The following is a 72,089-nucleotide window of genomic DNA, read 5'->3' on the forward strand; positions in this document are numbered from 1 at the left end:
TTAATTTTTGGTTCTTGTCCCCCAGGGCTCACTGCCTTTTAGTTTTAGTTTAGTTCAGCAGTCCAAGACCAAGGGGTAAGGGCCCAAAAGTAGTCTTATTTTGAAAAGAGCAGCCTAGTATTCCTCCCGCCCTGTGAATATCTGTTGAACCAGGATAGCGCAGTGAAGCCATTTAAGGCGGGTTAACCTATCTCATTTCTCCCTCTCCCTCATTACTTAGACAGGGTTTTCTGTCTCCATACAAAAACATGGGTAAGAGGAAGCACTCCAAATCAAATAACTTAAAAGATAGTACATCTATATTAAAATATCTCAGGGGCGATGGGAATGATAGATAAACAAATTGCCACTGTTGAAGAGAAAATGATGAGGTCAGAAGACCACTCCCCTGAACCATTAGAATCCGTAGAACTGCACAACAACCCCCTACAGAATGAACAAGGCGACAAGAACATGGAACCAAGGTATACTAACGGATGTATTAAAGACACCTCTAATTTAATTTATTCCTTGGACGAAATTTCCCCTGTGGCCAAACGACCAAGGAAACCGGAGGTGGGTTTGGATGACAAGAATCCTAAGAAACCCCCAGTAATAGGCACAACAATTACTCCAACTATAAAACAATCCAAGAAACCAACCCGGAAGAAATCGTCAAATAATGTAGGACATACGACTAGATCACTCCTTATTAATCTATATGAGCTAGTAAATACTTTGAAATCATCCATAGGTTTCACTTTGGATTCTATTCTGGAGCGCCTAAAGGGAGTGGAGAATAAACTTGAGGAAGGTCTAGGATTAATAAAGGTTATACAACAGAAAGATTCACACCACGTAATAAAGGATCCTAATATACCATCTCTGATCCTAGATCAGGAAAACAACTCCCAATTTCCCCTGCAAAACGGGATAAACGATATATGCCCGAATGTAGATCCCCTGAGAAAGACATTATTGCAGCCACCAGTATCCGACTCGAATCAAACTCCCCGGCCTTTATCTCCTGTTGCTACAGCTCATGACCCTTTCTCTGATCAAATAGACTCAAACTCTAGATCAGCTAAGAGAGTAGGCAATAGCTCATCGAGGACTATGACTACTCAACCCTACGTAAACTCAGTGAGGAACACATATAATAGGTTTAAACCCCCAAATATATTACATCGTCCAAGTGATTTACTACATCTCCCTCCAGAGCAGTGGCGTAGCGTGGGTTGTCAGCACCCGGGGCAAGGCAAGTACTTTGCGCCCCCTAACCCGGGGCAAGGCAAGTAATTTGCGCCCCCTAACCGGTGGATTTAGTCTCTTCCAAGATGTTGCGCCCGGTGCGGCCGGCCCCCCCTGCACCCCCACGCTACGCCACTGCTCCAGAGGTTACACCCTACGTAGTGGTCTTGGCTAACGTTCCATCACTAGGCAATCAGCAGATAGAATCATGGACGGCTCTGAGAAATAAGGCCCTCAATTGGATAGGAGTCCGTCTGGGCTCAGGTATGGTTGGGCCCCTTTTTGATAATATAAAAATGGTCAGGAGAGTTAAGTGGATAGGCAGCAGAAAAAAAGTGCTGGAAGGTGACTGCGTGGTCCTCTCATTCAGGTCACCAAACTTAGTGGACAAACTTATCCACGAAATAGGAGCCACACAAGTCACTCCTCAAGGAATTTCACTACTACCCTTAGGTTTTTTCTATCAAAGACCAGCGGGGTATAACCCCATAAGCCCACAACCAGCAAGAGTATTTTTAAATATACCAGACTTCCCTATAGTGCGCAACAGATTTCACCCCCTCACGGTCTTAGAAGACATAGACATTCTCAATAAGAACCAGACAGTTCCCCCAGATGAATTAGCCCAGACAGAACATAAACCAGGGTGGGCTTCAAACAGAGAATATACATCTTATACAATAGATCTTATAGTAAACAGGTCCCAACTCCATCTAACCCAGAGCAGTGCCCCTAGAAATACATCACAGCAACCAGGCGTCGTTCTACCCCCCTGCACACCAATGGACCAGTATGGCATCCCTAAACAGAAAGCGGAGTTTGCTCTACTGTTCTGGAACATTGCAGGTCTAACCAACAAGATAGATAATGAGAATTGGGTGAACTTTATAGAAGAATATTCATGTATATGCCTTCAAGAGACGTGGTTATTGAGTCCTCTTCACATTAACGGCTACAAAACATTTCACACACCAGCTGTTCAGTCTAGGCATGGTAGACCAAAAGGGGGTCTATGTTCATATATCTCTAACAAGTTGCGACTACAAAATCTAGAGTTGAAATTTACAAGCTCATACTATCAAATGATAGAGGGTAACTTGGATCATAAGACTCACCTAGTCATCATTAACCTTTATAATAATGCAGCCCCAGGAGAGTTTGCTAATATCCTAATGGAGATGGGAAATGATTTAAAAAAAATAACAAGTATCAATAATAATCGTGAGATCTTTATGATCTGGGGTGGAGACTTCAATGTCCATCCCTGTAAAGAAACCTCAGATAAGGTATGTGGCTGGGATCCCGAAGGCAGTGGCTTAAGTCTTCATTTTGCACATAACACCCAAGGAGACGCATTGAACTTACTGGCTCAAACCCATAATTTATCTTTTGTAAACGAATTATACTCTGCTGAAACTCAGTTTAAACCAACATACAATGGAAGGGGCGCGAATACTGTGATTGATTACGTTCTAATGTCAACCCACTTTGCACACCACCTTGAGAATTATACTTTGCATGACATTGCAATTAGCGACCATTATCCTCAGAGTTTGAACCTCCTAATAACCCCCCCTACAGCAGATAGAGATGACAGGGCCACCCTGATAGATGATATTGAATTAATGCCGCATAATGGATATACTTTGAAATGGTCACAGGCTGACCCCGAGTCACTGTTGAAACAGTTATTAAGTGACTGCAAGTATGCCTTTGCAGACTGTTTAAGTGAGAATCCAGACCCAGGGCGATGTTTAAGTGCATTCACACTGATTATGCAATCTATAAAGAAAGCCCTTACAATCAGAAGTGGTAAGCCGGGAAAAAAAAGGGCCACTGGATGGTTTGATCATAACTGCTCACAAGCACATAGGAAATTAAAAAAGGCTCTAAGAGCCCCAAAAAGATCTTTAACTGAGATTCGTAAGCGCAGACAAGAATATAAAGCAGCAATGAAGGGAAGGAAATTGACATTAAAAAGAACCCTGTGGGAAACTCTACACACAGCTAGCCGAACGAAAGATAACATTATTTTTTGGAAAACAATCAATTCTCCTGTGCTTGGAGATAGAGACTCCCCCAGGATGGAAATAGCGATTTCTGAAGAAGACTGGATTGCACATTTTTCTAAAATATATTCCCGGGCTAGCGATGCGAAGCCTACATTTTCTGTATATGATCAACCCCTCCAGGAAGATACATGCCTGTTAATAACCCCACAATTTAGCCTTGAGGAGGTAGAGCAAGCCATAACCTTAAGTAAATCAGGGAAAGCTCCGGGCCCCGACGGCGTTCCGATTGATATATACAAGGCCAATATCCAGTTATGGGGGCCCGTACTGACGCAGTCATTGAGGGCCATTTGTATACGAGGTCCCCTACCATCTTGGCGAGACTCTAATATAATTCCAATATATAAAAAAGGTGACCGCCTCAATCCAGCCTGTTACAGACCAATCTCCTTGCTGGATTCAACAGCTAAATTAGCAGGGAGAATTATCTTGAACAGGTTACAAACTTGGGCGGAAGAAAAGAGTGTGTTATCTCCTGTCCAATATGGATTCCGGAAAGGAATTGGGACAGTGGAACAAAGCCTGAATCTAAGTATTATTATAGGAAAGTATACAAGGATTAGAGAAGTTAACCTGCATCTGGCTTTCATTGACCTATCATCAGCATTTGATTGTGTATTACATGACAAACTATGGGATATTTTAAGTACCATGGGGGTAGAACCAGCTATAATTCAGTTTATAGGAGAAATGTATACAGGGTGCAGTGCAAGAGTGAGGTATGGCCTAAAGGGGGAAAGTTCTCGCCCTTTCGGCATACATAGAGGCGTGCGCCAAGGTTGCGTTCTTGCCCCGTTTCTGTTTTCAATGTATATAAACAACTTAGAAAATGTATTGGCTAGTAACTGTAAAGATCTACCCCAAATAGGCAATCGTGCTGTTCCGGTTTTACTCTATGCAGATGACGCAGTTTTAATGACCAGGACCCTGCTAGCCCTACAAAAACTCCTAACTACCTGCATCACATTTATGTCACAACTGGGTCTTACTGTCAATCGCTCAAAAACGTTCATTATGAACTGTGGCGGGAAACACAGCAAGTCCTATAATATTACTACGGCAGATGGGAGAGTAGAAATTGCGCAAACCTTTTCTTACCTGGGCATAATGTTTGACAAACAGGGTTCCTGGGCTAAGTGTGGGAAGACGAAAAAAGCTCAGCTTATTAAAACAACAATGGCTCTAAGGCTTTTCTCCAAAAGGATAGGGGGGATCACCCCGCCAAATATGATACAAATGTATAAAGCCAAGTGCACCCCAGCCACCATGTACGGGTCTGGAATCTGGGGATACACCAATTGTAATCTGGTGCAGATGGTTGAAAATGATTTTATGAGACATCTATTGATGGTACCAAAAGGTACATCATCATACATTATCCACTCAGAACTGGGGCTCCCCTTTATTACTGACTTGATAAAGATTCAACCCTTATTGCTATGGCACAAAGTTTGGACCTCGGAACATACTGAACTAAATAAGGCCATTTTGACTGACTGTACGGAGTCCATATACGCAGCAAGGGTGCCCTGGCTACGATACAATATGACCGTTTTTGAAAACATGGCCAATAAAGCCTATTACCCAAACCCAGCCTCGCTGGAGAAAATCTCTAGGAAGGACTTGAACGCTCTGGCATTAAAACATCTAGAAGACTTACGATGGGAAGTCGAATCAAAAAAGCCTACCGTCACTTACAATCAAATAATTCTGTCGACAGAGGCCATTCAGCCTTATTTGACGAATGTGATAAACCCTCGCCATCGTTTTGTTCTCACCAGATTGAGGCTAGATATATTCCACTGTCTAGTGACCTTTCCAACTATGAATGATGGGAGCACCACCCTGAAGGCTTGTCCATGCAATGCAAAGGCACCCCAAACCACAGGTTTTATTTTGTAAATTTTATGCCAAGCAAAGAAAGCGCTTAGTAGCCCCTCTTCTAAGGTTAATCAATCTCCCCCAGTGTCGTACCACGTATGCCAGCCTTCAGGTGCTATCCTTGATTGAGATGTGTGGAACCTTGGCCAATTTTCTATGCTCTATATTAAATACAAGAAAGCGCATGGGGGTAGCAATGTAATTTTATCTAGTCCACCCAATGGTTCGTATTTAGGAACTTTTCCTTAAAGAATTGTAAACATTTCTCATGTATGGATCTTTTTATTATTGTAAATTATTAATACTTTTAGCTTATTTATTGTATTTATTGTATATTGAAATGTAGAATATTTGATACTTTTATGACTTGTGGAAAGTCAAATAAAGTTTTTGTACTGTACTGTATTAGTAAATTCATGTGTTTGCATGATGTGCATGAGGTTACTTTGCCATACCTAATGTGGGCTACTTGCTGCGCATAATATATAAATAGGATGGGTCAATGACACAGCTGAAATATGTCAACCAGTGAGATGCAGAATAGTTAACCCCATCATCCCCACTATTACTTTGTTTTAAATATCTCTCTAGAAACCCTTAATAATTATTATTACATTTCTTGACAAGTATTTTAACTACTTCTGTAGGATCCTCCACCCCAATTAAAAATAGGCTAATTCACCTGAAAACAAGCAATCTTTGAATAATCAAGGAACCCATCCATCCCTAAAAATGTCAGATGAATGAGACAAACCCAAAGATGAAGCATGCCACCTAGGTTTTAAGTTTTTTTTAAATGTGTCTCAGAATTCCTTGACACTTGCACAGTAACCATTAGGGAATCCACCTATATGGATATTTCCTTAGACAGTATACACCTCATCCAGTTTGCTGTTTATTGATTATCTAGTTTACACCAAGAGGAAGCAATCTTGCACAGCATTACCCTCTCTTTCTGCCTTCTTGTATTGATGGGTTTCTGCTGTTGCCCCTGCCATGGAGGCAGTGATGTTCTCTACTGTAGTTGGACCTTTGGTTGTAGTTGTTCCCAGCTGTATAGGCAGCTGTTGTTGATACTGTTGTCCCATCATCAGTGACTGGAGCTGTGGTCACTGCTTTGCCCCCCTTTTCAGTACTGATTGATGTATGTTTGGCCCCTGTTATTCTGACACCTGGAGTTGATCCTGCAGTCACTGTTGTTGTGAGTGCTGTTGGTGGTAATGTTGAAAACAGAAAGTTGTGGATAGAATGCTTGAATTAATCTCAGACGCTAGTACAAACTTAGGCCTTATCCCAGTCCATCCTGTTTTTTTGCCCACAATGACACGTCCGACAAGTACCTTCTGAAGGTGGAACAGAAGCAGCTCTAGATCAGGCTGTTGCCTCTGCCATGTTGCCAGCTGTAGCCACTACGGTGGTCTATGTTGCCTTTACAGATTTAGTGGCAGTAATCATCATTTATGTGATATTGCCAGAGCTTGTAGCTATTGTTATAGCTGTTGGCGCTTCATTTGTCACAGCTGGGAGCACCTTTGGTCATTGCAACAGGGCTTGCAAATGTAGATGCTGCTGTTCTCTTTCTTTGTTTGTATTTCTGATTTGGTCATTTTTGGATACTACTGTTGTCCTTGCTGTTGTGGTAGCTGCCCCGGTCTCTGACACAAGACATCTGTGGTTACTGCTGTGCTCACCACTGTGCTTGCTGCTGTGGTGCCTTCTATGCTTGCAGCTGTTGCTGCTGTGATTGCAACTGTTGATACGTGTATGCCTACTCACTTCAGCTTGAGAAATAACTTGAATAAACTAATTATTTCAGGAAATTAGATGGGCAATCGCAAAATGAACTTACTATCAGTTGATCAAATTTACAGACATATGTAGTAAACCTCTTATTTGAAACCTTGTGTTTTTGACCCTTTGGTGAGAGCCTCTCGTAATTCACTTATACAATACTTGTTCAACATTTACTTTAAAATAGCGTGTAAATGTGTACCGCTGAATTGCTCACTTTTTAATGTTCTAATATGTTCTTGTGCTTTTAGTGTATTGGTGAACTATACTGTCAAACAATAAATGTTATGATGAAACATACATTAGAAGATTTATGCAGGCCAAATTTCATTTCAGCTTTCTCCCCAGCAAAGAGGCTGTTCCCATGGCCTCTTGTTTCTTTCTCCTGTCGAGCTGTGTGCTCTCTGTTTTGTCTCTTGGCAACGCTGTCTTGTTGAATCCACAGAAACGCGCACATATATTCTTCGAAACCCTGTGCGTGTAACATCCTACATAGAAAGATGTCAGCACTGGGGAAAGCATTGAATGCGCATAGGCCGGAGCATCCAGCTCGCCATGATTCCTTTGTAGTACAACTGTTCTCACTGACAATGAACTCCACAGGCAGACAATGCCTTTTAGGTCATTGCCGAATATCATTGGAAGCATCCTTAAGCTCAGCACAGCATTTCACTCGGAAAGCACACATTTGAAGATGGTACGTTTTCTGAGAATTGCTTTGTTTTTAACTACTCCGATTCATATCATCACATTTCAGAGGGCTCTGGGGTCTTTTTAAAGACATTACTGACTAAGAAAAAATATGAAACATTTGCACAAGCACAATAAATAGATTCTTTGCCCTATTTTTGTAATAACTGTTTGATCTTCCTCGCAGTAGTGTTTTTGAAAAGTCCACATTTGATTTACATGAAATGCATTAATAGCAGATGTGTTCTCTCGCTCAAAACTAAAAATAATTTTCTGTAAAGGTCTGAAATGGAGACTTAGGGCCTGCGTTAGATTTTGGCGGAAAGATCCTGTCCGTCGAAATATAAATCTCGTTATTTCTTATAGGATTTATATTTCTGCGGACGGGATAGCCGTCACCATTGTGACGGAGTAACCCGTCTGCCGAGTTCTCCTCCAGATATCGCGATAGTCACTGACATTACAAAAATAAAAAAAATTCTAGCATTCGCGCTAAGAATTTTTCAATTCTATTAAGGACACGGAGGCGAGGATTATGCTTCTCTTTCCATGCTTTATTTTTAACAGCAGCCAATGAACATCATGGAAAGTAAAAAACTACATGACCCAATATTAGTCATAACACGTGATCATAGAGGAGGAAGCCTATAAAGTGTTGCATCACACCAAGCCACTCCTCTTTCTTTGTCCAAATTCAAAATACAAAATCAAAATCCAAATCCAAATTTCGCAACAGAAAAAACCAAAGTCTTAATCAAAAACTTGTAAACTCGAAAAGCAGACGAACTGGCATCCCACTTGACTGGACGAAGAACGAAATCTCGGCAGATTGCATTACTTCTCATCATTTCCTAGAAAAATGAAAAAATCCAGGCCATAAAAACTGAATAACATAAGAAATACTTATATTACCAAAATACTTATATTACCAAACAATAGGGTGGGATAGCACTGACGTACAGTAATTTGCACATAATATCAACAAAATACCATGACATTCCGACATCATACATATACAGTGCAGTGGGATAATCCTCGCCTCCGTGTCCTTAACAGAATTGAAAAATTCTTAGCGCGAATGCTAGATTTTTTTTTATTCTATGTCAGGACCGGAGGCTCAGATTATGCTTGTTTAAAGCTGATTCACAACTACAGATGCTATATCAACAATAGGTTTATAATAAAAAGTTTTAAATGTAGAAGGTGAAGACCAATCTGCTGCTTTTAAAATGTCCTCTAAATCAGAACCTAAAGCCAAAGACTTCGATGCCATAGCACCTCTTGCAGAATGCGCACCAAACTTAGAAACATCAATACCTGCTTCCCTCAGCAACCAACGCATCCACCTAGCGAGAGTAGCTGAGGAAACAGGATGATATGGTTTAACTAATGAAATGAGTAATTGACCCCCCATATCAGAACCAAATTCTTCTGTAATTACCTGGTAAGCTTTAAGACATTGTACCACACAAAGCTTGGGGTTGTCCACAAAACAGGGATAAGTCACAGATTTCAAATTGCATTTAGTCCTACGCGAAATGGCGAAAGAGACTACATCAGGAGAAAAAACTCTCCCCGCCAAATCTAGAGCTCTAACATCTGAGACTCTCTTACATGATATCAAACACAATAACATGGTGAGTTTAGCTGATAACTGTTTCCTAGATAAAAATCTATTAGCAGGCCAGGATTCTAAAAATCTAAGAACAATATTAATATCCCAAAGGGACGAATAATGGGGGCGAGGGGCGTTAGCTAACTTGATACCCCTCATTAATTTACACACAGTAGGAGACTCACCAATGGGTTTACCCTCTACTGGTAAATGCCCTGCTGAAATAGCGGACCTGTAATTATTAATAGAACGGTATGCCAAACCTGATGCTGCTAAGGAGGAAAGGAAATTCAGGACCAGACAGCTACCTGCTGAAGAAGGATCTGCACTCCTAGAATTACACCAAGCACTCCATCTCTTCCACGCCGAAGCGCATCTCTTGTGAGTACTGGAGGACCAGGAACCTGCAATGAAGTCGGAAGACTCCTGCGAAAGTCCTGGGATGACCCATCTTTGCCTGAAAGACGCCATGCCATCAGGGATAGCTTGCCTGCCAGGATCAATGGATGTAACAAGCTCTGAGGGTCCTGGAGGAGATTCTCCCGGAAGGGAAGAAGGATCAGATGGTCGCAACTCAGTTCCATTGCTAACGGAAACCAAGCTTGCGATATCCAAAGGGGCGTCACTAGAACTAACTCTGCTTGCTGACGACTGATCTGGGCCAAAACCCTGGGAATCATCAAGAAAGGAGGAAATGCATAACCCAGCTCTTGAGACCAGTCCTGAAGAAACGCATCCGTCTTCGATGCCTCTGGATCTGGCCTCCAACTGAAAAAATGTTTCATCTGCCGATTGAGGCGAGATGCAAACAGATCGATCGAAAAAGGACCCCACTTCGCAGACAGAGGGGGTCATTCTGACCCCGCAGGGTTGGCGGGAGCACCGCCAACAGGCTGGCGGTGCCCCGCAGGGCATTCTGACCGCGGCGCTTTGGCCGCAGTCAGAAGAGGAAAACCGGCGGTCTCCCGCCGGTTTTCCGCTGCCCATAAGAATCCTCCATGGCGGCGCAGCTCGCTGCGCCGCCATGGGGATTCTGACACCCCATACCGCCATCCTGTTCCTGGAACAGGATGGCGGTATGGGGTGTCTTTGGGCCCCTGGGGGCCCCTGCAGTGCCCATGTCAATGGCATGGGCACTGCAGGGGCCCACGTAAGAGGGCCCCACTTTGTATTTCAGTGTCTGCTTTGCAGACACTGAAATACGCGACGGGTGCAACAGCACCCGTCGCACCTTCCCACTCCGCCGGCTCCATTCAGAGCCGGCGTCCTCGTGGGAAGGTTGATTTCCACTGGGCTGGCGGGCGGCCTTTTGGCGGTCGCCCGCCAGCCCAGTGGAAATCCCAGAATCACCGCAGCGGTCTGACGACCGCGGTGCGGTGTTCTGGTGGGGGTACTTTGGCGGGCGGCCTCCGCCGCCAGCCAAAGTAAGAATCAGGGCCAGAGTTTGGAAAACTCTGGGATGTAACCTCCAATCACTGAAGTCTCTCAGGTGACGAGAGTTCCAATCGGCCACTAAGTTGCTGGCCCCCGGGAGGTACACCGCCACCACAGAAATCCTGTGCTGAAGGCAGAAATGCCAGATTTCCTTGGCTATTTCCGCCAGAATGCGGGAACGAGTTCCCCCCAACTTTTTGACATATCTCACTGCTTAGATATTGTCCATGCGAAGGAGAATGTAACAATTTGCTCTGATGGGGGAAAGACTCTTGATTGCAAAAGATCCTGCTAGGAGTTCCAAGCAATTTATGTGGAGATTCAACTCCGAGCTGGACCATCTGCCTCCCATGGACACTGAGCCGCACCGGGCTTCCTAGCCCCAACGACTGGCGTCGGACTCTATCACTACATCCGGGAGAGAGCTGAATATGGCTCTGCTGTTCCAGGCTTCCATATGATCGAGCCACCAATGCATCTCCGCACGGGACTCCTCTGACAAGGGAACTTGATCTGCATAACTGAGACCCTTCTGAAGATGTGAAATCTTCAAACGTTGAAGGGCTCGGTAATGCAAAGGACCCGGGAAAATCGCCTGAATCGAAGAAGATAGCAGGCCCACCATGCGAGCAATCGCTCTCAAGGAAACAGTCTGTTTGGATAATAGAGACTTCAATTCTCTCTTGATTGACCGAATCTTCTCAGAAGGAAGAATCAGAAGAGACCGTAAAGAGTCTATCTGGAACCCCAGAAAAATCTATCTGATGCGAAGGAACCAGAACGGATTTTTGGGCATTGATTATGAAACCCAGACTCTGAAGAAGAGACACCGACCAATTGAGGTGGTCTAACAGAATGTCTTGCTCTTGAACCATGATTAAGATGTCGTCTATGTACACAATAAGCCTGACCCCTTGGGAGCGAAGGAATTCCACTACTGGACGCATAACCTTCGTGAAACACCAAGGGGCGGAGGACAGGCCAAAGGGAATGGCCTTGTACTCGTAATATTCGGTCTCCCAACCGAACTGAAGGAACCTCCGATGTGGAGGAAAAATAGGAATGGTCAAGTAAGCATCCTTTAGATCTAGGCGAACTAACCAGTCTCCCTCTTGGAGAACATCTCTTAGTAAATGGATACCTTCCATCTTGAAATGACGATATAGCAAAAAACCGTTGAAGTCTTTTAAATTTAGAACTAGGCGCGAGCCGCCCCCTTTCTTGTCTACCAGAAATACTGGGCTGACAAACCCTGAAGGGTGAAGGGGAACTCTGATAATGGCACCCTTCTTGAGCAGAGCAGCAATTTCTGCTGAAATAAGACTGTGTTCTTGATGGAAAAATATCCCTGCCTGGGAAGGCATGTTTGATAAGGGGTCTCGTAAAATTCTAGTTTGTACCCCTGTACGGTCTCTAAGACCCAAGCATCCAATGAGATTAGATGCCACTTCTCCAAAAACTTCTGAGTTGTGCCCCCCAAAATTACTTCTGAACTCAAGATCAATCTCACCTGTGGTTCCCGACTCCTGGGAGAAAGATTGTTGTCCTTTGGCTCTTCCTCTGCGGAATCTGCCTCGACCATACCTAGGTCTAGACGGGTAGAAGGTCGACGAGGAGGGGTCGTAACCCTGATAACCCCCTCTTCCTTGTTGGAAGGATCCACGATGGGGGCCTTGCTGATTGAAACGGCCGAAGGCTCACCCTCTGTAGCGTCCGGCCCCTCAAAAAAGTGGGCGCAGCACTCTCCGGATGGATCCCTGTGCCTTGTCCAGACTGGCGTAGGTGGATACGAACTTAGCAAGTTCTTTCATGAAGGGCGAACCAAAAAGTAAACCCTGGGCCACAGGGCCTGATTCCGATGCAGCGAGGTCTGCCAGTTTGGGATCTAGTTTCATCAATACCGATCTGCGTCGTTCAGACGAGATAGCGCAATTAGCATTGCCCAAGAAACATAGAGCTCTCTGAGCCTATCCTACCAGAATATCCGGATTAATGGGGTCACCCGATTCCTTGGCTTGAAAGGCCAATTCCAGAATCTTAGTTAGAGGCCCGGAAATGTCTAAAAGTTTATCTTGACATCCACGCCAGGCACGATCGATACCCTTCTTTGGATCCTTAGCCGATTTTTTTAGGAACGTAACAAGGGTAGGATCTAACTCTGGAGTCTCTGTAACCTTGGATGGAAAATCAGGTCTGGGACACTCAGACCTTAATCTGGATCGAATATCCTTATCAAACCCATGTCTGATATGGGCTTCTACATAATCCGCCACCTCAGGGGGTGGTAACCACAGGGAGGATCTGGGATGTACGATGTCCTCTGGCTCGAAAGTCAACACCTTAGGTGTAGGGGCCTCCTGGTGGTGGGCTTTCTTCTTGCGTTTACGAGGAGGAGCTTCCTCCTGCTCGGAAGAGTGGTCAGATGACAAAGAAGAAGAAGCTGGATCATCCACGGCCTTCTTTTGCGATCCAGCATTGTAATCATGCTCTCTTGCCATATTCCTTATAAGGGATTGGAAATCCACAGCATGCGGATTAGAAGGCTGTTTTGCAGGTTGTGGGCCTGCCGCAAAGGAAGGATCTTCCAAGGAAGGGGCGCCCACGGGCGCTGACCAAGCTTGTTGATCAACCAAACCCAAGAGGTGGGCTGAATGGGCTGAATGGCCTGAACTAAGGCCTGATTAACTGAATGACGCACACCTGCGTCTAAAGCGTACACTAAATCCTGGTCAAAAGAGCCAGAAGTATCATCAATATAGTATAAATCCTCGGCTTGGTCATCATAGCCAGCCATACTGATGGGGAGAAACAGTATAATCAGTATATAATAAATCAGTATATAATAAATCAGGGCAGTAACCAAATATCAGATTTATAAGATGTGGAGGGAGCCGCCCTGAAGGGGTTAAAGACCCTTAAGCCAGGCACAGCCTGAATTAGAATTATTTCAACCCCAGTGTCCAAGCACTGGGGCATAAGAGGGAGCTGAGCCGGTGGAGGAACTTCAAAGGGCTTAAAAGCGCTGAACACGCTTTGAATTTAATGAGGCAGAGCCTCTAACAAAGTCCTCGTAATGAGGGGTTAATAGCGCATATGCGCTCGAGTCGCCCGAGGCAGAGCCTCTAGAATTTGCCCTCGAGTGAAAGGGAAGGAAATACCAAAGGAATTAAGTCCCAGATGCGCTCCGGTACGAGTGCTGAAGCCGGGACCCCTGGGGAAAACACAAAGGCACGGGCAGCGCTCCGATCGAGCGTGTGAAGAAAAACAGGAGGAATAACGCTCCGAAATGAGCGTTGAATAATAGGCGTCCAGGGGAGGCGGCATTCAAAGAGCGGTCTTACAAGACCGAAACCGGATTGCTGGAAGGCTTTTAACTCGCGTGTATGACCACGCGAAAAGGAGATGAACACAAAAGACACGTAGACCCATAAAACGCGCTCACGTTGAGCGCGGGTAATAAAATTAAAACGAAAGGAGTGAAATGAAGGAAAGGACCTCACTAGCATAAAAGGGCTGCGCAGAAAGCGTGAGCCCTCGCTCCCTTGCTCCCACTCCACTGCCGAAAAGCGTTCCAAAGGACGCTTGTAAGGAGGGGAAAAGCCTGCTCCAATACATTAAAATGTAACAGTAAGAGAAAACGAAAATCACACTTATCTGGCTGCGAAGCAGCAAAGAAAGAGGAGTGGCTTGGTGTGATGCAACACTTTATAGGCTTCCTCCTCTATGGTTGATCACGTGTTATGACTAATATTGGGTCATGTATTTTTTTACTTTCCATGATGTTCATTGGCTGCTGTTAAAAATAAGCATGGAAAGAGAAGCATAATCTGAGCCTCCGGTCCTAACATAGAATTAAAGGCAGCCATGTTGTTTTAAGTACACTGTGACTATGTTCCTAGTTGCGGTCTTAGATATAGGTAAGTAATAGGTTTTATATTTTTCCCTACCTCCTGCCACTTCATTAAAATTGTAGTAGATAGGGAAACTTATTTGTAGGTTTTTACATATTTAAAAACAAATGTACAGAGTACTTCCAATGAAGTACTGTAGTACTTCAAAATAAATAAATAAGTTAATATGTTAAAAGTTAACAATACACTGTACTACCCCATATTTTATTAAGGTTGTCTACTACACTATATTTTACAAACATAGAGTACTACAGTGTTACAGCACAACTTACATTTTTTTTTTTTAAATATGTATTTTTCTGTAAAGTGCTGTAAAAATATATAGAAAAATAGAAATACATTTCTCTACCTATTACCACTTTAACAGAGTGATAATAGGTAGGGAATAATAATAAACCCTACTACTAATAACCTATACCTACGTCCCTAAGCCATAACGCAGTGAAAGTGTGCTCAAAACTATATTTTATAAACACAGCTAGTAGCAAATGAGACACTGCCTCATTATTGACATGTACTGCGGTATACTACAAAGTTACTGAGGTATACGGCAGCACAATAAGTATTTTAACAATGCTAACTTTTACACAACATACACTATTTACACCTATTAACAAAAATTGCAATGTACCCCTAATAATCTACATTACAACTACATTTGTTCACCCACTTTCACTCTACGTCTGTTTCAAGTACCACACTCCACTCTATATCACTCCGCTCTATGATACTCCACTCTATGTCACTCCATTCTGTCACACCACTATATGCCGCTCTGCTCTACGCTAATCCACTCTATCCAAACCCACTCTAACCCACTGTACTCTATGCCACTCCACTCTCATCACTCCACTGTGTGCTACTACAGTCTATGCTGCTCTATTCTACAATGCTCCGGTCTACGCCACTCCAGTGTATGCCCCTCCACACTATGCCACTACACTTTGAACTATTCCATTGCATGCAAATCCACCCTACAAAACTACATTTTGTAATATTCCACTTTATGCCACTCCACTCTACTCTACTCTAGTGTATACCATCCCACTGCACTTTATTCCAATATATCACATTACACTGTATACCACTCCCTTTATATGTCACTCCACTCTAAAACACTCCACTGTACGCTATTACACTGTATACCACTATGCTCTATGCCATTCCACTCTACGACCGCTCCAAGGTTTGCCACTGCACTCTATGATACTACACTCCACACTATTACATTGTATGACACCTCACTCCATACCACTCCTCTTTATGGTATTTCACTATATGGCACTCTACTGTACGTTACTCCACTGTACACCACTACACTCAATGTTATTCTACTCAACACCACTCCTTGGTATGCTACTCTGCTGATCTATGGCACTCCACTCTAGGCTACTACACTCTATTCTATCCCTCTGTATGCCACTATGCTCTATGCAGTTCACCTTAGACTACTCCACTGCATGCCACTGCAGTCTACCCCACTACACTCTACCATAGTCCACTCTACAACCCTTCACTCTACAATGATCCTCTCTATACCCCTCTACTGTATGCCACCCAACTGCACACCACTCCACTGTATGTTATTCCATTCTTCGCTACTCCACTGTATGCTACTCAAATCTACGTCCCTCCAGTCTACACAGTTCACCACTACACTATACACCACTCCACTCCATGCCGCGCCACTCTACACTATTCCACTCTATGCCGCTCCACTCTACACTACTTCAGTGCACGCTATGTCACTCTACACCACTCTACTATATGCCACTCTACTGTATGCTATTCCACTCTATGACATTCCACTATATGCCAATCAATTCTATGGTACTCTACTCTGTGCTATTACACTGTATGCCACTACACTGTCCCTCACTCCACTGAACATCACTCCACTCTGTACCACTCCACTGTATGATACTCCATTGCATGCTATTTTACTGTACCCCACTGTTCTATATGCCACTCCACTCTTCACCACTCCACTGTATGCTAGCCCACTATTTACAACTCCACTGCACACCATTCTACTCTACGTCAGTCCACTGTATGCCACTCCATTCTGTGGCACTCCACTATACCCTATTCCACTGTATGCTACTTCACTCTATGCCACTCAAGTCTACACCCCTCCACTATACAATATTCCACTGTAGCCAACCTCAGGGCACTGCCACACCCCAACATAAAAGGGTGTCATTTTATGTAAGGCAAGACTACTGGCTTTGTGAAGAGGTCACCACGTCAATATATAAGGCAGGCCTGTTGGCTTTGTCAACAAGACACTACATTAATACCAACATTACCCACTTATTGGGATCCATCATTCAAAACGAATTAATTAAATGGTCCAGTTAACATCCATTCATTATCAATACAAACATTTAAATGTTTCTCAGTTAAATTCTAAAAAAATAAATATTCAATAATATTCAAAACAATGATCAGCATGTATTAGTGTCTTTCTTTACATTTTCCAGGCCACATGCTATAGCTCTAAAACCAACTACAGTGCTCAAGAACAAAAGTCCCAGAAGTGGTTTAAAATGATAAAAAAAACTCTCCTGAGGTAATACATTCAGGGACGCAGGAGACACTCTAAGTGTTTTAAAACATATTCTGAGGGGCTCCTGCTCTTCATGCAACCTCCCACAGTACATAACTGAAAAGTTGGTGATGTCACTGACCCTTCTTGGGGCAGGGCAAGAACTAAGGGGCAGATTTAAGAGCCCCTAACGCCTCATTGCGCTACATTAGTGTAATTTCTTTTTATGCTTATGTGGCCCAACAAGGCCAAATTTGCTGCGCCAAATTTACAAAGTACACAATGCATGCATTGTGCCACTTTGTAACCCTTTGAGCTACATTATGCCTGCACCAGGCATAATGTATGCAAAGGGGCATTCCCCATTAGGGGACCCGAAACAATGGCGCAAAGAAATCTGCAAGATTTCTTTACGTCATTTTTTTCAGCACTTTTAATGCCGAACGGTAATACTGCAAAGCTTCGAACTAGCGTCAAAAAGTTTGACGCTAGTTCCCTAACTACCGCCATGATGTGCCGTATCTTAAATACAGCGCACACATGGTGGTCTTGTATGTTGGATTTTTCTCATTTTGGTCTTGTTTTACACAGATAAATATTGGCTATTTTTCTGAAACTGGTGTGGTGTCCTTTTGTAGTGTTTTCAGTGTATTACTGTGTGCTACGTGCAAATGCTTTACACATTGCTTCTGAGATAAGCCTGACTGCTCGTGCCAAGCTACCAACCGGGTGAGCAGGGGTTATCTGAGCTGGGTATCTCCCTTATCCTGACTAGAGTGATGGTCCCTACTTGAACAGGGTGCAAACCGACTGCTAACTAGAGACCCCATTTCGAACATTGGTTGTCAGCAGTGAGGATAGGACTTGCATTTGCACTTGACCTAGAGTGATTGGTGTACACTGCTACCATATTGCAGACTACTACGTGCCACATACAGATTTTTGTTTTTGATTTTTCCTCTTGACCTATTTTTGATCTCAAGTTCAAGGCGAACTTCTAACAACATCATGTTTCAGTCAAGAACATCATCAGTTGCATCCCAGGATTTTGTTTTTGAGGAGGATAGGGTGGAAACCTATACCATGAAGGAACTAAAGGCAGTTTGAAAAAACCTCAAAGTCCAGGTCAGAGGCCTCACAAAGAAGGAGGAGCTACACTGAGGACCAGGGTAGCAGCCAGAGCTGCAAGTGGGCACTCTGAGGAGCCAATCGGGGAGGCTAAGGAGACAAATCCTAGGGAGGGTGTGCTGGGGGTGCAGGAACTGCCGGGGGGTACCCCCTGAGTCAGGCAAAAGTGGTGGTTCTTAGGGCCTGACTCCAGAGGAGCTGGAAGACAGTAGAGAAGCCAGGAGGCACCAGATTGAGTTGAAGAGGTTGAAAATGGAGAAGAAAATGATCTTGGACCATGAGCTTAGAGTGAAGGAGCTGGATGTGAGGAGGAGAGCCAGCAATGATGGTGGCAGCAATACCTCAGTGCAGTCAGAGAGAATAGTACACCTTCCAAAGAATGTAGATAGAGAGTACAAGAAGGGAGACAACATTCAGGGGTGGTTTCAGGGAAATGAGGCATCCATCCACATGAATGAGGTCCCTGAGAATATTGGTGAGCAGGATTGTGGAACCACTTCACAGAGGAGGGGGGGGGACACTTTGCCAGCTTTTGATAAGGGGTACAACCTCACCTATGCTGACATGAAGGAAGCCCTTCTCGCCAGGTATGGCCTTACTCCTGACAGGGATCAGTTTAGAGGGAGTAAGAAAACTGAGTCCCAAACCTGGTTGGAATGTGTTGATTCATTTTACAGAGCACTCGATGGTTGAGTGAAGGGCAGTAATGTGACAGGTTTTCAGGGGATGTACAACTTGATTGCATGGGAGCACTTGTCTAGTCTGTGTTTTGCAGAGCTACACCAGCACTTGACTAATAGTAAGCTGACTGACCCCAGGAAGCTTGCTATGGAGGCGGACTGCTGGGTAAGAACCAGGGTCTACAAGAAGGCTTATGCAGGGACTCCTCCAAATGTGGGCAGAGTTCCCAGTAGCAGAGTGGGGGGGGCAAGGGTAAACAAAAGGAGTTTTCCAAAGGGTCCCAATCTAGTCACCTTGGTAAAAATTCCCACCCTCAAGGAGATAAGAAACCACGGGCCTCTTCAGGAAAGCATGTAGAGGCGGGACCCCAATAAGTTCTTTGCTTGTGACCAGGTGGGTCACATCAAGGGGGATCCCAGATGTCCCAAGTGGACACAGCCACCCAGTGGTGAGCAGACCAAGAGGTTGGCTAGTGTAGGGCTTGGGGAGCAGTTGGTCCCAGGTGGGTGGGGGGAGCCCACCAAGATGACCCTTGTCACACTGGGGGACAGTGAGATGGTCCAGCAAAACCTAATGCCTGATAACACTAAGAAATACAGGCAGTGGGTTACCATCAATGGGCAGAGGGTAGAGGTTCTCAGAGATACTGGAGCCAGTGTGACCATGGTCCAGTGTTACCTGGTGTCTGAAGAGCAGATGGCTCCCGGTGCATTCCACCAAGTAGTTGCAGTGGACAACTCAGAGCCACAGTGTCGGGTGGTGCAGGTTCCCTTTGAAGGGAGGGGTCTCAGCTTCCCTGAGGGTAGCTGTGAGTATTGCCATGCCTGTTGACTGTCTGTTGGGCAATGACCTGAAGACTTCTGCCTGGAAAGAGGTGTCGCTCAGGTCAAACTTGGGGATGTTGGGGTTGTCAGAATGGGCATGTGTGACCATTCGGTCCATGGCAGCCAGTCAGGGTGATCAGACAGACCTGGAACCTGAAACAGTAGCCCAGGTGCCTGCCAGGAGAAAGGGCAAGTGGAGCAGGAAACCCTCCCCAAAGTTCCCATGGTACGAGGGGGCTGACCTTGAGGGGGAAGCCCCGGCACCTACAGGGGAACAAGTGGCCGAACTGGGCAACCTACCTGAGCTGACCCATTGGCAGCTGTAGGAAGTTGGCTCTGTATGTACTATTTCAAAGTAAGAGATAGCATGCACAGAGTCCAAGGGTTCCCTTAGAGGTAAGATAGTGGCAAAAAGAGATAATTCTAATGCTCTATTTTGTGGTAGTGTGGTCGAGCAGTAGGCTTATCAGAGGGTAGTGTTAAGCATTTGTTGTACACACACAGGCAATAAATGAGGAACACACACTCAAAGACAATTCCAGGCCAATAGGTTTTTATATAGAAAAATATATTTTCTTAGTTTATTTTTAGAACCACAGGTTCAAGATTTACAAACAATACTTTAAATGAAAGGTATTACACTCAGGTATCTTAGGAACTTTGAATTATCACAGTAGCATGTACAGTTTTGATAAAAATGGCAATAAGCTATTCTAAAATTGGACACTGCTAAATTCAACAGTTCATGGGGGAGGTAAGTATGTGTTAGTTTTTCAGGTAAGTAAAGCACTTACAGCATTCAAAGTCGGGTCCAAGGTAGCCCACCGTTGGGGGTTCAGGGCAACCCCAAAGTTACCACACCAGCAGCTCAGGGCCGGTCAGGTGCAGAGGTCAAAGTGGTGCCCAAAACGCATAGCCTTCAATGGAGAAGGGGGTAACCTGGTTCCAGGCTGCCAGCAGGTAAGTACCCGCGACTTCAGAGGGCAGACCAGGGGGGTTTTGTAGGGCACCGGGGGGACACAAGTCAGCACAAAAAGTACACCCTCAGCGGGGTGGGCTCCTCGGGGTAGCCACCACCTGGGCTAGGGAGAGGGCCACCTGGGGGTCGCTCCTGCACTGGAGGTCGTATCCTTCAGGTCCTGGGGGCTGCGGGTGCAGTGTCTTTACCAGGCGTAGGGTTCTTTGAAGCAGGCAGTCGCGGTCAGGGGGAGCCTCTGAATTCCCTCTGCAGGCGTCGCTGTGGGGGCTCAGGGGGGTCAACTCTGGCTACTCACAGGCTCGCAGTCGCCGGGGAGTCCTCCCTGTAGTGTTGTTTCTCCGCAGGTCGAGCCAGGGGCGTCGGGTGCAGAGTGGAAAGTCTCACGCTTTTGGCGGGAAATGTGTAGTCCTTTAAAAGTTGTTTTTTTGTTGCAAGTTTCAGTCTTTTTGGAACAGTGCCACTGACCTCGGGAGTTCTTGGTCCTTTTAGATGCAGGGTAGTCCTCTGAGGCTTCAGAGGTCGCTGGACCCTGGGGGACGCGTCGCTGTTGCAGTTTTTCTTGAAGTGGGGAGACAGGCCGGTAGGGCTGGGGCCAAAGCAGTTGGTGTCTCCGTCTTCTCTGCAGGGCTTCAGGTCAGCAGTCCTTCTTTGTCTTCAGGTTGAAGGAATCTATCTTCCTAGGTTCTGGGGGGCCCTAAATACTCAATTTTGGGGTGCGTTTAGGTCTGGGAGGTTAGTAGCCGATGGCTACTAGCCCTGAGGGTGGCTACACCCTCTTTGTGCCTCCTCCCTGAGGGGAGGGGGGCACATCCCTAATCCTATTGGGGGAATCTTCCATCCGCAAGATGGAGGATTTCTAAAAGTCAGAGTCACCTCAGCTCAGGACACCTTAGGGGTTGTCCTGACTGGCCAGTGACTCCTCCTTGTTTTTCTCATTATCTCCTCTGGCCTTGCCACCAAAAGTGGGGCCGTGGCCGGAGGGGCCGGGCATCTCCACTAGCTGGGATGCCCTGTGGCGCTGTAACAAAGGGGGTGAGCCTTTGAGGCTCACCGCCAGGTGTTACAGTTCCTGCAGGGGGAGGTGAGAAGCACCTCCACCCAGTACAGGCTTTGTTACTAGCCACAGAGTGACAAAGGCACTCTCCCCATGTGGCCAGCAACATGTCTGGTGTGTGGCAGGCTGGCAAAACTAGTCAGCCCACACTGGAAGTCGGGTATGTTTTCAGGGGGCATCTCTAAGATGCCCTCTGGGTGTATTTTACAATAAAATGTACACTGGCATCAGTGTGCATTTATTGTGTTGAGAAGTTTGATACCAAACTTCCCAGTTTTCAGTGTAGCCATTATGGTGCTGTGGAGTTTGTGTATGACAGACTCCCAGACCATATACTCTTATGGCTACCCTGCACTTACAATGTCTAAGGTTTTGCTTAGACACTGTAGGGGCATAGTGCTCATGCGCCTATGCCCTCACCTGTGGTATGGTGCACCCTGCCTTAGGGCTGTAAGGCCTGCTAGAGGGGTGACTTCTCTATTCCATAGGCAGTGTGAGGTTGGCATGGCACTCTGAGGGGAGTGCCATGTCGACTTAGTCGTTTTCTCCCCACCAGCACACACAAGCTGGCAAGCAGTGTGTGTGTGCTGAGTGAGGGGTCCCCAGGGTGGCATAAGACATGCTGCAGCCCTTAGAGACCTTCCCTGGCATCAGGGCTCTTGGTACCAGGGGTACCAGTTACAAGGGACTTACCTGGATGCCAAGGTGTGCCAATTGCGGAGACAAAGGTATAGGTTAGGGAAAGAACACAGGTGCTGGGGTCTGGTTATCAGGCCTCAGCACACTTTCAAATCGTAACTTGGCATCAGCAAAGGCAAAAGGTCATGGGGTAACCATGCCAAGGAGGCATTTCCTTACAGCAGCAAGAAGGGGGTCCCACCAGGGAGGAGTTCTGCGCAGAGCAAAAGGTGTGCCAGACTCTCGTAGGTCTTAGGCAGCAGGCCGAGGACCAGGCAGCTGACGCTAAGCCCAAGGATCACCTGATCTACTGGGACAATGGTCTCCTGTATAGTGAGCCTAAGGCTGTTGAGCCTGGGACAGCCCGTGTGCTAGTGGTACCCCAGTGCTTCAGAGCCTTCCTACTGTGTTTGGCTCATGGTGTGCCTCTGACAGGACATTGGGGCAGGGCAAGACCTTTGACAGGCTTGTCACCCACTTCTATTGGCCCCAAATGAGAAACAATTCTGATGCATTCTGTAGAATCGGTCAGACTTGCCAAGCAATTGGCAAAAGTGGAGGGAAATGCAAAGCCCCCCTCCAACCATTTCCTGTCGTGAGCACCCCTTTCGAGTGGGTGGGCATTGACATAGTAGGGCCTTTGGACCCCAAGACAGCCCTAGACAACAGGTTCGTCCTGGTCTTGGTGGACCATGCCACCCGGTACCCGGAAGGCTATCCCTCTGAGGAGCGTGACAGCACCCGTTGTGGCCAGGGTACTGTAGGGGATCTTTACACAAGTGGGTTTCCCCAGGGACGTGGTATCTGACCGGCGTACCAACTTTATGTCCGTTTACATAAAGGCCATGTGGAAGCAGTGTGGTGTCAACTACAAGTTCACTACCCCTTACCCCCCCCCAATGTAATATATTGGTTGAGATATTCAACTGAACCCTGAAAGGTATGATTGGGGGTCTGTCAAACTCCATGAGGTGTAAGTGGGACGTCCTCTTTCCATGCCTTCTGGTTGCCTACCGGGAAGTACCATAGAAGGCGATTGGCTTTAGCCCATTTGAGCTGTTGTATGGGCACCCATTGTCAGGAAATCCTCGGTTTCTCCGGTTCCCCCCCTCCACGTTTTCAGGGTTCTTCAAAGTTGGTGACACCCGCACAATTTCAGGCTTCATTATGGGGAGTTTCCTGGAAGCGAAGGGTTCTCAAAATGGCAGCCGCTGGGAGTCAAGGTTGTCGCTCTATTGTTGCGGCTGGAGGAGCTCCTTTGAATAGCTGAGTGATATGAAGTGCGCGCCCAGCCTCTGAAGCGGTGCACTTCACTGAGGAGATTTTGAGAGACAGAAGCCTTTCTGGAGAATTCATGCATTTGTTTTCATGAGTCAATTGTTGAAGTCACGCAAGTATTCTGAGAGAGAAAGAATGAATTGTTAAGAGTTCCGGTTTCAAGCCATAGAAACCTTTACTTCCTAGAACATTCATTTTAGTCATGAGAAAATAGTAAGGAGCAGGAAGAACAGTATTTTCAAGAACATTTGTTTTCTGTCATCTTAAAAATAGTGAAGAACAGTTATTCCTAGAGCATTTGTTTAGCCCTGAGAAAACAGCACAGAGCAGGAAGGACAGGTATTTCAAGAGCAGTCATTTTCTGTCATATGCAAAAGATGAAGAACAGTAATTCCTAGAACATTCATTTTAGTCATGAGAAAACTGTAAAGAACAGGAAGAGCAGTTCTTTGAAGAACGTTTGTTTTAGTCATGAGAAAACTGTAAAGAACAGGAAGATCAGTTATTTGAAGAACATTCGTTTTAGTCATGAGAAAACTGTAAAGAACAGGAAGAGCAGTTATTTCAAGAACATTCATTTTCTGTCATTTGAAAATTGTGAAGCACAGGTTTTCTCCTACAATACTCATTTTGAATCAAATCCAATGTGCTGAAGAAGAGGAAAAGAATATGAAAACAGAAGTTGAATAATCTCATACCAAAAAACTCCACAAATTAAATTTAATTGCAATTTTTACCATTAATTGCAAACACAGAAGAGAAGCTGACACCTCTTCACACTGGGGTAGGCCACACTAAAAGTTACCTTTATAATGAAAAGATTAATCCTAGTTAAAAGGAATTGAGAAGGTAGGACTTAGTGAGAGAGAGTATTAATGTTTTGCTTTATCTTACAACTCAGATAATATAACCACTGAGTCCTCAAAAACAACAGACAAAGTGATAGACGAGCGCAGAGTAGAGGACAAGGCAGTCTATTCCTTCATCCCCAACACCTTTCCACTCTAAGGGGCATATTTATACTCTGTTTGCGCCGGAATTGCGTCTTTTTTTTTTACGCAATTCCGATGCAAAACTAACTCCATATTTATACTTTGGCGTTAGACACGTCTAGCGCCAAAGTCCATGGAGTTTGCGTCATTTTTTAGCGTGGACACCTACTTTGCGTTAATGATATGCAAGGTAGGAGTTCCCGTCTAAAAAATTGACTCCGAGGCATGTGCGCCGTATTTACACTCCCGGACAAAAGTCTCGCCCGGGAGTGGGCGGGTCAAAAAAAATGATGTATGGCGGCTTTTGCGCCGTTTTTTAGTGCCTGGAAAAGGCAGGTGTTAAGGGACCTGTAGGCTCGGAAGGAGCCCAGAGGTGCCCTCCCATGCCCCCAGGGACACCCCCTGTCACCCTTGCCCACCCCAGGAGGACACCCAAGGCTGGAGGGACCCATCCCAGGGACATTAAGGTAAGTTCCGGTAAGTATATATATATATATTTTTTTTTGTGGCATAGAGGGGCCTGATTTGTGCCCCCTTACATGCCACTGTGCCCAATGACCATGCCCAGGGGACAGGAGTCCCCTGGGCATGGCCATTGGGCAAGGGGGCATGACTCCTGTCTTTGGTAAGACAGGAGTCATTTCTATGGGGGTTGGGAGTCGGAAAAAATGGCGCAAATCGGGTTGAGGCGAAAAATTTGCCTCAGCCTGACTTGCCCCATTTTTTGGCGCCCAAGCTCCATATCCCCCTACGCCGGCGCTGCCTGGTGTATGCCGTTTTTTTCCACGCACACCAGGCAGCGCCGGCGGCTAATGCCGGCTAACGTCATTGATTAAATACGGCGCCCGCATGGCGCTTCAGAATGGCGTTAGCCGGCGCTAATTTTTTTGACGCAAAACTGCGTTAGCGCAGTTTTGCGTCGAAAAGTATAAATATGGCCCTAAGAGTTTTGTTAGTCTCCAGATAAGAATATAGTTGGGGGTTGAGAACTTTAGAGAGGTATTGGGATCAAGGCATCATTCTGCTCCTGTGAAGATTTGCAATACATACCGCTTGTGATGCCCGGTCAGAGGATCTCTGAGTCTGGGGAAAAAGGACTGGGAGCAAGCTCCTAGGAAGCCACCCCAGGATGTATTTAGCTACATGCTGGCCTTCAGAAACCAGACCCCCCACTTTAGGAAGTTTGGACAAGACAACCTAGAGGCAAGCCAGGAGGACATGAAATGCTGGTACGACCAGAATACCACTCCGGTTGAGTTTCAGCCTGGCCAGAAAGTGTGGGTCATGGCCCCAGTAGAGCCGTGTGCTCTACAGGACAAATGGACAGGGCCATTAGAGGTGAAAGAGCACAAGGGTGACACCACTTACACAATGGGCTTGCAAACTTCAAGGAACCCCTTGTCCTACATGTGAACCGCCTCAATACCTACTTCAAGAGGTCTGAGTTGACCATGCTTCTGGTTACAGATGATGGTGTGGAAGAGAAGAGTGAACCTCTCCTTGACCTCCTGTCTGCCCAGGAGCAGGATGGGTCAGTAGAGGCTGTGGTCCTCTCCCCTTTTCTGACTCTAAAACAGCAGAGTAACTGTTACCAGTTACTGAGACAGTTTGCTGCTCTGTTCTCACTCCACCCCGGTGGCACCCATCTATGCATGCATGATGTGGACACTGGGGACAGCCTGCCCATGAAAAACAAGGTTTACAGGTTGGCTGACAGAGAGAAGGCCTGCTTCAAGGCGGAGGTCTCCAAGATGTTGTTGTTTGGGGTGATTGAGCGTTCCAGCAGCCCTTGCTCCAGCCCAGTGGTTTTGGTACCCAAGGCTGCTGCACCTGGTGCCATACTAGGACTTCATGTGGACTACAGAGGGCTCAATGTTTTCACCGAGACTGATGGCCACGCCATCCCCAAAGCTGATGTGGTCATTGATCGGTTGGGGGCAGACAGGTTCCTCAGCACATTTGATTTAATGTCTGGAAATTGGCAGATTGCCTTAACTGATGGGGCCAAGTAGAGGTCAGTGTTCTCAACACCATAGGGGCACTTCCAATTCCAGGTCATGCCCTTCGGACTGAAGAATGCTCCTGCCACCTTCCAGAGGTTGTTCAATCATATCCTGTCTGGTCTTGAAAACATCAGTGCTGCCTACCTTGATGACATTACGATGTTCCGCTCCAGTTGGGAGGACCACTTGCACTACCTCTGGGAAGTTTTGAAGGCGCTGCAAGCTGCAGGCCTCACTATCAAGGCCAGTAAGTTCCAGATGGGCAGGGTTCAGTGGTGTACTTTGAACAACAAGTAGGAAGTGGCCAGGTGGTCCCTAAAAGCCAAGTGTCTTATCCAGGTGACTGGTTGACACCTGTTCGGTATAAGTCAATTAGGACGCTCAATGAAGGACCACTCGCCAATTATAAATACAATTTAGCTTTACCAGAATTGCAGGTAAATGTAGGCATTTAGCACATTAACAATAGTAGAATAAGAATAGCAATGAAAAGCATCTATTTATATACAAATACACTACAAAGAGCATCTATGCATATATATATAAGCAAAGAGTTCATTGACAGATATAAGTTTTGATTAACTGTAAACCAAAATTACGATGTTCAGGAAGCAGAATATAAACGATTTGAATACTTCAGATAAGGTTTGATTTACTGCACACCAAAATGCATGTTTCAGTTACTGTAGCAGGTTCACACTACGAGGTTTAGAAAGCAAAATATAAACGAGCTGAATACTTCAGGTTATAAACACAGTGCAAGCCTAAATATTCAGTCATAATAATAGAGCAGAGAAACAAAGGCCTTTCATCCCTGTGTGGAACTTAACTTAGTCCACGAAATGCTGGAAAGCCCTCTACTGCCTGCTTGGACCTCTCTCCCCTTCAAGCATCACAGTCAGCAAAACAGGGAGGCAGCGATGGGCCATGGCAGCTTTCACAACTCCATCTGCGAGCTTCAATTCCCTCACCCACCTTTCAATGTTTAAATAACCTGAAGCTTGGATTCTTATCCCCTTCCAGTATTTTCTAGCTATGTTATCAGTACATGTCTCTTGGCTGCCTTGCCATTCCCTGGCCATTGTTTTCATTCCATCTTTTACTGTGGTCTCGTTCTCAAGGTTGAGACTGAATCTCCTTCACAGCCTGTTTCTCACACATGCAGCTGCGAATACGTTTATCTACGGAATGTCAAAAGAAAACAAGCTTGAAAGTGAACATCGTGAATTTCTTCCACGTTGCTCTGGCTTCGGCAGGCATCACGCTCATCTACACTGTTCAAGCTAACTAATCCTTCGCGTCACAATGTCTTCCGCACCTTTCCCTATACTGATCACTCCACCCCTTAGATGAGCGCGATGCTTGCGAAACAAGAATTATTTATTCTAACACTTCGTTAGCTAGACTGCTACGAATACTTGTTAGCATTATTCTAAGCGCCTGCATTTTAGTATAAAGCTGGTTTGTGCATACATATAGTCTACATAGTATAATCATTAGCGTGACACAGACAATCAATAACCAGATTAGCGGATGTAACACTCTATTTAGCGTCTTCGTAGCTCCTGGTGCCCAACCTAAGAAGATGTCATACCAATGGTGCTCAGTTACTTGCTGGATGAGTGAAGCAGTGTGCATAAGCTGTTTGGCATCTATGGTCATCTGTATGGCGGTATCCTTGGTATATTTAGCTGCCATGTCGAATTTAGCAAATGTGATTTGTGCGTAGCGCCTGATTGCCTCTAGTCTAGGTAGCTTCACAACAAGCGGGATGTTCCATTCTAACTGTGCTTGCATTACGTCTGTAATGTGGTTGTGGTGAACTTAGTCGGTCGGTATAGGATGTGAGTACTTATGTCAATAATGCTGGTAATATTGCACATACACATTACCTGCTCTCCGGTGGTTTGTACAAATCCGTTAATAAGTAAGGGATGATTAGTAACGTAACATATACTCTCTGTTCCTATCTGATATAAGTCTGTGCCATTAATAGGATAAGGTAACCATTCACATTCTCCTGGTATTGGGGGAAGGCATGGATCTAGCACCCGTCCAGTGTGGGTACATACCCACCCCTTAGACCAATCTGCACATCTAGTGGGATCTACGGTGTGATTTGTTTGATCAATCCATTTTTTGTCAGTGTGAGGTATCCACCATTCTTCACCTATTACTACAGGGAGAAATATAAAGGGGCACCATATTTCAGGAGGAAGATCACTTCTAGCTATATCAAAATGAGCATAACACATCTCTCCCTCACAATGAAATTGTATGGGCTTTACCCATATTTCCTCAGGCAAATGCAATTGTTGTCTCCAATATTCACCTTGAAGCTGTCCCCATTCCGCTTTGAAGTCTACATACTGTTGATTAACAATGCTTTTCCATAGTATGCACTGAATTCCTTTGGACACTGTTTGTGTGCTTTGAAAGCTTTTTCCAAATTGTTCATAAGTGAAATTATGCCATTGCCAATCACGATACAACACACGCAGAACCTTCCATACTTCTTGTGAGTGTGTGGGCCCCCATTGTGAAATTACTTTTATGGCCTCCCCTGTACTATATCCTGTAGAAGATAGCTTATTCCTGATGGCTTCAATATCAAAAGCGTTCAGGGCCCCTACCCCAATTCCGGTGGCCCTGGCTATCATGGATCCTAGATCTCTTCTGATGCGTAACGTCGGCAAGGGCCATAACTGTAGTGTCCATGGTGTGCGTAATGGATCATACTTAGAAACATTCCCCTTGGCAATAGTTATCTGTAACAAAATATGGTTAATTATGCTTGCATGCAAAGCTTGCTTATATCCTATTCTATATCGAACTATGGAAACGTTGCCTAAATTGTTAACCATGCGTCTTTCGGTTACATAAAACATGAAGGCTGGTGTTCTATTGTTCATTGTAACAACCACCATATGTCCTGGTATCACAATATTTACATATCATGTTTAGCATATAACTCAAAGCCTGTACTGTTGCTGGCGTCCCCTTCACCTTGTTCAGTCCGTTGGCATGTCGGATTTGCTGTCCAGTTACCTTCCAGGTCACAGCTTTGGCAGCCATCCACTTGCCTCCAGGTACCTCCACGTTGCAAAGTGAAACATTTCCCTGGTCATCAGTTACGTTTGCAGCTTGAGGTGCACAAGTGACATGAATGTCCGTAACAGCATTCTCTGCTATCATCAACGCAGATGTCATTGGTTATGACCGTGGGGTAAGTCTCACTGCAGGTACAAATACAGGTACATTAGAGTTCTTTAAAAGTACAATATATGTACTCCCCACCCCTTTACTCAATAGCTCTCATGCCTCTGGCTTTTTCCCTGGATGGTTCACCCATACTTTTCTTCCTGTGCTTCCAAATCCTCCCTCACCTCTCTGGGTGTTATCGGGGGGCAGATCTTTCTTCAATGTGGGGGGTGTACGCTTGTTCACAAATCACTTCTGCAAGTCTGTCATGTGCTGATAACTTTTTTAGTTGTTCTTTCAACAATCCATTATATCTCTCAATCATGCCTACAGCTTGTGGATAAAAACTAAGGTGCACAATCCACTGAATTCCCTGTTCTTGCGCCCAGCCCGGCGCTGTTTTCCCTGAAAAGTGTGTGCCCCTATCTCTTTGGATCTCAACAGGTGCCCCATAATGTTTTATCAGGTAGTTTAGCCCTCGCAAAGTGGACTTTTGGTCTGCAGACTTACAGGGCATACCCAACATAAGGCCAGAGTAGGTGTCCACCATGGTCAATAAGTAGCTTTTTCCTCCTTCTTTTGGTAGTGGCCCGATATAGTCTAATTGCCACACTGTAGTAACTGCAGTTCCTCTTCTGATATGGCCACTAGGCTTCTTTTGCAAGGGCATTTGTCTAACCTGGTTGCATGTGGGGTACTCCTTTACTGTTTTTTGCACTTGTTCTTTAGTGACTGGAATGTGTCGTTACCGTGCCCATGCATAAGTGCCATTCTCTCCTAGATGTCCGGATGTTGCATGGGCCCTGTTTGCTAAAGCAGCTTCAGCTTCCTCCTTGATGACCACTTTCATGTTTTGGCCATTTGATCTACGGTGTTGTTGAATAGAGATGCAACTGAGGTATCTGATGGGCAATGGGCATCCACATGTCCCACAGAGATTTGACAGTTTTGCCCTTTCTCCCACATCTCTTCCCATAGCTGCTCGCCTCCCGAAATCAGGGTGCCTTGAATTTTCCATCCATTCTTGCGCCAAGTCGGGGCCCAGCTTACTAGTCCTTGTTAAGTGGCCCGACTGTCAGTGTGCACAAATGTTTTCTCTCCGATGGGGGCTTGTTCGATCACTGCTGCTACCCCCTGCAGTTCTGCAAGCTGGCTTGATTCATTATCCCCTCCTCGCAGCAACTTGTTTCTGTAGCAGGCTGGAATACGACTGTTTGCCATTGTCTTTTTCCTCGATAGTACTGGGCGGTACCATCTGTGAACCATGCATTTTGCTGTTCTTCTTTGGTGAGTCGTTCAAAAGGCAGGGCTGTCTTAAATGGTGAGGATTCCATTTCAGAGGGCTCTGGCACAGGGGCCATTGCCTGCAAGTCCACTGCCCCTAGCTTATCTGCTTGTAACTTCGACACTCCTGCTGGTCCCGGTTTTGCCCTCTGCTGCAGATACCATTTCCACTTCACGATGGCAAACTCCTGCGCTCTGCCTACTTTATTGCCAACCCCTCCTTCTCTTATCCAACCTAGTAAGGGGACCCATGTTTTTAAGGTGACCGGCCGATCATCAGTTATGCCTTCTATTTCCACTAAGGCCCAATCTTGTGGCACCCTCTTTTTTCCCTGCCTCTGCCATAGGCTCCAAATCACTACATCATCTACATCATCCTGTACTATCATGTCCAGCTCAAACGGGTCTCCTGCAGTGATGGGACCTAACTTAAAAGGATTCTGAAGTGCATCTTTTGCTCCAGTGTCCCACGATCTCACCAACCATTTAAACAAAGGCTCTGCAGGCATCTGCCTAAACATACGGGTTCTTTCCAACAACTCACTCTGTGTATAATCTCTTACCAAACAAGAATTCTGTATTTGCCCACCATTCACTCCCTTTTCACCTTCAATTTCACCTACACGTCCTTCTACACTTTCAACTCCACCTAGTTCTGTTACACGTACTTCCACCTCATCCTCCCAATTCCAGTCATCATTGTCTGAGACTGATCCATCCCAAGTATATGGATCCCAATTTTCTTTGCATACCAATGCCCTCACTTGCACAGTTGAGGGTATTTTAGGCTTCTGCCTACTCTTCTGTTTGCGTACCAGTGCCCTCACTTGCACAGTTGAGGGCATTTTAGGCTTCTGCCTACTCTTCTGTTTGCGTATCAGTGCCCTCACTTGCACAGTTGGGGACATTTTAGGCTTCTGCCTACTCTTCTGTTTTGCTACTCATACTGCTAATGCGGTGCACCTTGCCTCCATTTGATCACCCGAGTCACTGCACTTTCTATGGTCTCTTTCATAAGTAACTGCCTTTCCTGCAAGGCTGCAACCTCATCCCGCAGTTTTCTTATCTCTGCATCTTGTATTAATGTTTTCCTGTATACCGTACGGAGCGCAGACAGGAAAAGCCATCCCACTTGCCCTGCTGCTTTCAGCTCCAGCTTCGCCCCTCTTAGCTTCACACTCTCAACCGCATCTTCCACTAAGAGAGGAGTCACTTTCTCATCTAATGCCTCCCATAACACCGGCGCTGCCCACCGGTTCAGGAGTCCTGCCACATCAGAGAACGGGTCAGTTGTTAACCACCGGGGAATGGATCTGACTTCTGCCCCATGCTGCCTTCCGCTCTCTGCCTCACTTTTCTTACGTACCCAAAGAGGCATTATTGACTTATACCCCACTCCTGGTACCAAACTGTCTTATCCAGGTGACTGGTTGACACCTGTTCGGTATATGTCAATAAGGACGCTCAATGAAGGACCACACGCCAATTATAAATACAATTTAGCTTTACTAGAATTGCAGGTAAATGTAGGCATTTAGCATATTAACAATAGTAGAATAAGAATAGCAATGAAAAGCATCTATTTATATATAAGTACACTACAAAGAGCATCTATGTATATATATGTATATATATATAAGCAAAGAGTTCATTGACAGATATACGTTTTGATTAACTGTAAACCAAAATGCATCACACTACGATGTTCAAGAAGCAGAATATAAATGAGTTGAATACTTCAGATAAGCTTTGATTTACTGCACACCAAAATGCACGTTTCAGTTACTGTAGCAGGTTCACACTACGAGGTTTAGAAAGCAAAATATAAACGAGCTGAATACTTCAGGTTATAAACACAGTGCAAGCATAAATAATCAGCCATAATAATAGAGCAGAGAAACAAAGGCCTTTCATCCCTGTGTGGAACTTAACTTAGTCCACGAAATGCTTGGAAGCCCCTTACCGCCTGCTTGGACCTCTCTCCCCCTCAAGCATCATGGTCAGCAAAACAGGGAGGCAGCGATGGGCCATGGCAGCTTTCACAACTCCATCTGCGAGCTTCAATTCCCTCACCCACCTTTCAGTGTTTAAGTAACCTGCAGCTTGGATTCTATCCCCTTCCAGTATTTTCTAGCTATGTTATCAGTACATGTCTCTTGGCTGCCTTGCCATTCCCTGGCCATTGTTTTCATTCCATCTTTTACTGTGGTCTCGTTCTCAAGGTTGAGACTGAATCTCCTTCACAGCCTGTTTCTCACACATGCAGCTGCGAATAGGCTTATCTACGGAATGTCAAAAGAAAAAAACTTGAAAGCGAACATCGTGAATTTCTTCCACGTTGCTCTGGCTTCGGCATGTATCACACTCATCTACACTGTTCAAGCTAATTAACCCTTCGCGTCACAATGTCTTCCACACCTTTCCCTATACTGATCACCAAGATTGATGCTGTATGGGCTTGGGCAACCCCTAAGACCCAGGCAGAGGTGAGAGCCGTTCTAGGCCTCACGGAGTACCTCAGGAAATTTGTCAAGGGGTATGGCACCATTGTTGCCCCCTTGATAGAGCTGACTTCTAAGAAGCAGCCTAGACAGGTGATCTGGACTGAGACGTGCTGAATGGCGTTTGAGAACCTGAAGAAGGCCATGTTCATGGAGCCCGTGCTGCTGGCCCCTGACTTCTCCAAGGAGTTTGTGGTACAGACTGATGCTTCAGAGCATGGTGTGGGAGCAGTACTGTCACAGCTGAATGAAGTGGGCCTAGACCAGCCTGTAGTCCTCCTTAGCAGGAGACTACTCCCCAGGGAACAGAGGTGGAGTGTAATTGAAAATGAAGCTTTTGCTGTGGTCTCGGCGCTGAAGAAGCTTAGACCCTACTTGTTTGGGTCTCACTTCCAGGTTCAGTCCGACCACAGGCCCCTCAGATGATTAACGGAGATGAGGGGTTAGTATCAAAAACTATTGAGGTGGTCCATTTCCCTATAGGGGATGGACTTTTCGGTGGAATATGATCCTGGCACAGAACACGCCAACACTGATGGTCTGCCTAGATTCTTTCCAGGGGTTGGGTAGTTCCCCCTACTCTCAGCTGGAGGGGACGTGCGTTAGACCTGGCAGCTTTTTAACGTGTCTTTTGGCCTTCTGACCGCTTGCTTTTATGGTGTACTGGACTCTGTTTTTGCTGGTTTATTGTCTCTGCGCACTTTATCACTGCTAATCAGTGCTAAAGTGCAAGTGCTCCCTGTAAAAATTGTACTGTTAATTGGTTCATCCATGATTAGCATATTTAATTTACTGGCAAGTCCCTAGTAAAGTGCACTAGAGGTACCCAGGGCCTGAAATCAAATACTTCTAGTGGGCCTGTAACACTGATTGTGCCACCTACATTAGCAGCCTTGTAAACATGGCTCAGACCTGCCACTGCAGTGTCTGTGTGTGGAGATTTAAACTGCCAATTAGACCTGCCCTAAACCTTCCCTATTCATACATGTAATGCACCCCTAAGGTAGGCCCTAGGTAGCCCCTGGGCAGGGTGCAGTGTATGTTAAAGATGGGACATGTACTGATGTGTGTTGCATGTCCTAACAGTGAAATTCTGCTAAATTCAGTCTTCACTGTTGCAAGGCCTATTTCTCTCATTGTTTAACATGGGGGTTGCCTAAAAACAACTTTAAAATGTAGATTTCCTTTGAGAGCAGATAGAAAAATAGAGTTTGGGGTCTCTGAACTCACAATTTAAAAATACATCTTTTAGTGAAGTTGGTTTTTAGATTGCTAGTTTGAAAATGCCACTTTTAGAAAGTAGGCATTTTCTTGCTTCAACCATTCTGTGACTCTGCCTGCTTGTGGATTCCCTGTCTTGGTCAGTTTGACAGCTTGGCTGTTTACACCTCACCTCTAGATAGTGGCACAAATGGAGCTGGGGTGTAGCCTGCAGATCCTGATGGGCCATCTGAGCTGGAGTGGAGGGAGGAGTGGTCACTTACACCTGAAAGGACTGTGCCTGCCCTCACACAATGCAGTCTCCACCCTCCTGGTGTGTGTCTGGGGCCTGGCCTTGGCAAGGCAGGATCTTGCAAACAAGAGAGACTTCCCTTTGAAGTTAGGCAGAAAGGGGCATAAGTAGTGGACCCAAAAACCCCAGACTTTTAGAATCAAGAGGAACCTCTGTGTAAGAGCCTGGCCTGGTTTGTAGTGGGTACCTAAGGTACGTACACCTTATACCAGGTCCAGTTATCCCTTATTAGTGAAATGTAGACAGTGTCTAGAAGCTGGGCTCTCTAGGGATAGTATGGATGAGCAGTCAAGGCCTAAATAGGAGACATGCAAAGCTCATGCAATACCACTGTAGTCACAGAGTACCAACACACATGAAAGAAAAGAAGGTACTTTATTTTGGTGACACAAATGCCAAAAATACCATAGAGACTATACGCCATTAGGAGGTAAGTAAATTACACAATATATGCACTAGTAACCAAAATCAGGTAACTACACATTAGGAAAACAGTGCAATTAGTGAAAATCATAATAGTTAGAAATGGGCCTGGGGGAACACAAACCATACACTAAGAAAGTGGTATGAAAAAGTTGGTTTCCCACCTAGGCAAGTGTAGTGTGTAGAGGGTTGCTGGGAGTACTAGAAAAACCAAAGGTAAGTAATATAACCCACCCAGAGCCCAGGAAAGCAGAAGTAAATCACAGTAACTTTCCTAGAACACACAAGAACACGAGAAAGAAGATTATGCAAGAACCAGAAGAGACTACAAGACACCAACAATGTATTTCTGGACCTGTGAAAGAGGGGGACCAGGTCCAAGAAACACTGAAGAGTCCAGGGAGAACAGGAGCCCCTGCTAGTCCAGATGAAGGTGCAAAAGAAGAACCACCGGTGAACAACAACAGTCAGTACTGCACCCAAGAAGAAGGATGCGGGTTCCTGGATAGTGCAGATGATGTTCCAAACTGGATGGAAGATTGCACTCTGGTTTGCGTCAATGGATTCCACCAACAAGCCATGGCACACGCAAAGCTCGAGATTTAGTGGAAAATGGCGCTGCCCGGTACAAGGAGGGCCCTGTTGGACTCTACCCAGGAGGGGAAGACAGAGGGGGCTCTCAGCAACTCAGAGAGCACTAAGAAGACCAGGCAGTGTGCATAGGAGTCCCACAGCGTGGGGACAAAAAGGTGCAAAAGGAGGCCCACGGAACACTACACCAAGGGATCCCACATCGCCAGAGAACCATGCAGGAGGCAGTGAATTGCAGGAAGGAATGCTGGGGGCCGGAGCTGCACAGTGCATGAAGAAGTTTGTGGAAAGATGCCAACAAGCTTTGGAAACTGCAAAACTCGAGGGCTTGGGGGTACTCTCTTGCGTGGGGAGGCAAGCTCCTACCTCCACCAAAATTGGACAGTTGGACATCAGGACAGTTGGGACCACTTCAGTCCACCACCTGTGAGGCTGGATCCATGTACTTTGTCAGGAGAGGGGACCCAAGCCACTGGTTGTCGCTACAGAGAGGTGCCTCCTGAAGCAGGGAAGTGACTCCTTCACTTCAAGGGGATTCCTTCATTCATCTGGTGCAAGCTGAAGACTGGTTGTCCTCTGCACGACCTGGAAACAGTTGCAGTTGCTGGCAGGAGCTAAAGATATAGGGGGTCATTCCAACCTCGGCGGTAAAAGGCGCTTACTGCCATTCAGAAGACCGCCATAACACCGCCGCGGCCGCGGTAAACCGCCACAGTCATTCTGACCCACAACAGGCAAACCGCCAAAATACAGACATCCACAAAAGTCCGCCACACCAAAGGGCAGCGGGAAACTGGCGATGACCAAACCTCCACCGTCACGCCAACAGAAATACGCCCACACTATCACGACACACGAATCCACGCAGCGGTCTTTCAACCGCGGTATTCCATTGGCGGTACACACCTCCGCGCTCAAAATACACAGACATCTCCAAAACACAACCACATTGGACAATTCAAAATACACACACCTGAGACACATACACACACCACTCCCACACACCCAATTAAATATAAAACACACACCCACATCACCCACAAACCTCCACTCCTAGAGATTCGTGAACACGCACCGAGAAAAGACATCCAAGCACCCAGACGCCCAATTCACTGTCACCCAGCAATATTTGCACGCACTTCACACAACACAACAATACACATCACCACACTTAGCACCACACAATCCACCCTACACATCACCCACACCACCCCATGGCACCGCAAAGACACCCCAGGTTCTCTGATGATGAACTCAGGGTCATGGTGGAGGAAATAGTACGAGTAGAGCCACAGCTGTTCGGGGCACAGGTGCAGCACACCACCATTGCCAGGAAGACAGAGTTATGGAACAGAATAGTGGACAGGGTCAACGCTGTGGGACAGCACCCAAGAAATAGGGACGACATCAGGAAGCGGTGGAACGACCTACGGGGGAAGGTGCGTTCCATGGTATTCAGGCACAACATCGCGGTGCAGAAGACTGGCGGCGGACCCCCACCTCCTCCCCCAGAATTTACAACATGGGAGGAGCAAGTCTTGAACATCCTGCATCCTGAGGACCTCGCTGGAGTAGGCGGAGGAATGGACTCAGGTAAGGCAAATCTTAACTACTTCTTCCCCCCACCCCACCTGCATGCCAACTCATACCCCCACCCTCACCCTCACCGCCATCACATCCTACTCCTTGCAACTGTCTCACCATCACAACCCACCCATCCAACACCTAGCCCTGCATGCGTCCACAAAGCATGGACACCCATCACCTAAGCATGCCCACTGCACATACACATACAAACCCCCCCCCAACCACCGTCACAACAGCCACCACAAAGGAATGCCAGTACTGGGGTACACGGGCACCCACCCATTGCACGCTATGACACACACAGATGCAATAACCATGCTTTTATACCCCTGCAGGACCCGAACGCCACGTCACCGCGCAGGAGGGTCCACAAATGTCCCCTCCACCCCCAGAAGAGGCCCACAGTGAGGACAGCAGCTCTGTCTCCCTGGATCTAGATGACCAGCCCGGTCCATCGGGGACCTCGGGACAGTCGGTTCACCTCACACAGCCACAGGCCACTGTAGACCTTCCCCCCTCTGGGAACACCAGCACAGCACCCACCCAGCGGGCCCATACCTCTGTCCCCAGGACACGTCAATCAGCGGTGTGTCCACCACTACAGGGAACCCAGGCTAACCCACCACCCCAACAACAACAGGGACCTGGGGGCAGTGGTAGTGGGCACACGGTCCAGGGGACAGAGGCCCAGGGAAACAGGGGAACTGGGAGGGCTGCTGTACGACAGGGGGGGGACAGGCCCAGGGAACCCACTCTCCACGAGGCCCTCTCCTCCATCATGGGAGCATACCACCGCTCCCAGGAGACGATGGCGACGGTCCTGGCTAGGTTTCAGGAGATCCAGCTTCTGCAGGAGCAACAGTATATGGGGTTCAGGGAGGAACTAAGAAACATCAGTTCCGCCATGGGTACCATCGTAGTGGCCCTGAATGAGGTAGTCACGACATTGCGGAACACTGTGGCACCTCAAAGGGCCCCTGACAATAGCATGCACCAAGAACTGCCTACCACCTCCGCCGGCGCTAGTGGACAGGAGGCCCCGACACAAGACCAACAGGCCACCAGAACTCCACCCCCTGCAGAAGGAGAACCACCCCGCAAGCGGGCCCTGAGATCCAGGAAGAAGACAGAGTAAGATGTCAAGACCCCCGCCAGTAAAGGATACCGCCCTGATTGTCAACCCACTGTCCCACATTGTCACCCTGTCCAACCTTAAACTGCCCCTGCTCCACTTCCCACAGGCATTTGGACAATGCACCTGTGAAACTGATAGTCTGGACTCTGCCATGGACAATCCTCCACCATCACCCCTCACCGATTTGCAACCACCCATCCAATTTAGAGCACTTGAATAAAAAAACTTATTGCACAAAACAATCTAGAGTCTGGCTGTGATTTAGAACAAATGTATTAGACATGACCGTGCCAAAATGTTCATTCACATTGTGATGGTAACAAACCGCTGTCACACAGCTGTAGTCCATGGGGAAACAAAGCAGATGTCACGCAGTGGGGCCCACAGCTCTGAAAACGGAAGGGAAAGTCACAACACAGTTACCATACACTGGGGGAAAAAGTCAGAGAGTAGAGAGGTAGGAGTCATTAAGTAAATGTAATATGCCGGTGTCTACTCTTACCTGTGTGTCACTGAAAATACTGCTGTATTACTGTGTCCCTGTTCTCTATGTCGTCCTCTTTGGCTTCCTCCTCTTCACTCTCCACAGGCTCCACAGCTGCTACAACACCACCATCTGGACCATCCTCCTGCAGAAAAGGCACCTGGCGGCGCAAAGCCAGGTTGTGAAGCATACAGCAGGCCACAATGATCTGGCACACCTTCTTTGGTGAGTACATTAGGGATCCCCCTGTCATATGGAGGCACCTGAACCTGGCCTTCAGGAGGCCAAAGGTTCGCTCTATCACCCTCATAGTCCGCCCATGGGCCTCATTGTACCGTTCCTCTGCCCTTATCCTGGGATTCCTCACTGGGGTCAGTAGCCAGGACAGGTTGGGGTAACCAGAGTCCCCTAATAGCCACACCCGGTGCCTCTGGAGATGACCCATCACATACGGGATTCTGCTATTCCACAGGATGTAGGCGTCATGCACTGACCCAGGGAACTTGGCATTAACATGGGAGATGTACTGGTCAGCCAAACACACCATCTGTACATTCATGAAATGATAACTCTTCCGGTTCCTGTACACCTGTTCACTCCTGCTGGGGGGGACCAAAGCAACATGTGTCCCATCAATGGCACCTATGATGTTGGGGATATGTCCAAGGGCATAGAAATCACCCTTCACTGTAGGCAAATCCCCCACCTCAGGGAAAACGATGTAGCTCCGCATGTGTTTCAGCAGGGCAGACAACACTCCGGACAACACCTTGGAAAACATAGGCTGGGACATCCCTGATGATATGGCCACTGTTGTTTGAAATGACCCACTTGCTAAGAAATGGAGCACTGACAGCACCTGCACTAGAGGGGGGATCCCTGTGGGTTGCGGATGGGTGACATCAGGTCTGGCTCCAGCTGGTCACACAGTTCATGAATAGTGGCTCGGTCAAGCCTGTATGTCAGTATGACATGTCGTTCCTCCATTGTCGACAGGTCCACCAGCGGTCTGTACACAGGAAGATTCCTCCATCTCCTCGCATGTCCCAGCGGACGGTGCCTATGAAGGACAACAGCGAGCACAGAGTCAAGCAACCCACAGGTACGTAACCACAGCTTGCTCATAGCACGATTCCCAATGCATTGAATGGCTTGTATGAGTGTTGGTGCATGGCCTAGGTATGTGTGACGCAGTTGGTAATTAGGCCATGTGGGCCCTTGAAATGGCGGCTGCCTGACCTGTGAAGTGCGACAGTGGGATGTGAGGTCAATGCGCTGGCGTGGCACAACGCGGCAGTAGGCAGTCGAAGACCGCGGCGCTAAGCCGCATTGGTTAACATAGAACCCCATTGGTTTCAGGAGCCAATGACGATGTGCGCCGGCGGTCGCGGTACGCACAGCCGCAGTACGCACCGCCGCGGGCGTGACCGCCATTTTCTATCTGCTTAATCACTCGATACCTGATCTTCGACAGGAGAGATCCTACACTGCAAGTGCTGCTGTGACCTCGGTCTGGAAGAGACAATGGCTCATGCGACTCGGGAAAGGGCCCCTGCCTTCACTGCAGAGGAGTTGGAGAAACTTGTGGATGGGGTCCTCCCCCAGTATGCGCTACTCTACGGTCCTCCAGACCAACAGGTAAGTACACTGGGACCATGCTTTGTGAGCAATGCCTGGGTTGAGTCCGGTGGATGAAAGATGGTGGGGAGGGGAGCGATTGAGGCATGCATCAAACGACAGATGAGAGCATGTGCCACATGGCAAGGGTGGGGATGGGGGGCCACTCACATAGAGCATGCAGAAGGTGATGACAATTTTTCTCTCCCTGTACATGTCACATAGGTCAGCGCCCACCAGAAAGTCGCGATTTGGCGTGCCATCGCCAAGGACGTCCGGACCCTGGGGGTCCACAACAGACGGGGCACCCACTGCCGGAAGAGGTGGGAGGACATCCGACGCGGGAGCAGGAAGACGGCGGAGGCTCTGCTGGGGATGGCCTCCCAATGTAGGAGGGGTGCCATTCGTCAATTGACCCCCCTGATGACCCGGATCCTGGCGGTGGCCTACTCCGATTTGGATGGGCGCGTGAGGACATCACAGCAGACACAAGGGGGTGAGTACATTCTCATTCTGCTGACTTTGCGCGCAGTGGAGGTGTCTGGGTGGGGGAGGAGGGCTGTGTGTATCCCTAGGCCAGGGCGATTTCTGTAGGCTAGGCCCCTCCGTAAGTCATGGCCCTGTGCCCCGCCCCCCACCTCTGTAGGGTGCCAAGTACAGGTATCCATGGCCCTGTGTCATCTATGTGTGCAGTTGTCGTCCATAGGCTTGTAGGCCATGTCCCACGGATTGCGTAGTGGACCCCAAGTGTGCGGCGTAGTGCAGGGGGCTTCTGTGTCTGTCTTGTCTGCCAACGGTAGTGGTAATCCATGCACTCAACATGTCTTTATTTCTCCTCCCCCCCTTTTTTGTGGTCTGCCTGTTCATGTGTGCATTAGCATCATCAGGCGGAGGAGAAGTGGCATCGGAGCACGAGGGAGCTGCATCTCACATGGCCATGGCGGGCCATGCAACTGACTCGGATTTCACCAGTGAGACGGAGGGCGAAGGGAGCTCCACAGCGGGGACTCGTGCTGATGTCAGTGACAGCGACTCGTCCTCTGAAGGGAGCTCCCTTGTGGTGGCGGCAACATCCGTGCCCCCCGCAACAACAGGTACAGCCGCCACCCAGCGCACCAGCACCGCCCTCCCAGCAGCCCCTCAGCGTTTGCCCCGTGCCCGCTCACCCAGGAAGGTGGGCATCTCCTTCGCCCCAGGCACCTCAGGCCCTGCCCCTGTCACCCCTGCTGCCCTCAGTGAGGAGGTCATTGACCTCCTAAGGACCATCATTGTTGGGCAGTCTACCCTTTTGAATGCCATCCAGGGTGTACAAAGAGAGGTGCACCAGAGTAATGCATACCTGGAGGGCATTCATTCGGGTCAGGCTGCCCATCAGCGATCGTTCAAAGCTATGGCCTTAGCACTGACAGCAGATATTGTCCCTGTCTCTAGCCTCCCCCCTCCAACTTCCTCCACCCAGACCCAATCCCCTGTACCTCTGCCTATCCCAGACACACCTACAGACCAGCCTGCACACACCTCAACACCCAAGGGAAGCTCATCCAGACATAAGCACCACACATCACACAAGCATTCACACAAGCAACATCCACATGCAGACATACCAACAGCCACTGCCTCCACTGTGTCCCCCTCCTCCTCGTCTCCCTCCTCCCTCCCTGTCACGTCTCCACTCACACTTGCATGCACAACATCTTCAGCCACTACGTCCATCACCAGCACACCCACCAGAACACTCCGCACACGTGCAGTCACCACCCCAGTACCATTTACACGTCCCCTGTGTCCTCTCCAAGTATGTCTGTCACCCCCTCCTCCAAACTACACAGACGCAGGCAGCCACCCACCCAACAGCCATCCACCTCACGACAGCCTCCAGCCCAAGCACCTGCACCCAAAGACACCAGACCTCACACTCCTACAACCACATCCTCTTCCTCCACTCCCATACCCACTACACCTACCCGTCCCTCTCTTTCCAAATTGCTTTTCCTTTCCAAACTTGGCCTCTTTCCTACAACTCCCCCACCCCGTCCATCTCATAAGACTCCAATCAGCACCTCAGCCACCACAAAACCGGGACCAGTGAAGACTGTTGTCCATGGACTGTGGAGTCCCCCACCCTCAAGGGCATCCAGTTCAGCTAGGAGCCAAGGCACGGCCAGCCCACCACCGGAAAAGCATCCTAAGATTGCCAGTGCCCGGCGCGAGCGACCAAAGACCCCAGGGACCAAAATCCCTACATTGGCTCCGTCAGGAAGTGAGGTGCCACCTGGCACACCGCCAAAGGTGGGAAAGGGCCACAAGCGTGCAGGGAAGGGTGGGAAGGGCAGCACGCCCGACAAGTCCGGCAGCAGGCCAGCTGGCCAGGAGGGCCCCACCAGCCCCATCCCAGGTGTGCAGGAGGACACACACAGGCCCGGTACTGCAGCCCAGGAGGGCCCTGCCAGCCACAGCCCAGCCGCCCAGGAGGGCCCCACCAGCCACAGCCCAGCTGCCCAGGAGGGCCCCGCCAGCCACAGCCCAGCTGCCCAGGAGGGCCCCGCCAGCCACAGCCCAGCTGGGCAATGAAGGACCGCCAGCCACAGTCCAGCTGCCCAGGAGGGCCCCACCAGCCACAGCCCAGCTGCCCAGGAGGGCCCCGCCAGCCACAGCCCAGCTGCCCAGGAGGGCCCCGCCAGCCACAGCCCAGCTGGGCAATGAAGGACCGCCAGCTCAAGCACCGCTGAACATGGCAAGAACTGCCAAGGCAAGCACCGCTGAACAGGGCAAGGACAGCTGAACAGGGCAAGGACCGCCAAGGCAAGCACCGCTGAACAGGGCAAGTACCGCTGAACAGGGCAAGGACCGCCAAGGCAAGCACCGCTGAACAGGGCAAGGACCGCCAAGGCAAGTACCGCTGAACAGGGCAAGCACCGCTGAACATGGCAAGGACTGCCAAGGCAAGCACCGCTGAACAGGGCAAGGACCGCTGAACAGGGCAAGGACCGCCAAGGCAAGCACCGCTGAACAGGGCAAGCACCGCTGGAGCGGGCAAGGACCGCCAAGGTAAGCACCGCTGAACAGGGCAAGCACCGCTGAACAGGGCAAGGACCGCCAAGGCAAGCACCGCTGAACATGGCAAGGACTGCCAAGGCAAGCACCGCTGAACAGGGCAAGGACCGCCAAGTCAAGCACTGCTGCACTGGGCCCTTCATCTCAAGCACCGCTCCGCTGGGCCCTTCATCTCAAGCACCGCTGCACTGGGCCCTTCATCTCAAGCACCGCTGTACTGGGCCCTTCATCTCAAGCAGCGCTCCGCTGGGCCCTTCATCTCAAGCACCGCTGCACTGGGCCCTTCATCTCAAGCACCGCTCCGCTGGGCACCACCGTCTCAAGAACCGCTGAACTGGGCCCTTCATCTCAAGCACCGCTGAACTGGGCCCTTCATCTCAAGCACTGCTGCACTGGGCCCTTCATCTCAAGCACCGCTCCGCTGGGCACCGCCGTCTCAAGAACCGCTGAACTGGGCCCTTCATCTCAAGCACCGCTCCACTGGGCCCTTCATCTCAAGCACCGCTGCACTGGGCCCTTCATCTCAAGCACCCCTCCGCTGGGCATCGCCGTCTCAAGCACCGCTGCACTGGGCCCTTCATCTCAAGCACCGCTCCGCTGGGCACCGCCGTCTCAAGCACCGCTGCACTGGGCCCTTCATCTCAAGCACCGCTCCGCTGGGCCCTTCATCTCAAGCACAGCTGCACTGGGCCCTTCATCTCAAGCACCGCTCCGCTGGGCACCGCCGTCTCAAGCACCGCTGCACTGGGCCCTTCATCTCAAGCACCGCTCCGCTGGGCCCTTCATCTCAAGCACCGCTGCACTGGGCCCTTCATCTCAAGCACCGCTCCGCTGGGCACTGCCGTCTCAAGCACTGCTGCACTGGGTCCTTCATCTCAAGCACCGCTCCGCTGGGCACTGCCGTCTCAAGCACCGCTGCACTGTGCCCTTCATCTCAAGCACCGCTCCGCTGGGCCCTTCATCTCAAGCACCGCTGCACTGGGCCCTTCATCTCAAGCACCGCTCCGCTGGGCACTGCCGTCTCAAGCACTGCTGCACTGGGTCCTTCATCTCAAGCACCGCTCCGCTGGGCACCGCCGTCTCAAGCACCGCTGCACTGTGCCCTTCATCTCAAGCACCGCTCCGCTGGGCCCTTCATCTCAAGCACCGCTGCACTGGGCCCTTCATCTCAAGCACCGCTCCGCTGGGCACCGCCATCTCAAGAACCGCTGAACTGGGCCCTTCATCTCAAGCACCGCTGAACTGGGCCCTTCATCTCATGCACCGCTGGCCCATTGGCGGAAGGGGCAGGCCCGCATCTATGTCGGGCAGGGCTGCACGAAGCACTCTGGGCATTAGTCCCCCTCCAGTACCAGTGGAGACTGTTATCCACTTGAGAGACTGTGGCTTTGCACTCCCCAGGATGGCACAGTGGGCACCCCACCCACTGTAGAGACTTGTGAGACTGTGGCTTTGCACTCCCCAGGATGGCACAGTGGCCATGGAGGCCCCTCGTGGATCTGGCGTCGTGGACTCATCTGGCTGAGGTGCCCCCCCTTCCCTTCCCCCTGAGGTGCCTGTAGTTTTCCTATCTGATGCCCCTGCAGTGTTCTCTCCGTTGGAGGCAGGTATCCTGTGTGGGCTTTGCCCATGTGTTTTGGCCCAGTGGCCCACGAACAATGGCAGATGGACATATCGGACTGGACAATTTATGTATATAAAGTTATAGATGTGTGATACATTTTATACTCAGTCTTACAATATAATTCTATATTTATAATCATTTCCTTTTGCCTTTGCATTCTTCCGGGGGGCTTGGGGGTGTAACTGTGATGTGTTGCTATGCATTGATGTGTGTGTTGTAGTGGTTGAGGGTGAGGGTGGGTGTGTCGCATATGTGTGTCCCCGTAATTTTTTGCCTCCCCCTCCCCTGTGTCGTAGGTGCAGTACTCACCGTTGTCTTCTGCGCCGGCGTTCGTGCTCCTGGTCGAGGAGCAGGTAGACAATGGCTGGTAGGATGTGTAGTTCGGGTTCCATGCTGTCTCGTGGGGTGTATGGAGGTGAGCGTTTTCCATTTGAAATGTCTGTTTCCGCCGTGTTTTTATCGGCGGCGCTACCGCCCCGGAAAAGGTGGCAGATTGGTGGGTTGTGATAGGGTGGGCGGTACATTGTCTCCCGCCTGTCTGTTGGCGGTGACCGCCGCGCTGTTTGTTTGTCCCGCCGTGGCGGGCGGTGTGTTAAAGTGGCGGTCTCTGTTGGCGGTTTCCGCCAGGGTCGGAATTGCATTTTTTTTACCGCCAGCCTGTTGGCGGTTTGGCCGCCGCTTTAACACCGACCGCCAGGGTTGGAATGAGGGCCATAATGTTGCAGAAGTCGTCTTTGCTTCTTTGTTGCAGTTGTATAGTTCCTGGAGGGTCCAGATGCAGTTTCTTTGGTAAGAAGGTGAAGTAAAGGATGCAGAGGATACCTGCTGGAGTCTTGCAATCCGAATCTGAAGAACCCCCCAAGACAGAGACCCTAAATATCCCTGAAAGGGGGATTGGTCAGATACACAGGTAAGCACCTATTAGGGGAGGGCTCTGATGTCACCTGCTGCTACTGGCCACTCAGATGCTCCCAGAGTTCCCTGCCACCCTGGAATCCAAGATGGGAAAATCCAGGGACCCTTTGGAGGAGCTCTGAGCACCACCCCTGGGGTGATGATGGACAGGGAAGTGGTCTCTCCCCTTTCCTTTGTCGAGTTTTGCGCCAGAGCAGGGACTGGGTTCCCTGAACCGGTGCAGACTGGATTTTGCAAGGAGGGCACCATCTGTGCACTTCAAACATTTCCAGAGGCTCTGGGAGTCTACCCTTCCCATGCCTGTAACACCTATTTCCAAGGGGAGAGGGTGTAACATCCCTCTCCCAAAGGAAATACTTTGTTTTGCCTTCCTGGACTTGGCCTGCTCAAGCAGCAGGAGGGCAGAAACCTGTCTGTGAGGTGGCAGCAGCTGGAGCTGCCTGGAAAACCTAAGAAGGCTGTAATGGTAGTACTGGGGGTCCTCTAAGGAGCCCCCAGAGTGCATGGAATCATACAACCAATGCTTGCAAAGGTCTTGGGGTATGATTCCAACATTTGTTTACCGAACATGGCCAAATTCGGAGTTACCATTGAAAAGCTGGAAATAGGTGGTGACCTATGTCCAGTGAGCGCGTAAAATGGTGTCCCACACACACAAAGTCTGAGAAAATGGTCCTGGAGGTCATGGGGGCACCTCTCCTAGTACAGGGATGCCCTAACACACAGGTAGTCTGCACCCAGACTTCAGGTCCAGAAGACCTGCAATATGGGTGACTTATAAGAAACCTGGTGAAGTGTAAATGGCAGTGAAAGGCTGCACGCACCATTTCACACAGGCAGCAATGACAGTCCTGTAGGAGCCTTTTGCATGGGTGGCAAAAGAAATGCTGCAGCCATAGAGATCCCTGGAACACCAATGCCCAGGTACCCAGGCACCATATACTACGGACTTATAATGGGAGACCAGTATGCCAATTTTGGGTGAAATACTGGGTTACCAGTATGCAGTGACAACATTTAGAGGAGAGAGAGGTTAATCACTAGGGTCCTGGTTAGCAGGATCCCAGTGAACACAGTCAAACACACTGACATCAGGCAGAAATTGGGGCTAACATGCCAAAAAGAGAATACTTTCCTACACTCTGCCAAGGAGAAAAGCTGAAGAACTGGAGGAGGAGAACTGCACCTATGCTGTGTTGCTTTGCTGGGTTGGCCTGCAGTTGCTGTTTCTACCTTAAAAGAGAGGAAATGATAAACTTTGCTGTGTATCCTCCTTGAGAAAGTTTTCCAAGGGATTGGACTAAAGCCTTCCTCCTGTTGGAAGTCTCAGGGATATCAAAGACTTCAGTTTCATCTGCCTAAGGCACTGGGAACTGTATGTTTTGTGCTGTGCAAGAAGAAAAACCACTGCAATGTTGTCAACGATGCCGCTGGCCTGCACCGCAACCTGCCAACGCCGCACAGAGTCGCACTGCCCCACTTCGCACCACAACCCTGGTCTCACCAGTGCCACCATCAGACACCACCACCTTGCCACTACTTGCACCGTGACCTGTGGGCCATGCACTCCATCGCCTTGCTCACACTGCAGCCTAGGCATCCCTGATGATGCCGCTCCTGGTGACACCAGGCATCCCTACCTGCACTGAGACCCGTGGATGCCACACAGAGCCCGTCCCGACTACAGACCTTCTGCAACAACAATACCGTTGCCTACACCATGACCTGGTGACACAGCACATCGCACTGCCCGCTTCACACCGCAGCCCTGGTCTCACAAACGCCACTGAACGCCGTCACTGAGCCGCTGCCGCACCATTACCTGTGGGTACAACATGCTGCATCGTCCTGCTTTGCACCGCAGCCCAGACACCATCCACACCAGCGCTCCTGACTTAATCAGCCCAGAGTTCGATCTGCAACCCATGTGACTTCAAGGGCCCGATGACCCCACACCGATTCAAGAACCGACACCGCAACACCAGTGAAGCCTCTCTTCCGAACTCATTGCGAGGATCACGACATCCTGCAATTCCAAGGTACTGTTTGCGGATCTTATCGGCACCGTAGCTGGCCTGCGATGCCGTGGCCAGCCTGAACTGTTGGTTCTGTTGATCACAATGCCGTGATAACCCCAGGTGGAACTATCGACTTCAAGGAACTGTGGGGCATATTTATACTACATCTGCGCTGAATGTGCATCAAAAAGTTTGACGCACATTCAGCGCAAACCGTGCACCATATTTAAACTTTGACGCCCGAGCCTGCCGTGTGCGTCATTTTCTGGATGCGGGAAACCACCTTGCGTTACTGATATGCAAGGTAGATGTTCCCGTCCAAAAAATTATACTAACGCCCGTGTGCCTTATTTATGCTACCGCGCAAAAATCCAGCACGGCCAGGAGGCAGAGGCGGAAAATGATGCACAGCCTGATTTGCGTCAAAAATTAACGCCTGGGTCAGGGCAGGCATTAAAATGGGGCAAACTCACCTGTATTTAATGAAACCACACTGAAGCAACAGCAGAGCTCCAAAAGGAAGACATGGAGGTGCTTCTCATCCAGCGTGCACGCAGACACAGAGCGCAGCTTCCACAACACCAGCAGGGACCCCAAAGGCAACGCAGAAGGCAGGAGAGGATATTCCATACCAGGACAACTCTTCATGGCCTCAGGGAACATGACGTTATCCAGAGGTACAGGTTGAACTGGCAAGCCATTCAGCAGCTGCTGTGCAACATTGAGCCACAGTTGGCACCCAGCTTGCAGACACCCCGCACCATCCCACCAGAAACCAAGTTGCTAGCTGTACTACACATGTTGGTAAATGGCTCCTTTCAAACCACTGGCGCCCTGGTTGCTGGGATCTCACAGCCGTCATTCTCCGCCTTCCTGCCCAAGTTACTGGATGCCATCATCATACTCACACCCGCCACATCTGCTTTCCAAACACACAGCAGAAGCAGCAGAAGATCAAACAGGGGTTTTACCTCATTAATGGATTTCCACACGTCCTTGGTGCCATTGACTGCACACATGTACGCCTTGTGCCACCTGCTGCAACTGAACATCTATACCGCAACAGGAAGCACACACACTCCATCAATGTGCAGGCCATTGTGGATCACCAGGGATTGATCACCAACATCGTGGCAAAGTATCCTGGGAGTGTATATTATTCATTCATCTTCCGTCACTGCACCATCAATCAACACTTCCAGAATGGATGATATGGAAATGGACTATTTGTTGGTAAGTACACAAAGCTACTTATATACACACTGCACAGCAACCCTCTAGGACAAACAACACATACACCACGACAGCGACATGTGAACAGGAACACACTGAGGTTGTGACACCACTAGGCATGTTTTATATCCTCACCCAATGGGAGACACACCTAGGGACAAAGTACTGTTCCAAATAAAAACTGATGCCACTCCACAGACACAAGGGGAAAATGTAAAACAACACAATGACAAACAAATGGTGCCAACTGGCTTGACATCTGTGAAGATAAAACTCCAATAACACATCAATAACACCCAAAGACACACCCTTCCAGCCAATATGTACTGTGTAAGGGGTGTGGAATGTAATTTGCTGCAGGTCAAACACCGTGACTCACATAGCATTATGATGACTACAATAAAGGTCACTTGCAATCATTGAGGCCATTCCAATTTCTCACATCACTCCTGCTCTCACATTGCCCACTACCAAGAGGCAAGTGGACTGTGCGAAGGACACATCTTGATGGTACTATATGGAAGGTGCCCATTCCTACACATACATATTGTGACAAATTAACACACACACAACAGATGTACTGCCATACAGACCTTCTGAAACTCAAAACAACAACCTCACAACCAAGTTAGCCAGCTGAACTAGACCATGTGCAGTAGTCTAGGTAGACATTACAACCTGAGTCAACTTGCCAAGGGAAGAGAATTAGGTCTGCAGTGAACTTGTCACACATGTGAAATTAGTGTACAGTCAAATGTTAAGACGTCAATGATCACAACGTATGGAGAAGTTTGGCTAATTGTCACCTTGCAAAATGTAAGCATCTCACTGATGTTTAAATTAATCCATTGCATATGTCAAAAGGTATGGGATGTCTAGGGTACATAGATGCAAACGTGTTACCACCACTGTCGAATTGAATCTGTATATGGAACTATCATCTCACCCCCAGTTAAGACACAGGGACACCTGTATCACAAGTCACAATGCTAGGGAGTACACACTGTACTGCAACTCTCAAAATATACTGGTCACAACCGGTCAGCAGCCAAACACTTGTTCAGCCAAGGAAACAACCCAATGCTAATGGTACATCCTAGAAGCATAGGAATCAACACAATAACACAAACACAAATGAGTCACAGACAACACAAGAGAACTACTGCCATGCAAGGTGATATTAATGGGGCAAGCTACATCAACATGATCTCAATAATTTTCTCTTTCAGCTGATAAGGGGTATGGGATCCAGCCATGGATTATGACCCCATTTGACAACCCAAGCGCTGCAGCAGAGCGTGCCTACAATGAGGCACATAGGAGGACACGCACCATAGTCGAGAGGACCATTGGCATCCTGAAGTCGAGATTTAGGTGCCTCAACATCACTGGTGGCAGCCTCCTATACTCACCAGAAATGGTCTGCAAGATCATTTTAACCTGTGCCATCCTGCACAACATTTGTGTACGCAGGAACATTCCCCTATTAGAACCAGAGCCACAAATGCCTGAAGAGAAGGATGCTGGCCATCAGCATGAGGGGGACCAACCAAACAGCTGCAGGATTGCGTAGGTGTCAGCATATTGTCAACAATTTCTTTTGAATCAACTCACCATCACCACTGTATTAACATATATAAATAAACACCTATAATAATCACCATATCATGGTCTGGGAAATCATTTTTGCTCACCTTTATCTCTAACTATCAGAATAAGAGTGTAGCCTCATGGAGCATTGCTGATATACTGATCAGGACACAGAAATTTCCAAAGCAATTGTGATACGTATCATTCAACAGTCACATTCAAACACACTGTAAATGACATATATCCTGTACATTTCACCTTTGAAGGCCAATAGCAGAGGACCACACCTATTTCACACATACATGTTGGCAACATGATTCTTTGCAGCGTATGGCACTCAACTAAGACACCATCAGTCAATGATGGAACAAAAAGCAACATACATGAGGCAGTGGATGTGCAATTGCAACAGTAACATTAATGTATGGCCACACCCTTTACAGCAGTAACTGTTACATCACCTATCTTTGCAAGGACCATGTGTGACTAGAATTCCATATAAGCAGAACATAGATAGCACAGGTGCCACACCTATGACAGGCATTGCGCACATGACATTCCATTTACATGTCAGCCCATGTCCTAAGTCCTGACACACACATGTTCCCGGTCTCACCCCACCCGTTTTAAGAGGTCCCAGGAATGGCAATATGTGTACCCAGATATTCCCCCCTCTACACACACACAGACTAACAATATTAACCCTTTAGTATGGTTTGCCATAGTCATTGTACATCTGTCTACATGGACGTCAGGTTAAATAATGCATTGGCTTTTAGTCTCTAAGCCCTGTTATCACCTGTAGATTGCTTCCCATGTGAAAGGTACTGTTGGCCATTTGAACTCGAATCTCACCTACAGGACTTGTGAGAAACTGATGCAGCACACACCTGTGAGCACCTCCATGCAGACCAGCCATTTGAACATGCACTACCCTTGCAGATGCTTGGAACAGCATAGAAGCTGCCATTTTATCGATTACACTGTTATGCATTGCCATAAAAATCAGCTGTGTAACACAGCCCTTGGGTTTATGTGTCACCTACCAAAACACAGGACAAACACAGTTTTCCATGTCAACTGTCTTGTTCTTCCTCTGACCAGTATCAGTCAGACCACTGAGTATGTACCTTGCGAAATTGCTGGATCCTGATTGACCCTCCATCCTGTTAGCCTGACTGGCACCTGTCTGTGCGTTACCCTAAAGGTTCCTTGTGGCTACATATGTATCATAGTTGCTTTCCCAACCCTCACATTCCTCCGGGGGTATTTTGTCAGGTGGTTCTTCAATGCATACTCAAATACATTGTATAGCATAATCTGCTTATTTATCTTACCTTAGTTGGGAACTCGTCTCCAAATACCCAAATCATGGCCTTTCCCTTGTCTGGGTCTCATATATGCATGAGCGACAAAGTGTGACAGTGTACCAGGGCCGTATGCAGGGATTGGGTATGGTGCCTCCAGCAGACCTAGCAACGTCAGATGATGTACATGAAATGTCCACACATGTTAGGACCCTGACAGTTCACACGCTGATTCACATTGCTCACAACATATTGATGGGCCGTGCGTGGTGAATAGCTGTGAGATTAATCAGCACAGAGGCTATGATGTTCCCAGATGCAATGGGAACTTTAGAAGGCCAACCTGTGTACAAATGTTGTAATGACACCTGGCAGTACAAGAATCCTGAGATATGATCTTACTCAGCACACCAAGGTTGCCCTGTTGACAGTCTCATAACACTTCTGCAGTGACAGGGTAGGACCATCCCCATGTGGGTTCTCAAATCCTCATTGGATTTACTTCCATTGATCTCTGAAGGATACTCAGTAAATACAGGAATAGCTGCCACAGACTCATGACTAGACCTGGACATAACTGTGACAACATAGACCCCTAAAAATGTACAGGATTAACATTGGCCCACACACATGAACCAGACACTTCTCTGCAATTGATCACTGGAAATATGTGGCCACGTGCTGCTTGGTCTGCAGGTCCTCCACTGCCACAGGAGAGTTGTGGCTCTGTCATATGACCTCAACTGTGGCGTGACATTACAAATATGGTTTATCTTTGGCTCTCCGTGTCAAAAACACGGTACCCACTTAGTATGTACATGTGCCTGACTCATGGTGGGTTCACCAAAAAATGCCTAGGAAGCAGTATCCTAAATTCCAGGACATGTGATGGCCAAGTTTTGGACCATTGACATGAACAACCATCTGCTATCTATCCGGTGCATGCTTTGTCATTTGTGGTGTTTATGTTACCCAAAAACTAGAAAGTGCACACAGCAGTTGTTGCTACATGCATGACTAACACATGTCCTCTCTCATTTCCACACTGACTTGCATCTGAGGGTGGGACACATTGACTCCACATGCATACAAGCATATTTGCAATAATGCATCTTGTGATGGTCACACAGTGGGTCAACAATAATAATAGTAGCCAATGCACACCCATTGAGCCATAGACATTGAGGTATTGTACTTAAGTGCGTCACCTTGCTATCCTCTCCTAACGCCAAACATGCCCAATTTGTGCAATAAATATATGTAGGCCACACGTTTGGCCAGCTATTGCGTCAGTCAAGAGTGAAAATCCTGTACATGAAGTAGCGGATCATGGTCCCCAGTAGTATGATGTGTCACATGTGCCCATACACCGTCATGCCAAAAGTGGGTGCAATCAGCCTATCTTAGTATTGTCACAACTGTAATATTGCATTAAAATGGTAAAATGACCCAAACCCAGTTAATGGCTGAAATTTTGCCGCATACGCGTCAAAAAATGACGCACATGCGTCTAAAAATGGCGCTTATGGCTGAAAAACTACGCATAATGCCCTGAAAGAACCATTGGCCCTGAGAAGTATCTTCCACACTGTACGTCCGAAAATTGGTTACGTTAAAACTATTTAGAAACATATGGATGCGGGCTCAAATCTACTCCTGTGCGTCGATAAAAATGACGCGCAGACTGTATGCGTCAAAATATTTTGACGCATGACAATAAAAACACCTACCATTTTGGGCAAGAAGTTATGTAATAGGATGTCCTGTTTACACAATAGGTACAGTGGATGTACTTTCACTTTCACTTTGCAGTCTGTGATATTTCCTGACTGCGTGGCTGTGTCTCAATTTGTCTCTGTGTATTTAGTGAATTTGTCTCCTGTGTGATCTTTTTATCATCTTTTTGTGATTAAAAACTTGTTGTAGTATCCTGTTTGAGTGTTTTTATGGTCATTTGTGTTGTAAACTATTGTCTTTGTTTTGTTGGGAGTCTTTTGTGGGTAGTGTTAGTTTGGGTATAGTTGGGCTATGTTAGTAGTTTATTTGAATTTTTCCTGTCCTACTTTCCCCCTATTCTCCTTTGTTCCCCTTTATCCCCTATTTCTCTTTTTGTACAAATATGTTGGGTAGGCCTCGTCTTGGCAGGATGGGAGAGGAGGAGCTGGATGGGTTCATTTGGCTGGTGTGCCATTTCCTACCCCTAATGATTGAGGCATGTGGGCGTGTGATACAGGGGTATCACACTGAGGCACGGAGGCTCCGGTGGGCAAAGGTGTTGCATCATCTGCAAAGGATTTATAAGACACCCAGAAACGAGCACCAGCTGAATCACCGCTGGGCTGACCTTGTCTCCAGGGAGCAAGATCTGCTGGATCACCTGGGGATTGTGATTGGGGGCCCTGTTGACGAGGACAAATCCTGTTAATGTGCACGTTGAAATGCTCTGTAGTGACATCAGCTGATTTTTACAATATCTGTGGCAATGTTGTTGAGTGTGTGGAATGCTACTGAAACATACAGGGTCATATTTCTACTTTGTTAAGGACCACAATTGCTAGCTGTTAGGAAGCAAGAGCTCTGCAAACTTACTGAATACATTTGCATTATGTAAGTTAAGGCCACCTTTGTGTCAAATAGCAACAGAAATCAGGAGCCAATTATGTATGGATATAGGCCACGGTTGCCTGTGAGGTATAGAAATTTCCAAATCATTACCGTCATTTTTTGACGCAACAGCTAGACTGATTTTCTAAACACAACATGAGGCTGTAAATTAGTGCATGCTTCACGTCAATTGATGATAGAAATGTGGCGCTAACATGTGTCTCATGTGTGTTTAGTGAGTGTGTAAGGAAACCGATCATGGAAATTCCAAAAATCTTAGGGATTATTGTGCCCCTCCTTCATTTTGGATACATGTCTGATCTGGATTTGGACACAAGGGTAACAAGTTCTAGCTGCACTCAGCTAACAACTTTGACTGGTATTTGTAGTTGGTAGTGCCATATTTCGGTTAGGGATGGCTGGCCAAAGGTATGCACATGGGTTCATATCTCTATGGTTGGTGCAACTCATCATAGCTGTGCCACATCAAATGAAGAAACTGTAACAAAATGAGGGCTAACAACTGTCCCTGGCCCTCTGTACATTGTACCTGTGTGTCATAAATTTGTCATAGTCACAATGGCTGGTTGACTGGTAATGCAGTCCTCACGGAAAGTGGCTTTGAGATGTCTCTCATGGATACACATGATGAGACGAATACACTCCCTGATTATGTCTGCTCACTAATGAAGGAGCAAGTTTGCCACCACATGATAGTTAGGGCCACTGCATGTGTGCAGATATATGTGTATCACTCACTGCAGACCCTGGGTCTGTACATGTTAGCCGTGCTATGTAGGATGCAGTATAATCATGTCTGAGAGGCTTTACATTCTGATGTAATCTTACACATAGTATTTGTCTTTGAAAGTGTTGTACAGTGCACAGACATTGAGCACATTTCTCCCTTCCATGCCTTACAGGTGGACCGGCACCCTACACTGTTGGCGAGGTGGCTCGATTTGAGGACCCAGACAACTCCAGTAAGTGTTGATATGTCTGTTATGTGTTGTGGTTGCTGGTGATGTGTGATGGACTCCTGTGTGTTTGACACATAGCAAGGTGTGATGCGATGGCCAATCATTTGTTTTGTTCCATGAGTGGAATATCATTTTATCACCATCTTTGAGTTGGCCAATCCTTATCATATTGTCATATTTTGGTATTCTAGGTCAGTCCTGTAGGCACGGCAATGTGAATAGGGATGAGTCATGTGGATAAAACTTGATTCAGAAAAAGTCGCACTGGACTATATTAGTGAATTAGCCAGCCAGTCAGACCCGAATTCTCCCAGAACAGGGATGCCAAATGCTTACCCACAGACTTCTGCTTCCCTACTCACTAATGTACTTATTGAACTGTAGGTTAAACTTCCTAGCAGCATGCAGCTCCACATGTAGTGCTACGAGTATGTGGCACTTGAGTGCAATGGCCTAGGTGTGCATGCAAATCATGGCCAGAGGTGTTCTTGCATCTCTGTGTTTGTTGTAAGTCATGGCTTACTGGTAGTAAATGATGTGGACAAGGGTCTGCATTTCCAAACATGAGTGTCAATGGGATTGGTCAAGGGTTAGCTGTCTCCTATTTGGAGATCCTCCTTACCTGTGGTGTGTGTGCTGGGCCAAACACATGTCCAGCTTTCCTAAGCTTCCTGGGCGTCCTTGTTGTTAGAAATTATTAGTTGATAGCCCACCCCCCTCAGACACAGGCATAGGGTTGTGAATAGTGTACCTAGGACTGATGATACAAGTTTGGTACATAGACATGTAAATCAGTGAATCACTTGTGTGAACCTAGAATACATACTCATGTTTAGCACATGCTTACTATACTGGCATGTCCATTTATAACTCGCAGATCATGTGGCCCTAGATTTCTATCCCGTACAATGACATTTGTAGCCCTGGCAGTGGTGGAGGATGTGCAGCATGATTGTTAGCTGACAACTGGCAGACCTATGATGCCAAAATCATGCCAGTTGTTATCAATCTTATAGGGTTTGGATGTGCTATGTGTGATAGGACCTTTGTAGGCTGGCTTGCCAGGTACTTCCTCAGGGACAATCAATGATCTGTATGGTGATATGAGCTGTTACAAGTACAATAGCTGTATTGTCTGATGTACTTCTTGTTGCATTTCACACAATGCAGTACCTAATGATGGATTTTCCATTTGTCTTAACAGCTGCAAAGATGACTCCCATCCAGGTCAGGGAGTTTCAACGATGGGCAATGAGATACCGCCCCATCCTTGATGTCGAGTCTGGGTTCCGAAAAATGGCCCGCAGATATCGCCATGAACGAGCATCCGGAGCCTGGAGGGCATTTTCACAAGGCGGCCCTTCTTTGCCTACCACAACCACCACCAGCACCATCACCACTACCACCCAGGTGGCACCACCAGCAGCTGGGACCGTTGCCGGACCATCCACAGCAATTGCTCCTGGACCATGCAAAGCACCACCTGCAGGGCAGCCTACAGCCATTGACACAACACGGGCCCATACTTCCTCGGCTGGCAACCAGACCACCCCTGCTGCAGCCGTTGACCCTGCTGCTTTTGCACAAATGCAACGGAAATTGGACAGTGTCCTTAGAAAGATGAGCAGGCTGCAGCAGGAGGTGCGACAGGTCAACCGACGGGTGAGTTCCATCAAGAGGACCCTCCGGAGGGCCAACCTGTAGACAATGAGACGGACATGATTCCCTCCCCTCCCTCATCTTTCCTGGTTCTTATACTTTGTGGGTTTAGGGGGCTTAGTGTTAGGTTAGGATAGGCTGTTAGTTTAGTTAGTGTTAGTGGGTGGAGTGTGGGGGTTCCTGAATATTTCTACTGTTTATTTTTATTTGTGGGCAATGTTGGGGTTCTTGTGTTTTTACAAAAAAAAAATCAAAAAATAAAATAAAATATATATATATATATATATATATATATATATATATATATATATCTTTGTTTAGTATAGGATAGTATGTGTTTATGTTAGTATCTGTTGTCCTCCATGTGTCCTGTCTCATAAGGGGGGTGGGGGGTTGATGTTTAGAAAGTTTCATTAAATGTGATAAGTAAGTTTAGCTAGGTTAGTTAGGGACAGTTGTGGGCAAAGAGTAGTTAGAATAGATTAGGGTAGGTAAGGTCTTTCCCCGAGTTTTCCCTTCTGTTTTTACTGTTTAATAAATATGTAGGTAACCATTTACAGTATGTGTCACATGTTTGTAGATCAGGGCCTTGGCATGAGTGTACAGTGTCTCTTTTGTATTACATTTTGTGTCCTATGCTGCAAACACATGCCAACAGAGCTGTAACATTGGCAGCTACCGCAAAGCTACTTAGCTAAGATTCGGCCATTCGTTGCAACCACCAATCACAGTTACTATGGATCCCATAGTGTTTTTTTTTCGTGATGTATGTTTTCAATGTCACATACTGTGCTTCCAGATTTAGTATTGGCGACACTGTGTTCTGTCTGACTGCAGTCTGATGTCCAAGGAAATCCTTATAAGGTGAGTGGTAGTAAGTTCTCTTGTAGTATAGTGTACATAACTCACATAGATCATTTGTTACACTGTTCAGCATGATTACTTATTTGGATGTAAACTCACACACCTCCATTCATGCAGTTTGGTGTGTGTTAGCTTTTATTTGTGGGCAATGTTACATACGTTAGTTTTGCTTTGAACCAACATTTTGAAGGCACTATTTTCAGATTTTGACATCTCTTGAAAAATCGTTAATCTGTCCAACACAGCAGTATGGTGTATAGTTTCTCTTTTCCTCAGAAATTACCCTCACAAAGGGCAGAGTATGGTAGAATCCAGGCCACTGTGCATAGTTATCAGCCCACATTATTTCAGGACAGTTGAATTGACAATCTATGATAATTAACAGGAGGCCAAATTCACTGATCTACTGCACGGTTGATGTATCACATTATACAGAGACAAAGTGCTGGTGTAAGTGCTATTTATTTAAAAGTGCTGTAGTGCTATATGTACATTGTCCATGATTGTGAGTCCATTATAGTGATATCTTCCATTGTGATCCTACACAAGTGCAAAAGGACATGTCATTGGACATGTTGGGGTGAAGTGTCAGACAGTGCAGAGGGACAGGACTTGCCAATGAGTTAGTGAGAGACAATCACTGGGCAGGCTGACAGGATAAACAGTGGTTTGCAGAACAGTGCTTGAGTACAGTTGTTGCAAGACTGGCATGTTACAAAGCGCAGGACCTTGGTAATAGGTGGCCATGTGGCAGGGACTGGTGCTACCGGGTACTTTTACGTGTGAAGGTGATCTGTTCCTGGTCTTCATCTTCTGATGTGTGTGTTGCCTCCACTGCCCTTGTTGGTGGTAGTTGTGAAGGGGCAACACACACCTCAGTGTGTGTAGACGTGGAGTCAGACATCCCAGTAGCTGCTACCTGTGGGGGTCTTAAGGGCAGTACTGCTGCAAGGAGGATCTGCTGGTTCTTCAGAATATCAGCCCCATCACGATGGTAGGCAGCCCGGTCGGCCCTGAGGGGTTCAATGTTGCATTCATGCACGCATTGACAGGATTGCTGTTGCAGGTGTTGGGTCAACTGTATTACAGCTGTGCTGATTTCCTTCAGCCTTTTTTCTACTTCCTGCAAGATAGTTGTTCACCCTTGCATAGCTGCTGCCTGTTCTTCTGTTGACATCATGCACGAACGCACCCCCTCTAGGCTGGCTGCCATAGTTTGCATCCCCACCCACACCTCCTTGGCCAGCTCCCGCTGTACTCCGACTACAGTTCTCTCAAAGCTGGTGCCAGTGTCATCCGAGTCCTCAGCTGTATTGAAGCTGGCAGGTCATAGAATTGGGGTGGTGGGTGGGTCCTCTGCGATGGCTGCTCTATCTGTGCTCCTCCTAGTGACTGAAGGTGGGGTCTGGAGGGTTCCAAGGACCTCTTGGAGGGTCTGGTGGCTGATGTTTGTCAGCTCGTCATCCATGTCATCAGGGTAGTCCTGGACAGGCATATCCACCGGAGATCCATTGTCCCATGCAATGAAATACAGTACAATTAGTGTGTCAGTGTTGTGGGCTTTGTAATGTGACATGCCTGCCTTGTGATGATTTTCACATTGTGGTCTTGGTTCCTGTTCATTGCTCCAGTCTTTCAGATGGGCATTTTCCCAGGCCTATGCCCCACCTGCATGTCACATGTATTGTGGTCAGTTTGTGGACTTGTCAGCATCATCTCCTCTAGGTGTTGGTTCTGGCCAAATGGTGAATTGCCACCTTTTTGTCCTACTCAACCCTCCGTCTACTTCCATTCTCATGGTGAGGCCTTTCACTGGCTGTGGGTGCTCTGATGGCACTAGCACCACACTTAACAATCTGGACCTGCCCCAGTCTCTGATCTTTCACATCAACCTATATGTAGTTGAAATGTAGCGTATACTATGTATAGCATTGCTATGGCACAATATGGATGTCAGCATTGGTAATGTGTACTGCTGATGTTGGGGAATGTGTGGTACATTAGATTGCCCTGATAGTCGTAGCAGTGTCCTATTTCCTCCTCTGACTGTGCAGGTGTATTTCTGTGACCAGTTACATGTGTCCTCACCCTCAATGCTGTTGTCTGAGCAGTATGACATTTGGGATGTTGCCTTGTGACCCAGGCACAGGATGGCCCCTGACATATGCAGCATGGATGTGACATTACTGCTGTGTACCTCCTAATGTGGATGACATTGGCTGATGTTTGCGGCAACTATGGACATTCACATTTGACAGGACTGGAACATTTGTCTTGTTTCAGGGGATTGTTAACGCTGTCCTCCTAAACCCTCTAATTTGAGTGTGTATGATCCATGAGGACGTTACTGCCATTGGCTACTTGACCAGCACACACAGCGGAGGTGGTAGTGGCAACTGTTGTCAATGTTACATTCCAGTTGTCGGTATGGCTAGAGGTTGTTAATTGGGCCCTAGTTAAGGTAGGGAGTATAGTGGCTGACGTGTGACGGGATGCCAGTTTAACGTTGTGCCCTTCCCTCCTGGCGTAGCTTTACCTTTGCAACATTGTTGGCATGGCAGCATACCCCCATGGAAAGGTTGTTGGTGTTGTGTAGTGGTGTGTCCCAGGTTTCCTCTGAACGGGCCATACTGCTGTGCCCCTTTACCCATGCCACTCCATGTATATGATGACTTACATGCATTGTGTGGCAGTTAACATTAGCGCATTTTAATTCCCCATGCAACTTACCCTGCATTTGCGTTGTCTCCTGGTAGTCTGCGATGTCCTGTCCTTGGATCCCTGTGACAATCTCCTCAGGGATGACGGCTGCAACCAACTCCTCCATGTGGTCCAGGGCCTCCTGTGGTGCTGGACTCCCACCTCCAGTCTGCAGTGCTGCCTTCCTGTTCCTGGCCATCTTTTCCTTGGTCCTGCGCTTGCAGTCATGCCAGCGTTTCTTGCACTCAGTTACTGTTCTGCGTACTTCTGCCACACTGTTAATCCTGTCAACAATTGCCTCTCCTACTGATTGGCAACTTTGAGGTGACAAACAGTTGGTGCTGGTGTTCCGTCACCTCTTTAACCAGAATTTCCTGCTCCTCTGCACTGAAGCAACACTTTCTTTTCATCTTCTCCCTGTCCTGGGTCTTGTGTGGGTCCTCCTGGCTAGTTCCTGGTCTGTTGTCATCTTCCTGGGGTCTGTACAGGCATCTGGGATCCATTTTGGCTCTCCTCTGCACAAATGGCTGTGTTTGAGGCGTGTTTTGATGCTACTGTGTCAAAAAACGCTGCATATCCGGTTTGCGGTGTCGTAAATCGTCTCACAGTCATTTCCGCCACGTTAACGTCATTTCCTTTACTATGTGATGCTGTGGCTTGTGCCGCCGTGCGTCAAAGTATAAGTTTGACGCCTGCACGGCGCACAGAAATGGCATTAGCTGGCGTAATATTTTTGATGAAAAACTGTATCGCCGCAGTTTTGCATCAAAAAGTATAAATATGGGCCTGTATTTTTAAGTTAATTCTTACAAAATTCATAACTTTATTATTGTATGTTGGATTTTCTAATTTTGGTCTTGTTTTACACAGATAAATATTGGCTATTTTTCTAAAACTGGCGTGGTGTCTTTTTGTAGTGTTTTCACTGTATTACTGTGTGTTATGTGCAAATGCTTTACACATTGCTTCTGAGATAAGTCTGACTGCTTGTGCCAAGCTAATAAGGGGGTGAACAGGGGTTATCTGAGCTGGGTATCTCCTTTTCCTAACTAGAGACTTGGACAGGGTGCAAACTGACTACTAACTAGAGACCCCATTTCTAACAGTGGCGTTAGGGGGCACTAAGGGGTCCGAAAAAAGTGGTGCTTCACAGCCCCTTTTCCTCAATCTGTCTCTAAAACTATTTAAAAAATGCCCTGCATGGTAGTATGGGATGCTCCTGCTGAAGTACAGTGACTATTTCATGAGAGACCTCATCACTTCATTATTGAAGCACTGAAGTTGCAACTCTTTCTTTATAATATATATTGTATATCATTTATGCTCCCAACCAGGAGGCTGCCACATGTTTTTTTCTGATTGGGTGCCCCGATCCCACTTGCGGGTCAACTCAGAGGCTTCCTTTTTTTTTATTTTATTTTTACTAAAGACAGCACTTGAAGCCTACTTCTGTACTACAAAGCCATCTATCTGCATGCCACACACACCTTGCTGGTGCAAGATCTGCCAGTTAATTCTCCTTTTTCACTCTATGTCAACAGGGACTGCACATGCAGTGAGGTTGCTTCAGTTTCCTGGGGATGGGATACCAGTACCCACTCTAAGATATGGTATCCCAGGGGCAGGTAATTCTTCATGGAGGGAGCCCCACATGCCTCCTCCACAAATGTATTTAAAAATCATTCAGTTTGTCAAATCCCCAGGCCCTCGCCAACCTTGGGGGAATTTGTATAAGCAAGGGCACTTTGGCCATTTTTTTTCACACTACCATGGTCCCAAAAAACATATATATATATATATATATATATATATATATCTTTGTTAGCCCCAATGGGTGTCTCTTTCAGATCTTCTAAAATGGCCTAGAGGCTGCAGCAGGAAGTGCAGCAGCCCCAAGCAACATTAGAAAAAAAACATACTAAGTCCCCTGGGTTCATTAAAGCCATGACCTCAGGAAAGCCTACCTTATTTTTTAGAGCACTGCACTGCAGTGAAGGGGTTGCATTTCATGGCCCGATAATTGTTTAAAAAAACTACTTGATGTGTTTATTTCTTTTAAATAAGGCTTTGTTAAGGTGTTTTAATAAGGCTTCATTAAAAATATTTTACTTTAGATTTAAATACATTTTAGAAATTCACTGTTAGACCTGGCATCCTTAGGATGGCCTTACCCCCAGACGTTTTGACTTTCACCTCCTGTTTTTTGCTGTATCTTTTTGTAGGCCATATGTTAGACCTGACAGCCTTAGGGTGATCACCCCTAACTTTTTGCCTGCCTCCCTCCACTTTTTGGACACTGTTTTTGCTGGTTTTTAGACTCTGCGCACTTTACCACTGCTAACCAGTGCTAAAGTGCATATGCTCTCTCCCTTTAAACATTGTAACATTGGATCATACCCAATTGGACTATATAATTTACTTATAAGTCCCGAGTAGAAGGCACTATATGTGCCCAGGGCTTGTAGATTAACTGCTACTAGTGGGCCTGCAGCACTGATTGTGCCACCCACTTAAGTAGCCCCTTAACCTTGTCTCAGGCCTGCCATTGCAAGGCCTATGTGTGTTGTTTCACTGTCAATTTGACTTGGCATTTAAAAGTACTTGCCAAGCCTAAAACTCACCTTTTTCTACATATAAGTCACCTCTAAGGTGTGCCCTAGGTAACCCCTAGGGAAGGGTGCTGTGTGGGTAAAAGGCAGGACATGTACCTGTGTAGTTTACATGTCCTGGTAGTGTAAAACTCCTAAATTTATTTTTACACTACATTGAGGCCTGCTCCCTTCATAGGCTATCATTGGGGCTGCCCTCATACAGTGGTAGCTGCTGATCTGAAAGGAGTAGGAAGGTCATATTTAGTATGGCCAGAATGGTAATACAAAATCCAGCTGACTGATGAAGTTGGATTTAATATCACTATTTTAGAAATACCACTTTTAGAAAGTGAGCATTTCTCTGCACTTAAATCTTTCTGTGCCTTACAATCCACGTCTGGCTGGGTTTAGTTGACAGCTCCTTGTGCATTCACTCAAACACATCCCAAACACAGGATACTAAGCCTCAATTACATACATCTGCATTTTGAATGGGTCTTCCTGGGCTGGGAGGGTGGAGGGCCTGCTCTCACACAAAGGACTGCCACACCCCCTACTGGGACCCTGGCAGACAGGATTGAACTGAAAGGGGACCTGGTGCACTTCTAAGCCACTCTTTGAAGTCTCCCCCACTTCAAAGGCACATTTGGGTATAAAATCAGGGCCTCTGCCCTACCACCTCAGACATTTCCTGGAGAGGAAACTTGTAACCAGAACCTGCATCCTGCCAAGAAGAACTGCCTGGCTGCCCAAAGGACTCACCTGACTGCTTTCTGTGAAGGACTGCTCCCTTGCTGTTGCCCTGCTGCCTTGCTGCTCCCTGGCTGTGGTGAAGAAGTGCTCTCCAAGGGCTTTGATAGAGCTTGCCTCCTGTTCCCTGAAGTCTCAGGACCAAAAAGACTTCTCGCTTGCAACTGGACTCCTTTCCCGCGCCACCCACCGGAACGACGCAGAGTGTGTCACAAGCCCTGGATTCCACGCACAGACCCCGGCCGTCTGAAAACCCCGCAACCTGAAGAGGATCCACGACCGAGTGCCGGAAATCAACGCACAGCCGTCCCTGTGTGGAAACTAAACGTCTCATCGACCGTGTGTGGCCCGAGAAATCGACGCACACCCCTGTGTTGCCCCGCTTCTCCTCCTTCTCCTCCTCTGCGGCCCTTTGCGGAGATTTTTCACGCAAACCAGGTACTTTGTGCTTGAAAGAGACTTTGTTTGCTTTTAAAAGACTTAAGACACTTTGGGGGTCATTTTGACCGCCGAGGGACCGCCGTGCAGAAGACCGCCAGTGGTGGCGGTTTTCCGCTCTGCCTATTATGACCGTTGGCAGCTCTCCGTCCTTTTTCGGACGGAGAGCCACCAACAGCCATACTGGCGGGAGGCGGGGAAGTGGAGGTTGCTCCACCTCCACTGCCACGCCAACAGAACACCGTGGCGGTGTTCTGTTGGCGGTGTGGTGTCGGCAGAGCTGCCCCCATGGCTCCCGTCCCCTCCCGGAGGATCGTCGGACCAGGTAAGTCGATCGTCCGTGAGGGGAGGGGGTGGGGGGTTGTTGCGTGTTGTGTGCGTGCATGGGGGTGTGCGTGTGGGTATGTGAAGGGGGTGAGTGCGTGTATGCTTGCGGGGGTGTTGTGTGTATGGGAATGAGTGCGTGTATGTCTGTGGGTATGTCAGTATGGATGTGTGCGTGAATGTTTGAATGTGGGTGTGCGTGTCTGCTTGTGTGTGTGTATGTAGGCATGTATGTTGGCGTGTGTGCGTGTGAGTGTGTCGTGTGGGAATGGGTGATGTGATGTTGGGGGTCGGTGTGGGGAGGGGGGCCCTGCCACCTTTGGGGGGTGGCAGGGGTGGTGGGGGGTGTAGGGGAGGGAGTCAGGGTGGGGGTGGGGGAGACCCCTATCAGTGCCAGGGAAGGAATTCCCTGGCACTGATAGTGCTTACCGCCATGGATTTCATGGTGGTTCAAACCACTGGAAATTCCCGGCGGTAAGCCGGGTCCAAATACCGCCGGCGGTATAGTGACGCCCGCCGGGCTGGAGACCCACGTCTCCAGCCCGGCGGTCGTCTCCGCCCTGGCGGGCAGAACGGGGAACCGGCGGATGACCATGGCGGTAACCGCCATGGTCATAATTCCACAAGGTAAGACCGCCGGCCTGTTGGCGGTCTTACCGCCGCTTTAACACCGTCCGCCAGGGTTGTAATGACCCCCTTTATATCACTTTTCAGTGATATCTTTACATTTTCTTATTGCATCTTTTATCGTTTTGACCTGCAAATATCCAGATAAATATATATTTTTCTAAACACTTTGTGGTGTATTTTTGTGGTGCTATATTGTGTTACTGTATGATTTATTGCACAAATACTTTACACATTGCCTTCTAAGTTAAGCCTGACTGCTCAGTGCCAAGCTACCAGAGGGTGGGCACAGGATAATTTAGACTGTATGTGACTTAACCTGACTAGAATGATGGTCCTTGCTTGGACAGGGGGTGACCTGACTGCCAACCAAAGACCCCATTTCTAACGCCATATGATTCTGAGCACTTTACTACTGCTGACAAGTGCTAAAGTGTGCTTCACCCTTAAAACATGGTAACTCTGGTGTTTACACAATTGGCACATTTCATTTACCTCTAAGCCATATGTAAAGTGGTATACCAAATACCCAGAATGCCTGTTTCTGGACCAAGGAGGACCTAGCCAGGCAGTTCAGGCTGGACTGTTCCCATGGGGAGCAGGATCAAGACTGATTTGCATATGATGGGTCCAAAGTGGGGTGGCATGGTGAGCAGGCGAAATGATGGATTAAACCCAAATCTTTGACTCGGATGAATGTTTGATTTGTTCCGCAATCCGTCTATCAAATGTTCATTTCATTTTTGTTGCCGTAAGTTAAAAGGATATGCCCAGATGTGGATCCCTTGCTCACCGAGCCACTGGATCAAGCTAGCCTGGCTGATGAGGGGTGTTACCCCAAAATCAGTCCCAGGATGCTTGTTTGTGGTCTAGGGAGGACCTGGCTTGAGAGTTCGGGCTTGACTGTTACCATGGGGAGCAGGGTCAAGACTGATTTGCAGATGGCTGGGTCCAAATTGGGATGGCATGGTGAGCAGAAAAAATGATGGATTAAACCCAGATCTGTGACTGAGGTTGAATGTTTGATTTGTTCCACATTTCGTCCATCATCTGTTCTTTTTGCCTTTGTCATCCTAAGTGGGAAGGGTTTGTCCAGAGGTGGGTCCCATGCTCACTGTGCCACTGGATTCAAGCTATCCTACCTGATGAGGGTTGATAACCCGAAACCAGTCCCAGGATGCCTGTTTCTGGTCCTGTGAGGCCCTGGCTTGGCAGTTCAGGCTGGACTCTTCCTATGGGGATCAGGGTCAAGACTGATTTGCATGTGGCTGGGTCCAAACTGGGGTGGCATGGTGAGCAGGAAAAATTATGGGTTGAACCCAGATCTTTGACTGGGGTGAAAGTTTGATTTGTTCTGCATTCTGTCCATCTTCTGTTCTTTTTACTTTTAGAAAGTGTGCATTTATCTGCTCTTACTGCTCTGTGTACCTGGCAGCCTGTCTCAAATACACATCTGGACTGGGCTGGGTGACAGCTACATTTATGCAGTCCCTCCAGACAGCCACTACACAGGACACTCAGCTACATCTGCATTCATCTGCATACTGATGGGTCTTCCTGGGCAGAAAGAATGGGAGGGGTTTACACTTACACTTCAAAGGATAGTGGCCTTACCCCACACAAAGGACTCATTAACCCCAACTGATAGTCTGGAGCAAGGGCTTTGTTGAAATGGGGACCTGTGCACTTCAAAGAGCTTTTTTGAAGCTACCCCACTTTAAAGGCATACTTGGGTATAAGTTCTGGGGCTCTGAACCTAGCAAATCAGATTGCTTCTGGACTTTGGAAGAATTCTACTGGAATAAAGACTGCTGTGCTATAAGGATTGCCACTCTGTCTAGAATGTCTGTTCCTAGGTACTGCTTCTCTGCATTGCTGAGCTGCCCTGCAGCCTGCTGATATCTGTTGTGCTGAGGACGAGGTCTGGACCCATCTTGCTGGTCCAGACTGACTCTAAGGGCTTGCTGGCTTGCCCCCTGTTCTTCTGCAGTCTCAGGGAAATATTGCAACTTTCCTGGTGCTGCTGGACTCTGCCATCTCTGAGTCCTACCCTTTCATCGGATGCTCCTCTCCTGTCCTGAGCTTCGGAAGTGGGTTCTGTAGCTGCTTCCTACAAAAACTGATGCATTGCCTCAAGTGCGTGTAAAGTTTCACTGCATTGCACTTTAGCGATAATGCAGAGTTTGCTCGACAACATCGAACCACAGCACGTGCACCTCAACGATGATGCTTGGCATGGCTCGACAGTGGTGCATTGCTTCGACTTCAGCAGAGCTCGATGACGATGTGAGACCCCCATTGTGTGGCTCGATGGTGACGCACTGGACTCTCGACATCGATCAAAGCTCCAACCAAGGTGCTTCGTTGGTGGATCCTGTTGGAGTCCTGTAGCTGGACTACCCTCCATTGAATTCAGCCTGAAGCTTGGATTTGCACTGGTACCTCGTGACCTCAAGTAACCTTTTGACCACTAATGACTTCTAAGCACTATTTTCACATTTAGTAATACAAAATTAATATCTTGACTTCTACTGATTGGATATTTGTTGCTTTGATCTTGTTTTACTCAGATAAATATTCTCTATTTTTCTAAACCTGTGTGGAGTCTTTCTGTGGTGTTTTAATTGTGTTACTGTGTGTGTGGGTTGCACAAATATTTTATACATTGCCCCTTAAGTTAACCCTGCCTGCTCTGTGTCAAGCTTCCAGAGGGTGACCATAGGTTAATTTAAGTTGTGTAACTGACTCAACCTGACTAGGATTGTGGTCCCTACTTGGACAGGGTGCATACCTCTCTAACTGGAGACTCAGGCCCTGATTTATACTTTATGACGCAAAACTGCGCTAACGCAGTTTTGCGTAAAAAATGTTAGCGGTGACTAGTGCCATTTTTTAATGCCACTCAGGTGTCAAATTTATACTTTGACGCTGGGTGGCGCTAAAAAATGTTTAGAGTCATTTTTTCCCACGTTATCCATTGTGCCTTGTGTAAGGCAAAATGACGTTAACGGAGGAAAAATGACTGTAATCTGGTTTACGACAAGGAAACACGTCGGAAAGCAGAAATGCACCATTTTGTCTGCTATAGCGTCAGAAACAGATGCTATCGGAGCAAACAGTGGAAAGGAGCCCCATAATGGATCCCAGAAGCCAGGAGAGGCCCCAGGGAGACACCAATCAACCAGGAACCAGCCAGGATGATACAGACAAGACCCAGGGGAGGGAGAAGAGAAAGAGGAGGTATTGTTTCAGCACAGAGGAGCACAAAATACTAGTGAGAGAGGTGACGGAGCATCAAAACCAACTCTTAGTCACCTCCAAATTGCCAATTGGAAGGAGAGAGGCAATTTGGCAGCATATTGTGGATAAGGTCAACAGTGTGACAGAGGTTTGGAGAACAGTGACTTAGTACAAGAAACACTGGCATGACTGCAAGAGAAGAACCAAGGGAAAAACTGCACACTGGAGGTGGGAGTCCAGCACCGGAAGAGGGCATGGATGAGATAGAGGAGATGGTTGAGGTGGTCATCCTGGAAAAAATCGTCACATGGATACAAGGACAGGACAGTGCACAATACCAGGAAACACCACAATTGCAGGGTAAGTTGCATGGGGGAAATATATGCTTAAATGTCAAGTGCAAAAAGGAGGCACATAGGACTCACACAATGTATGTCAAAGGAGAGCAGAGGGATACAATGCACATTAAGCAACTTGCACTATGCCAACATCAGCTTACCCATGTACCTGTGCCTTGGGAGTGCCATTCACCATTGAAACATACACAACCTGGACATATTAAGAACACCAGGCCTAAATACCCACATGTACAAATGCAGCACATGGGAAGGATGGCATGTATAATCACAGTGCCACTGGTTGTGATATCACTAAATCCCTTGCATGTAGTCACATCAACACCACTAACATGACCAAGACATCAGAGACCAGGTAGTCAGTCAACACCATTCCTTGGGCAACTACATAGTGGCGCCCCTTGCTGTAACATTTTCTAACAGCCTTGCCTCATTGCCCAAACGTATGTGTGCTGCATCTCACAGCACACTAGTTATTGCAACTATCCCAACAGTCCCCAGGCATGTGCCGGTAGCACCACCATACTTAGACAACACATCCACATGAGGCAGCCACTCCTACATCACGCAGTCAGGGTGTCTGCTGGGTGAATGGAACCATTAACTCAATAGGTGCTGGTGGAATAGCAGGCTGGACTGGAATCATTGGTAACATGCCACTACCCAGACCAACTAAACTGAAGTTGTATTCAACAGCACATATTGATGCTGAACTGAAATGTGCCAATACACAAAATATGTACCACAGATAGCAAACAGTAGGTCACAACAGTCACACACTGAGCCCACAACCATTTGGACGCAACCATGTCAGACACATGGGAATTGGGAAATAAACACACTAATACAACACACAGGGTATGGCTTTCACATAATGGTGGTTAATTCCACATCAGCTGGTGGGGGATAGTGCATAGGCAAGCCCAGTGTTGGTAAGACTGCCAGTGCAGTGCACCCACTGCACTTGGCAGTATGAGTTACACATTGGGATGGCGGCTGGTGATATGTCTGCACATGGTAGCTCTGTTGGGCACACACTAGACAATATAGATGGATAAAATAGAGTCAGTGCCAGTTGTGGCCTGCATTGGGTGTAACAGGACACGCTGCATCCAGCCCTGCAAATCAGGCAGTGGAAAGGGCAAAGGGCCAAGGTATGGGACACCCTGCACTGCCCATGCCAAGTACATGGGCAGTGCAGGGCTACCCAGGAGCACACCACACCACTTCACCAACAACCATTTCATGGGAGTTACACCGCCATGCAAAGGCTGGAGGAAATTTGGATATATACCTGGAGGGTAGTGTTAAACGTATCACTGGTCTGGTGTCACAGGACTGATGCCATAGCCAGTCTCACAACTGCTGGTAACATGCCATGTCCAGGCCATTGGCCCATGGGGCATTACAGATTGACAACAGTTGCCACCACCACCTGTGCTGTAGGGGGTGAACAATTACACAGTGGCATTCCGGTGCCCCTTGGACTGTTGCACATGAAATATGAACCTACCTCAGGCCCTGACCTGAGTAGAACTCCTCAGAATTGGCAGTGTCTATAGACACATTTACCATCAGGCACTGTCATAAACAGAATGATGTACACAGCAGAAATGTCATACCCATATTGCCCATCCCTGGGTTCAAACCTGTGCTTTTGTCACATGAGCTGTACTGTCAGCATGCTGCACTCATGTATCATAGTGCAAGGAGGACTGCATTGAGGGGGTGGGCATAGGTGTTCAGTAAGGTAAACAACCTACTCCCACAGGAGTAGAAACAGTACTCTGCCAGGTCCATGAGTGCTATGCAAATTAGCACACAAACACATATCACAACATGAGACATTATTGGCAACAAGAGCACAGTGGAGCGACTATGCCATCTCTGGGTGGTGCTGGGTCTCAGCACAGCATGGGTGTATGTGAAACATGTAAGACTGGAACAGGTGATAATTGCCATGTGTGGTGCTGTGCCATGAGCACAGCAACACACATTGCAAGGCAACACCATGCAAATGGATCCAAAGGGAGGGTAAAACAAGATAAGAGGCCATCAAGACACAATAAGGATAGACAGCACACTTAGAA

The sequence above is a fragment of the Pleurodeles waltl genome, chromosome 8 (genome assembly GCF_031143425.1).
Source record: "Pleurodeles waltl isolate 20211129_DDA chromosome 8, aPleWal1.hap1.20221129, whole genome shotgun sequence".
Taxonomy (NCBI): domain Eukaryota; kingdom Metazoa; phylum Chordata; class Amphibia; order Caudata; family Salamandridae; genus Pleurodeles; species Pleurodeles waltl.